The sequence below is a fragment of a genome, unplaced genomic scaffold (genome assembly GCF_019419815.1).
Source record: "Pyrus x bretschneideri cultivar Hongxiangsu unplaced genomic scaffold, Pyrus_bretschneideri_v1 Contig29, whole genome shotgun sequence".
Taxonomy (NCBI): domain Eukaryota; kingdom Viridiplantae; phylum Streptophyta; class Magnoliopsida; order Rosales; family Rosaceae; genus Pyrus; species Pyrus x bretschneideri.
In genome coordinates, this window is record NW_025999601.1 from 4,394,066 (window position 1) to 4,455,013 (window position 60,948).

Consider the following 60,948-nt stretch of genomic DNA (forward strand, 5'->3'; position numbering starts at 1 on the left):
TTCCCTGAAATTGATGTTGGCTTCTTGTGATTAATAATTGTAATTTCACTTAAGATGAACACCACATCTTAAGGGTTGCATGGTTTTTCAAAGGGTTTTCATAAAGCATAATGAGTCTCTCATGTTCAGATTTGATCCGAACGTCCAGACGGGTTGCATGTTAGATATACGTTCTATGTTGGAGGTTCCAAGTAGAATATAAATTAGGAAAACCTAACCTTCAAAGTGGCATGTATAGATCATAATTAATTGATAAAAATACATAGGATTGCTAGGTGATGGTGAAATCCTAGTGTTTTCTTAATTTGATTTTTCCAAAACAGTTTTCTTTTCCCTTCATCTTTAATATTGCAAATTAGTTTATTTTTATTAATTAAATTCGTTTTAATTTAAGTAGGTTATAAAACCAATCATCTCAACTTTTTGCTTTACAATAATTAATTAGAATTAGGTTTGTTTTGAATTATTTAATAATCCCTGTGGAGAACGACCTTGCGAGAACTGTTTATACTACAACAACCTTGTCTTTCTTGCAAGTAATATAAGAGTTTTTAACCCGATTGCATGTGTGGTAAAATCTCTATCACTATACATGATGGTCATGGGCATATACCGTTGTGGAATTTTTTTACGATCGAAACGTTGATGAATAGTGGTTTCACTAGTTTGGCTATAAATTTGTAAAAAAATAAAGTATTTTTTTCATAAATGGGAAAAATGTGAACAATTAATTGCAATGATCATATGAACAAGGGATACAACTTTCATGAAGGACGAACGTCCAACCCACATACTGATCATGGAGAATCTGTTGCGGCCAATGCTAATTGTCAGATTATCATTTACAATTACAACTTCTTTGGTCATCTTCATAAGGGTTTCGGGGTAACTTTTTATTTCAAATATAATATTTTAGGGGTCTGGAAAAGATGAATAGTTTGGATTGTTGACATCGAATTCAAATTTTTTGTAGTTTGCTGAAATATTGCTCAATGTTTGATAAGTTTCTAAAACATATAAAACATCCACCAATATTTCAGCAATCCAAAAATGTCTGAATGTTATGTGAACGATCCAAACCATTCATCTTTTGCAGCCCACTAAAATATTATAATTTGAAATAAAATTACCCCCAAACCTTTGCCAATCAAAGCATAAACGAATACTACGAACCGATGGTTATTATTAGCCATTAACCAATTTGCACAGGTTTTCAAATATCATCCTTCATGAACGTTGTAACCGTCATGTTGATGAAGTTTTACAGTAATTTTCCCAAATTTTAAAGGCCATAAATTAGTTACCAATTGACTTTCAATGTTAGTCCCCATCGTTGTGAAATCACTATTTACAGGCGTTTCGATCCTTTATTGCATCCATTTTTCCATATCACCCACTTCATACTGTGCATGATGTCATCCCGAGCATATCCGTAATTTTTCCTCATTTTCCCCATTTGGAAATTTTTTTATTATTAATTTTCATTAACAATATCATGTTAGTACACATTTTAATCCACGTGGAAAACCTTGAAGGGGCCACGTCGGTATCAATGTGCTGCATTATGGTAAAGGGACAGAATGTGTGAGGTTGCATGGTAACAGATGAGGGAAAATCTCAACCACCCGCGTGGTCAATCTCGCGGTTAGTAACGGAAGAGGTCCATTTTGGTAGATCGTTGGGTTTCTTAACAAACACAATGACAGGCACACATGCAATGATTTAGGATTTTCCAATTATAACGTTTCATAAGATGTCATAAAAAACACTCCCATTGGGAAGACACGTGTTGGGAATAACTGCCATGATTGCCACCCATTAACAAGCTGACCTTTCACATTCTTCCGGTTGTCACTATAACCCTATATTTATTGGGCGTCACATTTGTCCGTCTTCACATAACTCAAATACTCCTTCAACATTATTGAAAACCCAACCTACAAATTGTACATTACTGTTAGGCATCAGCAATGGCAGTAAACTTGGCCCTCACTGAAACTTTTTCTTGTTTATGATGATCAATCTCCATGCCCCAACTTCCTTCCTGGGCAAACTCATTCCCACTTCCTAACCCCGGGGGAAGGCTCAATTATCATCCTCAATAACAACTACGTGTTTAAGGTTGAAATGGGTGTCACAATGGTTGACATCAATGTCGTCTCCACCACAAATGTCAAGCATATGAAACAGCGTGTTTTGATAGGGAGGTTGTTCGGGAAACCCGAGTGCACCGAGGTTATACATACCAAACTAACTCTATCGCTTGGTGAAGCTGTTAAAACCCCCTTCTTTGTCGACCATTTCGGCCGAAGTTGGTTTACATTGAAGTTCACCAACGAAGATGAACTAGAACATGGTGGAGGGACGTCTATGGTTTATGAAAAGCCAAATCTTCCACTTACAAAGGTGGACGGCAGACTTTAGGGAATTAGACCCTATATCTTACTTGAAGGTATGGGTTAAAATCCCTCAAATACCAATGTAATATATGGAGCTGAACATCTTGAAGACTATCACTAAACCCATCAACGACCTTTTTAGGCTTCATAACCCTTATATTAACTCCCTCAATGGAATGCCCATAAGGGTGTTAATGGAAATGGATGTTCGTCTTGATGCGAGAATTATACGCACACAAATTAAACCCTCTTTTTATCAATTGTAGTGAAGAATGTAAGTAGGGATCGTTCTGGACCGGGGATTAGGAGGGATTGTTAATCACTTGGATTTGACTCAAAAACGTAAAAACACTATATAAAACACTATACTAGACTCAAAGAATGCAAAACTAAACTTTAAAACACCAAAACAAACCAAAAGACTCAAAACAGCAAGAAAACACTCAAAACTGCCTTAAAAACACAATCTGGGCAGTTTTGAACACTAGACACAACTTTGGACGAAAATTGGTTTTAACTTGACCTAAGACACTTCAAAACACAAACTAAAGTGATTTCTAACTACTATGACTCAACAAAGTAAAGGGGGATTGGTTTTGGACGAAATTAAAAACAAAACAAACTTTTTAAATTAGAACAGATTGTAAAAACGAATTTGATGGAATTGAATGGATGGGAAGCTAGCTAAGGGGTTCATCTCCACACATGTTATACTTGCATATAAAACGATTTCCAATTGCTTTTCAATAACCCATGAATTCTCAACGCCCCAGATTAACCGTGAATTGCACTAATTAACCCTCAGATCTTCCTAACGTTATTGAATTGGATGATTGCATACTACAACCCAAAGCATTCCCCACAAGTTCCCTACATGAATTGCATAATAGAGACACAAGCAAGAATCATTAAGTTCTTTGAAAACCATAAGCATTGACGAAGCACTCGTTACTATGAATTGCATGAAACTTATGCCAAGAATTTACTTAACGCAATTGAGATCATCAACTTTTACTACTTGTGAATATAATTCCATAACGATTAGGTGAAATTTCCTTATATCCTAGCATCCAATTTATGCATGGTAATTAAGCGTGCACTCTCAACCAACACACACAAATCAATATAATTCACATAGATAAGTAAATTGAATTCACAACTTATGAAACGCAATTAGAAGTAATCAAATCATATTGCAAGCATAAACATGTATTTCGAATCCCCCCCTAGCCAAGGGGGGGGTTTAGTTCCTCATACGCACAAAACAAAGAGAATTGAAATTAAACATTGAAATCAAAGGAAAAGAAACACCTAGAAATTCCAGCGACGCGAACTCGAATTGCATGAACTTCCGAGCTTCCTTCTCCTCCTCCTTAGTGCGGCAAAGGTCTAGGGACAGGTTTAGGGCCTTAGGTGTATGGATGCATGGTCATGGAGGGATATAGTAGTGTTTAGGGGAAGGGGATGGTGCGGCAAGGGTTAAAACTAAGGAGAAAAGTGTTTAGTGGCTGCGGCAAAGGTGTGGAGAGGGTTGGACGAATTTCTGGAATTAATGAATGTGTATGAGAGGTGGTGGAGTGAATGATTTAATTGGTGCAGCAAGGGGGTCTATTTATAGTGCAAAATCCCTCTCAATTAGGCAAGGAAAAGGACTAAGTGTTTGAAGATGACAAGGAATTCAAAACCCATCAGGAATAGGCCATCTAGAAGGTAGGAAACCCCAAAGGAAAAGGAATAGAGGCGCCAGATTTTTAGGGTTCTAGAAACAAAGTGTTTTGTGGCAGAAATTGGCACTTCTAGAAGGATTTGGGGCGCCACCTTTGTAGGAGATAAGATAAGGTTCCTAGAATCATGATTTAAGTGCCATATTTGTAGGGAAAAAGGGATAAGGATGCTGCACCTTCTTAGGGATAATGTTAGGGCTTCTAGAAAGCCTAAAAACTAAGGGGAGATGGATAAAACCCACGGCAAAGCTAGGATAGGGCATCTAAGGCTTCTAGAAACCCTCCAAGATAAGGTAAAGTGCATGGCATCCCTATAGGATTAGGATAAGGTGTCCTAAAGTGTTTAGGACTCCTCTTTGTGGCTGAAAACCTTGTGCATTAGGATTAGGAAAGCTAATCCTTCTTCATCTTGGAATTCTTCTCCTTCTTGGACTTGGAAAACTTCTTTGTTGCTGCAACTTGGGGCCATTGGGTTTTAACTTTCCTACTTCAAGTAGGAAACCTTGTTCTTCTAGGAATCCTAATTCAACTAGGAAACCTTGCTCAAGTAGGAATCATCATCTTCAAGTCTTCAATTTCGTCCATCCTCTTGGCTCCAAGCATATGATATCCATTCCAAGCTCTAATTTGCTCCAAAAGGCTCCAAAATGCATCCTTTTGCATACTTTGCCCTTAAAACCTGAAAATACATAAAACTAGCTTAAAAGACTACTTTAGTAAGGAAAAACACTATAAATGCACAAGAACAAGCTAAACTAAGGTGCATAAATATGCCCCTATCACGTCTCCCCTTGAAGCAAGTCCTTATGGTGAACAGAGACAAAAAGGTGCTAACTTTCCTCAATTATAAGGGTCTGTTTGAGGTTTGCTATTACTGTGGGAAGAGAATAGTACTTAAATATAGCTGCGATGTCAATGCGTTGGAAGCCAGTTGGTTTATGGTGAGCAAGGTGTTTAGTGACGAGCCAAACATGTTGTCGGAGGATTTCACGATTCGAACTTCACTTTAGGCGACCTTGACAATTACCTCATCGTTTGCTTCCCTTAACCACCAAAGGCTGTCACCGATGGTGCACACTTCGAGGTAGGTGCGGATGACTCGGAGAGGAATGTTAGTTAGGCTCCGAGAAAAAGAAGAATAGAGAATGAACGTGACAGTGAAGATGAAAGTAAGGGTTAAGGTGAGGTTGCAGGTCCAGGTGCAGGTACTCGTGATGGTGTGGGTGCAAATAATTAATGACATTGGATGACGTGGTGAATTGGCCAAGTGGATTTTAGCATGTTTTAATTAATGTTTTAGTTTGTCTTATATGTTGGATGTTTTTTTTTTTTATGTATTGCTGTTCAGGTAGTCAGACGAGTAGATTTCATTTTAGTATGTATTAATTTATGTTTGTGTTTAACCAATTAAGTAAGATTGAAATGTTTGCATTTACGATGGTTATTTTTAGTGTGTTGGTTGGGATGGAAACATCGCATTGCAATGTGCAATTTATTTTTTCACTTTCAGTTTCACTATCTCCTATCATTTGTGCATGACCTTTTCCTATTACTCCATCATAAACATTCATAAGAAATAAGTATCAAATCATATATTGTCACAAGTATTTACAACACATAAATGATGTTTCAAAAATCTCTTTCAAATTATTCAACTTCACACATCCCTAACAACAAATCATCTGGAATGACATAATGAAAGCATCCCCAATCCAGTACATTATTCCCCAACCCCAGTAGATTCTTCCACACCAAGTACAAAATTATCCAAATTATTAAAGTTTACTTTCCAATTTCCTTTGTCTGATTGTGGTTCACTGTCTAACTTATTTGTTGTAGTGGGTTTCACAATATTCCAACTGGTTCTAGGACAACATTGATCACAAACATTCATAACTTGTAATAAAGTATTCATAAATTGTCACTTGTTTTCATGACACATAAAGGGTGGCTTGAAACACTGTGGTTTAAATTCATTATACTTAATTGATCCATAACAACAAATAACCATGAATAAGATATTATATTCATCCCAAGCAATGGAACCTATGTTAACAAAATAAAAATATATACACCACCACATATTCTACAAAATACTACTTGTTTTATCGACTATAAGTCTACAAGATTACATTAACAACCATTGAATCATCGAACGCTGCCTACACATTGTGCACCCTATGCCATATGTCGGCCACGATTCTCAATCGGAATGCAGAGACATTTTGCGGCTTAATAAGATCAAGGGGAAGGCCGGCAGACAAGAACTCTATACTTTTAAAGTGAAAAATCCCGCGATCCCCCCCGTGCCACCAACAAGTTTCAGAAACAATTCACACACAATTAAATCATTTAACTTAACTAACAATTCAATAAATTTTTAACTGACCAGTTGTCTTGCTATGAAGCCTTTCGACTTACAACGATGGGCCAGGGTCCCTCTTTCGCCTCTCTCGACATACTTCGTAAGACATCGGGCAACACATAGGAGATTGGAGCCAATTTTTTCATCGCTTTTAAGGAGTCATACACTATGATTCTCAAAGCTTTCAAGTTCATCTCCACAATAACCCAATGGCCATCGAGGTTAAGAAGCATATACACCCTCTTAACATCGACCAGCCAAGATATAGAAAATAGGTCCCTATCCCCCTTAATTGTTTTCAAAATGACAAGTAAGAATAGAGTGGACACTTCGAGTTTCCGCCCTCTGGTTGCTCTTTAAGTTGTCCTTTGAGTATGGTCGTGCTCACAATAAGTCTGTACACCATTGAAGTATAAAGTAAAAGACATGTACACCAATTCTAATCCCCAAAATCACACTCAACATAACAATTGCACATATTTCCATAAGTAGTACATATTATTTGGATATTTTACCATAAACCAATCGTTTGTGTTGGTGCTCAACACTGTTTGTACCATCCGAGCCTCGTAAACATGCTTTCGAAAAAGATACAGCTGCAAATGAATATGCTGCAACACAAATTTTGTAATTAAACTTTCACACCAATACAATCCCAACAATATGGAAACATTACATCAACAACAGGTTTTATGGGCTTACATCGGTTGACAGCCACCCTTCCTTGTCAAAGATGCATCTCCAAAAGTCTGTGTCTCCAACCAGGCAACCAAATTAACAATGTAACCAAAAAAAAATAGATTTACTGTCATCATTCTAGTCGTTTACTGCATATAAATTCCAAAGCACCATAAGCAAAATACAATGATCACTTACTTGTTACCGGCATTCTTCAATCTATGAAATTAATAGATATATTGAAGTGCCTCGACCACATAGTTGAGTCGATTGCTTGAAACGCTTGTCCCCTTTGCAGAACATTTCCTTTTGCTCACCGTCTTGGAGTTTTTCACACTTTATCACGTCAAAATGTCAACTTTGTGTGACGCACCACTTTTGTCTTCTTATTTGCCCCTCCTTTGGTGCCCCCAATCTTTGCCGCTACCCTAGTGTACCAGACTTTCCTCTTCATTCCAACATGCTCACCCTCGGGTGTGTAAATAGCAACATCATCATCCTCGAAACTTTAGACTTATGTGTGGTCATGCGTTATCCTTTCTCCAACTAGTGCAAGCACCTTTTCGCACACATCTCCAGGAATTCCAAATTAACAGTCCCTACAAGGTCCTGAAAGCCCACTTCATCCACACATCCCATAACCTTCTTCCTTCTTGATCTCTCAGCTTCCCTCACTTTGTCTTCTTCACCCCTGTTTTGACCACCATCTGATTCTTCTTTCCTTTCATGAACACCATTTTGTATAGCATCACAGTTTTGACTGCTATCTTCTTCCTCTTTTACCTATTCTTTAACTACTTATTTCCCTTCATCATCATCATCATCTACATCTTCTTCTTCTTCTTCTTCTTCTTCTTCTTCTTCTTCTTCTTCTTTTTCTTTTTCTTCTTATTTTTCGTATTTTTCTTCTTCTTCATTTTCTTCTTTTTCTTGATCTTCCTCATCTTCTTCTTCCTCCTCCTTAATTTCTCATTCTTCTTCTTCTTCTTTTCCCTTAACTTCCCTTCTGAATGCCTTCACCTGTTGTCAACTCTTCCACATTCTTCTGAAAAATATCATTCTCGTAGGCCAAACACCCCACTGCCACCTTCAACTCCTTAATTTATGCTTTAAGCTGGTCGACATCATTTGTCTCTGGAGTTCCAGCATCATGACATCAACATCATAGCCCCATGTCCAGTAGCCTGAGTTTTGCTCCGCTTCAGTAGGCACTATCTCCCGAATCCCCACTACATGTCATTTATCGCCAGTCATCAAAATTACATTTCTCCAAACAAGCTTTCAGAAACATACAAAAAGGTTCACCGTTCTTCATACATATATTCAAATATCTTCACAGGTCATCATAAGTTAATAACTTTTCAAATAAGGTCATACATTAATAACTTTTCAAATAAGGTCATACATCTCTGCTCTCAGTTGTGTACATTTCTCAAAACATGTATTCATAAACACTCATAAACATTCATCAGACTTCAAATCGATATTAAAATAGCTCCATAATACTTTAGAAGTTCATAACTTTTGAAATAAAGTCATACCTCTCGGCTCTTAGTTATGTACATTTGGACTTGTTCATGGATTGGCTGCTTATTCGTTGTTAACCGTCGAAGAATTTTTGGGATGGCTGCCAGATCAGTCATCTTGCAATAGCGTAGTGGCTTCTCCAGTTGCGCAATTTTTTCGCATACCCACACCTGCACGTACACTGAATTAGTGCTCATCACAATCACAACAATTTGGCCCTTATTTGTACTCAATCAGACCAACAAATTGTACCTGAAAGGCACAACTAAACCTTTTGCAGCCCCATCTAGATCTCTACCTCCTCTTACTTTCCCTAGCTTGTTCCTCTTCATCCTCCTTATGTCCTTTAGCATTAATATCCCATCTTCCTCTCCCTCTCTTAGCAGTAGCGAAACAGAGGATGTCCTGTAGTTGTTCGAACGATATCACACCCCAAGAATAAGGGTTGAACCTATCTGCGTCCTCTACGAGGTACAAGTACTCTAGGTTCACACTAACATTACTCTTCACCCCTATCAACACACCATCGACGAAGTAAACTAGCCCCATCTTCAATGCATCATCCTCATCCTCGCACTATTTAAACGTCATTTCAAGCTCGACACATATCACTGAAACCTTTTTCGTTGCTTTCTTGGAGGCAGTTTTCACTTTTCCTATCCCCTTCATAACCTTACCCTTACCCTTACCCTTGCTACTCTCTCCAACAAAACCAAACTTCTAAGAAAAATACCTAGTCAACAACCTAATGTTGGAAGGCTCAACCTCTAGATAATAGGGTTTGTCATAACGAAGCCCCATAATGAGGCAAAAGTCCTTCTTCATGAACAGGTTGACCTCACAGCCTAATAAATATGTGAGTCCCTCTAAGTCCCACTAAAGGCTAATCTATCGACACTCTCTAAGTGTCCAAAGCATGAGGTCCTAAATTCAGAAAGTTGTGCATCATTAAACTTGTGACGCAACACTCCTAGGACATGACTAGCTGGAGAAAGGTTGTTAACCCTTCCTTTATAAAATTCTTCCTATTTTGTCGCAAGTTCAACCTCCTGATTTGTCATCTCATGTACACATAACAATACAACCATTCATCAAAACCAAATTGAACAACATATAACCCGATAACAACCAAATACAACAATGTTTATCATTGACACAATCTGTCAACAAACTTATCATATCTGTACATCTACTTGACACATCCTGTCAACAAATTCTCATAGTTATACATCTACTATGAACTTACTTTCATGAGTTAAGAAATAACAAATTAATTCATAAAATTAACAAAGATTCATCAACAAAAATCATTCCCAAGTGAATAATATAAATTCCACAAAACAAAGTGAAGCACTTGTATCTTGTACACAACCTATCAACCACAGTTCATAAACTTACATCTCACTAAATTTTCCAATGACTTCCACATCAACTAATTTCATCAACCCAGTTGCATAATTAACCATAAACCCTAAAAATATACACAATTTTACATGCATAACAAACTAATGTCCTAGGGTTCCAAATTGCCAAACTCAACAAATTTCAAATTTAGTTTCCGGAATCAAGTTTGCCGTCAACTTTCGCGGAAGCAACCAATATGAAACCACTCCAATCAAGGAACCACTAGATTTTTCCCGTGTAAGTAACTGCTAACCCTCAAACCAAAGATGGCTGAATGTCAAACTGCGCTGAGCCTGGAGACAACAACCACACCAATACTCTGATTGGGTTTCAAAATGGAAACAAAGTTTTCAAACGCTACCAAAGTTTTGAATGAGCACGATCTCGGGGTTAGAAGGAAATTTTTAAGAGGTGAAGAAAATTTTCTAGTTTGAACTGTTGTTGTCGTGGGAGGGGGAGAGTTTAATTCCCTATTTTTTTAATTCTTGCAGGTACCATTTTCATTAACTTACAGGTCTTTCTCAACCCGGTTTCACAATAAGTCCTTTCTGATGGATTTGTTTTTAGCCGTTCAAATTTAATCCTACGGTCCACATTCCGTCTGCACGCACCATCTGCAAAGCTCCGTCCGCACCTTAGAAATCGCAAACTTCAGTTTTAGGAGTGAGGCTGATGTCAACTATTCCAGACTGGGTCATCTCTTCTACAGGTTAAGGGAAGTGCCGCAAGGTACTTAATTGATTGTTAATGGTTTCATATGTGAAGCTATTTTTCTTACGACGTGTGTGTGTTCTTAAACAATACTCTTATAAAAAGGATATTTGGTGTCTAAGATGTAAACTGAACACAAAGCGTTAATTTATAATGTTTTTGTTTATTCCAGTGATCGTCTCCACTGAAGGTTTTACCATGCATCTGAAGATCATTTATTCATCACGATTTGATAAATAAAAAAATAAAAATAAAAAACCATTACTTAGTTGTTGCAAATTCGACGGCAGCCCCTGTTGTTACCCCATCACGTTGAACACGTGTCCAATCTATATTTACAAATTCAATTATTTAGACATGCATCCAAACATGGGTAACAACAGATTCTGCTGCTGAATTTGCAACAACTAAATAGTGTTCTTTTAAAATTCAATTTTGGTCACCTTTCACTTTTTTGTTGTACATCATATAATAATCTTTTGCTTTGACCAAACTCAAAAAACTAATATTGATCGGTTAATTGTGGTATTATAGTTTGGGTTGTCCTCGGTTGGCCAATGTCTCGCAAGAGCTCTCGAATACCTTAATCGCCAGGATAATTTCTCACTAATTACATTATTTAAAAGCTCTTCATTTGTGGTTGGCATGGTGGTCAGTGGTAGAGTCAGTATGGATTCATTGGTTGTTCTTGACCCCAACAACTTTAAAAACTCCATGCATATTTGTTCGTGTATTGTATTTGACCCCTATAAACAGTTAAGGCAAACTAAATTACAACATCTTTCTCCTATTTATTTTATTTTATTCTATCATGTTTGTCTCCCTTTTATCTCTTCTTGTGTGTGACTTGAGCACCATGTGCTTGATGAAATACCGTACTTGACAAGTCTTGACAGTTTTCAACATGACTCCATAGTATCCTGCATCCACCCTCGACAAGTCTCTACAAATAATAGTAATTATCAATATGTTGGTGCAAGCTTTCGGCATATGTTGGTAAGAATTGATAGGTGTCTACTAAGTACTCGATGAAATGACCGAATGAAGTTTTTTTTGTTGTATTATGGCCTTATTATTTAAAAATTCTGGCTACGCCACTAATGGTGGTTAAATACGTGCGTGACTTTTGGTGGCGATAAAGGAGGTTATGGTGGTTGCATGGGATCAATGGCTTAACATGAAATGACTTCTAATGGTTGCGCATGGATGTACGTTTATGTACTGTTTAAGGTTTTCAATTAAGCACATTGATAATCAGGTGGTTGCTTGTGGATGTACGTTTATGTACTGTTTTAGGTTTTCAATTAAGCACATTGATAATCAGGTGTTAGTTAGGAGCTTGAAGTTTAAAGGGAGTTAATTTAACTAACACATGGTTAGGTTTATTGTGTGTTCTCATAATTTCTTTAGGTTTGAGAAATAATACTCACTCCATGCAAGTTTTAATTTACTTTACACATCCCTTTTAAGTCAATACTCTATCTAAATATTGTTGACATCATCAAACACAAAAAAAAAAATCTCATAAGGAATAATTTACCTTTATATTAATTATTCTAAAAAAAAGCCACTTTGTACTATGGTGTAATGGTATTCTTTTTCATTTGTAAGTGAGAGGTCTCAGGTTTGATTCTCGCCACAACGAATTTGAACCACATTATTGCTAGTCCATTGTGAGGCTTAACCCACTCCCTCACCCTCTTAGTGTAGATATCATCGTTTATTTAACAAAAAAAATTAAAAATTAAAAATAAAATAAAATAAACTATTCTAAAAGGAAAAACCTTTATAAAAAAAATAGAAAAAAAAATCACATGAAAAAAATAGACATGTATTTTTTATACAAGTGATATTTAAGATATTCGAAGTCGGGGTCTTGGGTACAAGAAAAATGCTCTTAACCAAATTCCACTGTTTTCTTCCTCTTCTATTATTTCTTTTTTCTTTTTCTTTTCTTCTCATATAAATAATATAATGTTATCGTTAAATGATAATTTTTCATTTCATGATGTGAAACAAGTGACCCACCTATCATTCTATGATGATCTGTCTCGAAAATTACCGTATTTTAATCTCTAAAGGTGGCAGAGCCGACCCTGAGGGTGTGCAAAAGGTGTCACCGCCCATGGCCCCCGATTCGGAAGGGCCCCCAAATTTTCATTACATGTATACAGATGCATATAAATAGATCAAATGCAAAAGACAATCTTATTTGTGGTTCTAGCGCTAACGGTTTAGCTCTTCTACCTTATGACCCGTGTGCTGGGTTCGAATCCCTTTGATATTGCTTTTCTAATTTTTTAGCTTTTGCAAATTTGTAAACATAAAAATGAGATAACAAAAACACATCCAACGTGTATCGAACTCAGGACCTTTGAAGGTAAGGAAAAAAGCCTGCCCCAAAAAACAACTTATTTTTGTTATAGTAACTTGTAATATTTTACTCAGGGCTAGCCCTGAAAGGTAGAAAAGGACAAAAATGCCTATGTTGGGTTTAATGGAATCCTACATGAACGTTTGAGCTCATTATGTGACGATCTGTCTCGAAAATTGTCGTATTCTTGTAATGTTCGTCACTACAAACACGTGAGCGTAGATGGAACTAAATTTGGAGCTAAAATGAAAATTTTATGAGACTCATAACTTTAAGGGCAAATAGATAATTTTACATTTGTTAGAAATATCTTGTTTGTCTTATTTGGCCTTATTGTGTGAGCCACGGGGGCCCACAACTCTATCCCATGTTCCCTCTTCTCTCCCATTCTCTCTCATTTTACTCTTTCTCCTTTTCATTCTCTTTCACCCGAACTACAAAGAGACCACCACCATCACCATTTAAGGCGAGTTCCAACCACCAAACACCACCATCATGTTCTCCTCACCATTACGAACTCAGTCATGCCTTTTGTTTCGTGGAAATCAAACTGAAATCTCTGATTTGAGAAGCTCTGACTCATACACTACTTTCACGACGAGTTTCTCGCCAATTACGGCCAAGACGAGACCTCTAACTACCACCAACGTGTTCGTCTAGTTGAGTAGATGAATTTTCAGTTATTGTTTGTCTAATTTGGTGGAGGAAATGATATAGAATGGAGCGTTCGAAGTTTTGCCAATTTTTTGGCGAATTTAGGAAGAATCCGACAACCCGTGACCTCGAATTGGCGACTTGACCTGACCTAAAACCCGATCCAAACCCAAACCGATCCGACCCATTTCTGAATTTGAGTAGAATATTCCAGGTATATTTCGTTACTTTATCGTTAGTTTTAACTGAATATTTCGTCTGGCAGATGAAATATTTTGTCTGGCAGATGAAATATTCCATCTAGCAAATGGAATATTCCATTTCTAGTAACAAAATATTCCACGTGGCTTGAACCGGCTTGGACTGGAGTTGATCAGCACTGACCTTGATTGTTAACCGTCAGCAAAGTGTTGACTTTTTCTTTTTACAAAATTGGCCTCGGGACCCTTTCTAGCTATATTGACGTCCTAATTATGTTTTCGCGCTCTATTTCTCCAAACCAAGTTGTTTTAATGGAGATTTGCTAATGGGTATTTGTATTGCTTAAGTTTGATTGTTATTGGTGACTTCGTCCTTCCTAATTTGAACTGTTTTTCACTGGTGAAGTATCTGTGAGTGAGTATTTACATTCAAATTATCGTTTCCATATATAAATGTGTTGTGATTGTGTGACATTTCATGTTTTGACTTTGAAAATAATAAATATTTATACTTTATCTACTCTGGTATGTTCATACATGTACTATATTTACTCATCATAAACGTCTACATGGTTTTTCCCTTATTTGTACTGCCTAGGCCATAACCAACATCATGTGTATGTTCATATGCACCATTACATCTGCATTGAATCTAGTGTAGGTGTCAGCTTGTCCCTAGATTGCACTAGACAACTGGGACCCTTATATGTGTGTTTTGTGCCAGCTTCACATGATTGTAATACTAGAACGTAACTTATACTCGATCCTAACCTGTTCATGTAGTTACTTTCTACATGAATTGTGTGCTTACATGAATATATTGATCTTTGCATATGTTAGTGTTTACTACTACTATATCATATCCTTCTGTTATACGTATGACTGGTATAAGTATTTGAAAAATGCACAAGTTCTACAAAACTTTATTTTTTCGCCCCACTCCTTTGGTTTATGCTCCTCCAAGACTTTTGAGGCTGAGCTCTTGTGGAAATGAGGAATAACTTACATTAGTTGATCAGCACGTTCGAAAACGTAGGAAGGTAATTTCCTTTTATGCACTAATATCCACCATTTAGGATGAGAATATTCTTTACTTTACTGCACAACTACTTATGCTCTGACATCGTATTTGTAATAAGGATTTATCCTGCTACTGTGCACTCAGACTCCTAGATAAATTTAATTCTAGATTTATTCAACTTTTTACACATTATTTCTACTTTGTAACTTCATCATCTTCTAGGTGTCGGTCAACACGTTTCGGTTCGAGTATGGTCCTAAATATGAATGCATTCGGATCCACCAACCCTTTGCCAGTAAATATCGGATGGTTTGCGACTGCTATTCCACAACAACGACTCCACGTACTGTAGGTAGCTCCATCGATCATCTCTTAATTAATTAATAAGGTAAATTACACAAAATCACCTCAACTATGAATCGCATAACAATCGCATACTTCATGTTTTAAACATTGCAATGTCATACCTTATTTTATGAATTTGTTGCGATGTTATACTTCCGTCAACATTTCTGTTAAGTTTTCTATTAAATGTTAACGTGGCATGAGCGGGCCCCACTTTTTAACTGATTGGAATAAAAAATTAATTAAATAATGATCAATTATTTGTTATTTATTTAACCATTAAAATTAAGGGTAAATTACATAAAACTACCTCAACTATTGAGTTAGTCACAATTTCATACCACATCTTTAAAAAATGTCAATGTCATACCTTATCTTACGAATTTGTTACAATTTCACCCATTCTGTCAGTTTGTCTCCCTTCTCTCCCAACGCTCGCTCACCATCTCTTTCTTCTCTGTGTTCACAGAGAAGCCGAACCCCAGAGAACAACCAGCCACCAGTGACGATTTCTGCAGCAACTCAAGAGCCTCAATTTTTCATCTGGGTTTCTCTGATTTCAGTTTGGTAAGAGTATCGGGCTCCAAAATTTGGTCTGGGTCGTGGGCAGGTTTTGAAATTTTGGTATTTTTTTTCACTCGATTAGAGCTTATTCCTCTTGGTCTTCGTGTTGTTTACCCTAATGGACGACCATGAGGTGTTTCCGGGTGCAAACATGGGCAGTGAACTTGTGAGTAGTTGCTCAATGGATAGCTTCTTCGATGACCTGCTTAAAGGACACTCATGCTTGCACTCACGCCCACACTTGCAACCCAGATGAAAAATTGTGGCTCTTGAGTCGCTTCAGAAATCGCCGGCTGGTGGGTGGCCGTTCTTTGGGGAGTGCTTTGCTGTGAACACGGAGAAGAAAGAGATGGTGAGCAAGCGTTGGGAGAGAATGGAGAGTTCGAGGGAGAAAGAGAGAGATTGGGATGAGGGGGCTCACAAAATTATTTGTTTATAATTCATTTTAATTGTTAAATAAATAACAATTAATTTTTTATTTATTAATTAATTTTTTATTTCAATTAGTAAAAGAATGTGGCCCACTCATGTCACATTAGCATTTAATAGAAATATTAACCAAAATGTTGACAAAGGTATGACATTGCAACAAATTCATAATATAAGATATGACATAGCAATATTTAAAACATAAGATATGAGATTATCATGTGACTCATAGTTAAGATAGTTTGTTGTAATTTATCTCAATTAATTTCATAATTTCAGATTTGCATGCATGCATGATGCATACGTGGTGGTTAAATTTTGGTGACAGAAAGGATTAGTGGTTGCCTGGGTTTAATGGTTCTTATAAATTTGCACGCTGTGAGTGTTTGCAGATATACATGTTTGTACTTTGATGCAGGCTTTAGGCTTTTTATTTGACTCGTCATGGAAAGGACAACTGAAATGGAAAGGACCTTTTAATCAAAACTAAAATATGTAATTACAATATAATAACATATATATTTCAACATAATAACATATATATTAACATCAATATTAAATCAACATAAGAACATATATATTATACAAAAGTCCAGCTCAAAGTCATGACACAACTCACCGTTAAATCAACATCAATATTTCTCTCAACTTAATTAGTATAGGGTGATACACAAAAAGACTGCAATGCACATAATAGTAGAAAAATTTAAAACATACTGTAATCTATTGTGTTATCTCATGTGGAATCTTCAACGGGTTTACTTACATAATGTGATAAACTTTAAGACTTAGCATGGTTCACCACTAATACTAATATTGTCTCAACTTAACAACTTATTATTAGGTGTTAGGTTTACCACAAAAGATTTCAATTATATTAGGGTTGGAAACTCTCATATATAATGTTATATATTTTTTTTTGTTTTATATATGACCAACATGAGATCTTATTCCTCAATAGTATGCGATATCAATGTACGAGGGATCAAAATGAATAGGGATGTGAAGAATTGGATTTGGGATAAACAACACCCCCATACTAGGGCATGTTCACTTACCATATATGAGAATGGAAATGAATAAGTATAAATTTCATTCTTGTGTTTACTAACACTTAAGAAATGAATTAATCACGTACGTCCTATCAATTTTACAAATGAAATACCTCAACATAGGGAAGTTTGTTTATTCCATATTCAATCATCCACATCCTTATTACTTCTATAATATTTCATTCCTTCATCATTCATTCTCATTCCCACGAAGAGACATTTTTGGAAACAAAGATGTTTCCATAAAGTTTATTTGGTCACCCAAGTTTAAGAGATTTCTAACTACGAAGTACTTGTCTTCTTGCCAACAAAATAAAACAAGTACTTGTTGTAAGAATAAACATAGGCTTTATGTTAATATACTCAAATTATCTTTCAACAATCATGTAAGAATAAACATAGGCTTTATGTTAATATACTTAGCCAAGAACACAAGAATTTACCAACTAAATCACAACCAACACATCAAATATTTTCCACATATGCAGATATTGAAGTGATATCTGCAACACATACCTGCAGACTGCTTCATGAAGTCTTTCCCATGTGTGCTGTTAGACGACAGCAAATGGTGCTATTCCATTAAGCCAAAGGACGAAGGGTTTCCGAGATGACTGTCATCGTTGAAAAGCAAATGACCAATGTTGTGATGATTGGTGACGGTCCAACCATGACCAGGATCAGCGGAAGCAAGAGCCACGCGGATGGTGTCACAACCATGAACACCGCAGCCTTTGCTGCACTAGAAAACTATTTTGTTGCCAAAAGGAACTGGGTTCAAGAATACAGCAGGACACGTAAAGCACCAAGCCTTGGCACTGCGTGTGCAATCCGAGTTCTCCATCTTCTTCAACTGTCACATGGACGCATACCAAGACACCCTCTACACACAACCTTCTCCTCTCTGCAAAACTCAATGCTCTCCAAGTTATAGGTAATTGAAACAATAAGAGCGTATTTTTGTGAGAGCAGGCGCTTGTGGTTTTTATACTACAAAATCTGGATTACCCTATAATAATCCTACAAGGAATACAAGACCAAATCCTTGTACAAGTATGAGTTCTATTCTCAAGCCAACAGTAGAGTTTCAATCCAAACCAAAGTTGAATTAACTCTTATAAACACATTAAGGCCTCTTTATACCAATCTGAAATAACAATGATTATTACTAAACTGTGAGAATCACACTCATACTCTTAACACTTGTCTCTTAAACAATTGAAAAGTCTTCTCTTAACCTCCCTAATTATTCTAAAATATAATTTCTTTTTGGTTTATTCATAGTGCAAATAAAGAAATATAAGTATAGGAAGCCTTTAAAGGAAGGGATTTCTATTTTTTTTTTTTTAATGAGATTAGTTATGGGGCCCACTTCGTATCGAACTTCAACAATCCGACCAGTCTATTTTTCAAGTTGCACCTCATAGATCATTCTTACAAATTATTAGCCAAATCGGATATATTTGAGATATCTAAATTGAGTTCAAAGAAGTTGACGAACACTTTGTTATATATGAAACAATGAAATTTTATCGTGATAATTAAATAGGCAAATAGTTTCGGATTAAATTGAATTTCTGCAAGAATGATCTATGAATCGAGACTTACAAAATAAACGATTCAGATCGTTAAAGTTTAATGTGCAGTAGGTCTCATAACTAATCCTGATCCCACAACAAATCCTCATTTTTTGAAAAAATTTGGGATCTTTTCCCTTAAAGAGGTTGTATAAGTATATGATACGACATCAATTTGGAAAGTGTTCCTGAAGTTGATCACTTAATCTAATTGCAGTGATTGGTTTCCACCAATTCAATTAGAGAAATGCTAAGAAAACTCTCTAAAGTGAGAATTTATGTGGACTATCTGTTATTTTATGTTTTTTTACACAATATTTTATAATATTGATATGAAAAATAACGTTAAATTGTGAAGTGACAAAATATATCATAAGAGTCTCCTTTGCATGAACAAACCAAATGGAAGCATTTGGTGCGGCAAATGATATTTACTTTTAAATTATAATATATGGTTTAAAAGTTAATCACCCATGGTCCCTGCGTAATTATGAAATCTATCATCGATGGTCTTAATCTCTTCTCTTTATGCAGAATAAATAATTAGTATTTTAGTTACACATGCATCCAATCCAAGCTTTAATGATTTCTTTGCGAAACTAGAAGGAACAAACCAAGTTTCGGTCTCGAGAAACTCCCGACTTTACGTGCGGACGTGCATCGTTAGGGGCACTCGACGCACCATGCTTCGTATTGGCAAATCACACTTCCCCCATCCACATGGGTGTTTATTTTTTTTTCACCATCTTCTTATTTGGTTGACTTAGGATACTCTTGTCTCCGTTTACAAATGTGCAATCCTTGCCGGTGAATTGTCAATTAAGACTTTTTATTTAACCCACTACATCTCGGGTTTGAATTTTTGTTCCTCTCCTTCAGGTAAATTAGTATAGCAATTCAAGTTAGATGATGCTAAACACAATTTGTTTGTTGATAAAACTCTTTTCATGGTTTTGTAAATTTCTTTGATACGATCGATATTTTCATGGAAATATCCAAAAAATCAGATAAAGTTATAGAAATTGGAGGTTAAGTGTAAATTTCTTCTCATATCAAATAGACTCTTAAGTTTAGATTAAAATAGACAAATATTGTCGATATTTCTGATACATCTGTTAAATATCGAAGAAACTGTTATATTTCGTCTAAACCAATATTTGACAATCTCTAAAGTATCATTTTAAATCTATTATTAAAAGCAACTGATATCGATATTAATATTCGGTATATCCGTCGATAATTACAAAAATTTACATATCAATATTTTTATTAGTACCGATATTTTAAGCACCTGTTATAACTGTACCCACAGTCATAGACTAACTGTACCCACAGTCATAGACTCCATGATTGGGAAATAGAAATCTAAAATATCAAGCATGGTCCCCACAAAGAAGGCCCACCTTTAGCACCCAAATTCCCCGGCAACCCAAACCCACAACATGGCCCAAGCCCAACAATCTCTCTCCAGTCTCCTGTCTCCCCCGCCCTTCAAAACCTCCTCTCACTCCCTCCTCGCTCTCTCAGCAAAGTAGCTCTCCTTCCTCCTCTCTCACTCCCCACTCTCTCTCTCTCTCTCTCTCTCTTCTCTCTCTCTCTCTCTCTCTCTCTCTCCCCGCAATGGAGCCCTGTCTGGACGACTTAGCCGACGACCTCCAAAGCCTGAGCTTCACCTCCACCACAACCACCAACACCACCACTACCAAGCGCAGCACCAGCTCCTGCTCCGAATCCACGCTCCCGCCATCCGCCTCCTCCTCCGCTCGCCTCCCCGCCTCCGTAGTCCCCAAGTCCCGACCCCAATCCTGTTCCTCCGACCCTCTCTGGTCCGCAATCTACAAGATCCGATCCGAATCCCCGACCCGGCAACTCTCCCTCTCTGACCTCAAATTCGCGGAGCGCCTCGGCTCCGGCGACATCGGCTCCGTCTACTTGGCCGAGTTGAAGTCCCCCGGTGGGGCGCAGGGGTGCGTATTTGCGGCGAAGGTGATGGACAAGAAGGAATTGATTAGCCGAAGAAAGGAAGGGCGGGCGAGGACAGAGAGGGAAATATTGGAAATGTTGGAGCACCCGTTCTTGCCCACGCTCTACGCGAGTATCGACGCGCCCAACTGGTATTTCCTGCTGACAGAGTTCTGCCCCGGCGGCGACCTCCACGTCCTCCGCCAGCGCCAGCCGTTCAAACGCTTCGACGAACCTGCCGTCAGGTGCGCACGTTAGCATTTCCTTCCTTAATTCAGTACTTTCCATAACGAAATTAAATTCAGGGCCGTAATTGATGACGATCGGAGGGCTTAGTTTTGATGTGATGTAATGGTACGCGTTTGCACGGTTCAGACTTTTCTGAATCGTGCTGTGCGGCCCCGACACTTGTACCGCTTTACCTGTCAGGTTGTTTGCTGGGGTCTACCTATTTTAATGGAAAAAGCTTCAGGGTGTACCTGACATGCACCTGATAAAATCTGGACATATAGATTGATGGGTGAAAATGAAATTTAGGATTTAGGAGTAAATTGTCAACTGTTGTTAAGCACACGTAAGCACGGTACAAGAAATGACAACTTGTATGATACCGAATCAATATACATAAGCACGGTAGAAGAATAACAACTTGTGTGCCACGGAATCAATAAGTGGCTGTTTATATGTGTACTGAATTTTTTTTATTTTTTTATTTTTTTATTTTTTGTAAATAATATTACCACTTTAAGCTACGTCAAGGGTTGGTTTGATATTATTATGCTTTAAAAAAAAAAAATTGTTTCTGCTGTGCTATGAGAATAAGTTCATTTTTGCTGCTTCACATTTTTAGCTTTTTTTCATCCAAAACTGTGAAAATAAGCTATTTTTAAATGTTTACCAAATATATTTTTGAGTTCAGCTTTTTTTTTATATTCACTTTTTATAAAAGCACCTTAGTATAAAACCAGTACTAAGGATGGAGAAAATATGAAATTCAAACGCTCGAAGAATGCTAAGACAATTGACCACTTTCACTTGGAGAGCAATTTGTATGAAAGAAGTCTAACCAGACCATCGAACATCCTAGTCTAATAATATAACGATATATGGATAAATATATGTTTATATTATGATATTATTAGATTGAGACGTCACGCTACGACAGTAGCGGCGAACTCATTCTTATAAGTCATCTTCTTTGTGCTTGAGATGCCATGCGGGTCGTTTGTTTCGTTGAAAGTACGTTTGATTAGTTTTGACTGTCATGTGCTTAAAAAGGCCAATTATAATTACATGCACGTGCACACTATGGTTTGAGTCAAGGCTATCACTAATATGGCACGTCGAACGATATGTGCTTTACCCTACACTTAACAGTAGTTTTCTTCTCTTTGCCAAATCACATTTTTGCCCCTATAGTTTTCCCCGTTTTCCACTTTGGTCCTGGTCGTTTAGGCAGCTTTAGTCGTTTAGTTTTGTTTAGTTAGCAATCAAGTCGTACAAGTATAAAATTGCTAAAAAAAAAATACATTGAATAATTACGTTTTGGGTTGATTGCAAATGTTTAGGATGTTAATTTTATGTGAGCTTTTCTTTTCCCTATTTCTTGTTGATTTGTTGGATAGATTTTGTTGCATTCAAGGACCAAACAGGTCCCTTAAAATCTGAATTCCAGTATTTTGGGTTCAGATAATTGTTGCAGGATTTCCCAAAATAGTGGCCCCAGTGTTGTTTTCTTGCTTTTGGCTTGTGGTTGAGACTACTCTTAATTTAGGCAGTCGTGTCTTTTGAATTTCAATTATAGTAGGGTAAGGTCCCAGCAGTCTGAGTATGTCTGCAACTGAAAGGTGAAATGCCGACGAAACGTGGGACACAAAAACATGATTTAGAGGGGCAAGGTGAGTCGTCAAAGTGACATCCGGGGGCAAAGTGGGATTCACGAACGCTCTCAGGAGGCAATACTGTCATTAAGCTTAGTAGTAAAATTTTTAGCAAGTAATAGATAAAGAGGAAATGTTGTTAGTGATCTGTTTTCTTACCATAAAAAATGATGAGGTTCTTCTCTTTCGTCCTTTTCCATTCCAAAAGTGTTCCTAGCCAAAACACATTAAGGAACCACCACGGGGTGACTCAGTGGTTAGGGATGAATTTCAGGCCAGAGAATCACATCAAAAGTACTTATTTCATCAATTATATGCAAGTGCTTTTCGCTTTTCTTTATCATCATCAATTATATACAGTTTTTGTTTGTGATAATTGCAATTTACAAGTGCTTTTTACTATCATGGCAATGGATTGCTTGCATGTGTTTTTATCATTAACTTGCAAATTGGTTGCGAACCTTGTTAATTTAGAGAGTTATGTCTTTTGAATTTCATCTAAAAAGTTAAACCTCTCTATATATGATTGAAGACTCGAAGTAGGGCTAAGGTCCAGTAGGTTAATAACCCAGCTATATTTTCGTATACTTTTCTCTTTCCCCCCTTTATCCATTGGGAAGTGATTTCTGAACGCCTTTTTCTCCTTTTGCGCACTTATGTTTACCCTGGTCTTTTGATTGAATAAATCAAAGAGAATCAAGAGACAAAATCAATTGGGGTGTGCAAAAAGAGAAAAAAAATGTGCGGAATTCACTTCCAGGAGTGACCCCAACCAAACGAATGACATTTTGCTAAACTAAAATATTTTGGTCACATGTAGACAAGTGAACAATTGATCATGATATAACAAATCATATGTTGGATCCTTGATTAGCATACTAACTGGTATTTAATATCATGATTAGGTTCTACGCATCGGAGGTGATTGTAGCTCTTGAGTACCTCCACATGATGGGGATTGTGTACCGTGATCTGAAGCCGGAAAACGTTTTAGTTCGATCTGACGGTCACATCATGCTTACGGATTTTGACCTCTCGTTAAAATGCGACGATGGTACATCAACGCCTCAGATCATCTCTACTCAAAATACCCCAAATGCTGCACCACGAAAAGACTACTCACTTGATCCACCCCCATTTGCATCATCTTCATGCATACTGCCCAGTTGTATGGTCCCTTCCGTGTCATGTTTTCACCCGAAAAACAAGCGGAAGAAGAAGCAGAGCCATAAAAATGGCCCCGAGTTTGTGTCCGAGCCCGTTGACGTCCGGTCCATGTCATTTGTCGGGACACACGAGTACTTGGCTCCGGAGATTGTGTCCGGTGAGGGACATGGTAGTGCAGTGGACTGGTGGACGTTAGGGATATTTATTTCTGAACTATTCTATGGTGTGACACCCTTTAGGGGCGTGGACAATGAGCTAACCCTAGCAAATATTGTGGCTCGAGCCCTAGAGCTTCCGAAAGAACCGGCTGTGCCGGCCACGGCCAAGGACCTCATCTCACAACTGCTGGTCAAGGATCCGGCTCGGCGATTGGGATCGTTGATGGGTGCATCGGCAGTAAAGAGGCACCCATTTTTCCAAGGGGTTAATTGGGCGTTGTTGAGATGTACACCTCCACCATTTATTCCCCCACCACTTAGTAGGCGAGTTGTATCTGATCAAAGTTGTCCTGAGAAAATGGAATATTATTAATCAGAAAACAAACTCAAATAAGAAAAATATATTGCGCACTTGTCACAAATATTTCATTACGTTATCACAAAACAAAACAACGTAGTACGTACATTTACTCTTAAACACTTCATCTTTATATGGGGTGGCCTAATTTATGTGGCCACATATGATTTGGTAAACCGACATGTACTAAATTAATTCACAAATTTCCAAAGTCAATGCTGGTGTTGAAATCCCGACAATATGAACATAAGCAATGACATTGACTTCGGACGGCTTGGTACATCCGCTGGGCTTCCGTTGTCCACCATCTAATGATCCGCCTCATAACAACGCAGCCCCACCCCGCGCCGGCCCCCCCGGGGGGAGTGGCAGCGCCGGGAGCCCTTGGAGCGTTCATCGTTTGGATGGAATTTAGAGTGGTTGTGAGAAATTGTGAAATGTGTGTTTGGGCCGCCTTCCCATGTGAAGTGTTCGGTTTGGAAGGAGATGGGGTTTGAGATTTGGGCAGGTGTTTGAGAGCTACTATTCAAATTTGTTTCGCTCTTTAAGAGAACCTACCTCACATGAGTCTTGGTTGCTTGCTTGCTAAGTTTCATTCATCTCCGTTAATTTTTATTTTGTTTTTGGATGAGTAACATCCACATTTTGTTTGCATCACTTTGTTTTCTCCTCCTTTTTTTAAGTTTGTATCTTCTATTTGTTGTTAGCAAAGCTGGATTGAGTTTTCAAATCTGTTATTGTCATGAATAGTTTACTGGCTCTTATTGTTTACTTTATTTTTTTAGTCTCATTTTGTTGATGTAATGTTCCATTAGTTGCCCCTTAAACTAGCAAATGGGTCATCTTTGCCATGCTTGTGTCAATTTATTATTTTAACTTGTCATGTTATGTTAACTCATTAACAAATTCAAAAAGTCAACTATGAACTTGACCTGTCAAAATAACTTGTTACCAAACCCGAACTATGTCACATATTAAGATTCTTTTCTATTTTTTAAGTTGTCACATTACAAATGGTCAAATTATTGATTTTACTTAATGAACACATTACCTACTTCAAATTGACTTGAAGTTATAACATACATGCGTTCCACTTCGATGTTACGTAGCATTAAATGTAAAATCCCATCCTCGGATTTCACTATTTAAAATTACATATTTCGTATTCTTAGTTTCAACACATTTATAATTACGGCTTATAGTTTTTTTTTTTTTTTTTTCAGTAAGTAAAAGGAAAAAATGCCCTTAATGAACTAAACAAACTTTTCGAGGACGTATTTAATTCCTATATGTTTTGTCACTTTTATTTACATATTTGGGATAGAGCTCAACCTCACAAGTGCGCATGCAAGAAAAGGTTTGTGAAACGGAGTTTTAACGAAAGAGAAATTAGTGGTTAAATACAGGGGTAAAATAGTAATTAACCACTAATCTAGAAGGTTCCAGATTTGCTGGAGCAACAATATGGGTGCCACGTGTACGACTGAGATGGGAAGAAGAGAAGAGAAAGGAGGGAAAGGAGGAGAGACACTGGCCAATCAGAAAGGAGGGAACAGAAATGAGGGAGGAACGAGCTAACCCGAACCCTTTTCAACCCGCTGACCCGACCCAACTCTGTATCTCCCTAATCCGACCACCATTGACGATAGGACCACTGCCATATTGATCTCCACTTTGAACCTAGTCGATCCCTATTCCATTTTCACCCAAACTCGACAAGGATTGGCTTCATTTTCTTGAAGAATGGTGTTGTTGGCGCCGAGAGGTCTATGGCAGCGATCTGTCATTCCTAAAAGTATTACAGTCAATTACCACCATCAATCAACTCCTTTTAACCATAGGAACAATGCCTATAGGTTGGTTGAGGCGTCAGAGCTTGTTTTGGAGTCGAATCAAGAACACCCATTTCTAGGGTTTCAACGGATCGATGGCAATTCCAGGTATTTTCCAGTCGAATTGGAATTCAGTCCAGGTATGAAAGTTCTTCCCCTTGTTGTGTTCTACAATTATGTAAAATTTGGTAATTTTTGGAGTTTGTCTAAAAATTGGGTTTTTGTTTCCGGAAATCATCACCTGCCGCGGCGCGTGCAGTGGCGCGTGGCCAGTAGGCCAACAATGCCTTTTTAACTTAAATTAGATGTCCTGATTTCATATTTTATATTTGTTTGATGAGATTTGATTGTTTGAACCTATTTTCATTATGGTACGCCACTTGATTATTATATGAATCGACGATCCGACCGTTGGATGACACCAAACTTTAGTACATAGTACGTAATATTTCAGGACATTAGGAATTGACATATTGGGAGTCCAACATATGAATCTTGATGAATTGAATTACTAGGGTTGACTTTGATCCACATGTTTGTAATCGTCCTTAAGTTCTAAAATTAGTATTACTAGAGACTCAGTGAGGCTTTGCGGGCTTATCTCGATGAGTGACTTTAATATATGTGATCTGGTTATTACCCTGAAATCTCCATGTTAGTATTCTTTGTGGATACGACATGATTTTAGAACTGTGTTTTATATTAAATTGTTATTTTATATTTAGCCATCGATCTATTTTTATTAAATGTGATTTGACTTATGGATTGGAAATATTTGTGAAATGTGATTTGAAATGCATGTGAATTTTTTGTGAAATGTGAGGCTAGTAATGGACTGATAACCCATTGACATGGGGATTTGTTGCTTCAAAACTTGTTTCATATCTCGTTTCTTGTTTCATTTTTCCATCATTGAGCCATTCTAAATTGTGTAACTTGTGCTTTGTTTCATTTCATTGAGCCTTCATGAATTGTGTAACTTGATTATGTCTTGTTTCTTCGAGTCGTGGTTATGTTTTTTGGACTTCCGCTCAGTTTCGTTAAATGGTCCGGAACTGGATTCCGTTGGGGTTCTGTTGAGTGCTGGTTCCCTACTCCATCTGGATTCCGTTGAGTGGTTAGGAATCCCTCGTGCTCCGCAATTCCGTTGACTGGTCCGAAATCGTATCCTGTTTTGAATTTCATTGAGTGGTCTGATATCCATTGTACTCAGTGATTTTGTTGAGTGGTTCGGAATTGTATCCACTCGGATTCTGTTGAGAGGTCTAGAATCCCCTTTACTTTGCAATTCCGTTGAGTGATTCGGAATCATATTCTGGTTTGGATTTCGTTAAGTGGTATGAAATCCCTCTTAGTATTTTGGTTCCATTGAGTGGTTAGAAACCCCAAACCCGATGGTGGATTTCATTGAGTGGTATGAGATCACATCCTTGACTTAGTTGATTCGTTAGATTTGGTCTAAATTGAGAAAGTTTAGAGATGTAGGCTTCGGCCAAACTGTGTCACTCTAGCCCTGTATGTTGGTGTATTGTATGAGTTATTAATTGATGTGATTGTGGAATGGTGATGGAAAGCATATGTGTGTGTGAATGGCAAGATGGCAGCTCTTGTTTGGCTTATGGTTGATGTGTAGTGTGGTACTATATGTTTTTTTGGTAGGAAGTGTTTTACTAAAAGTTCAGAGTTTAACAAATGGTGAACTACGAATGGCTTGATCTCGTCGGAAGGTACGTATGTAGTCTAACAAAGAGGTTACATGCAACCATAAAGTAAACAAAAAATTACTATGCAATTCGAATCTTGAGTTGTGCTTTGTCCATATCCCCAAGGCAGGTATGTTAGATATACAGGTACTTGGTGATGTCACGTGTCGATCTTGGATGTACGTCGGGATCCGGGCGTGACATTAAATGCTATGAGCATTGGATGGCTTGGATCCATGGGACCAAAATAAAAGGCAATAATCAAAATCAATGTAAAGAGCATCCAATGTTCGTAGCATTTAATGTTATGTAACGTGATTTTAAAAGATGCTAGACGCTAGTTGAGCAACAGGTTAGGTCCTAAGCGAATTTAAGTAAATTTATTATTGTATCATATAAATAAGTGTCTATTCACACTTTCAAAAGCCTCATGACTGTAATTTAGTAAGCAAACTAACAATTCAAAAGTCTTGCATTATTTATAAAGGAAGAGAATAATTTGACAGTGGTTAGTGGGTCTCGACTCTCATCTCATCAATCACGATTCGCTCCAGATAAGAACGAGTTTCGAGAGATGCATGTCGAGTCTAAATCACAGAGTATTTTCAAATTACAGAAGCAATGGATATATAGCACAGAGGTAGAGCGATGGAGGTTGTAAGATCAACTGATCAAGCATGGGTTTGCATAGAGCTTCTGGGTTTGTAGAATCAACTAATCAAGTCTGGGTTTATAGGATCGACGAGATGACATGTGGCGCGAGTGAGAGTTTTGGGTTTGCACAGACATAAAGTGACGAGGCGATATGCGGCACGAGAGCTTGTGGGTCCCTTTGTGTTTTGGGTAGGTTACACGTTACCCACTTTAACTTAATTAGTTTATTAAAAAAAACTTGGAACCTAGCATTTAGACTCCCTAGTTCTTCCTCGATTTTTAGTGATTTTGTTTGCCCAAGATGGCCATGGAACCCCACCGCCCAACACCTAAGAAATGTTCAGGCCGATTTTTAGAATGCTACGTACTACGTAGCATGGAAGAAATTTCCCACATTACAGGTCAACAAATGTAGTAATCTTTTGGCGTTTACTTAATAGAAATAGTTATTCTTCTTTTTACCAGCCGGAAATAAATGGATTATGATGCTTTATTTTATTGACCATCGCTTTTGACGCTTTCTTTTAGCCATGAATGTAGGTTGTTTTTAGAGCTTCATTTTAACCATTATAATTAGAAGAAACCTTCTGATATTAAAAACGAAATAGTTATGCAAGTGATGAATGACCTGGTGGAGATGACATTCTCTTCAACCCACTACATCCGCCATTCAAACTCCCCCTTAGAGTAGCTTCAAATATTAATACCATTTCTAATAAAAGATAGAAGTAAGAACGAAATAGTAATCGGTGGCAACATAAACAGGCCAGCCTTAGGACCATAGGTCCACAACCAATCGTGGTTAGGCCCAAAGAGACAAAATCCTCCTAATCATAAAGATTACACGAGTCCGGCCCAATCTTGAACCGGTAACGGTCCGGAACCCCGTATGAAAAATGGCGGCGGTGTTTCATTGTCCCTGTTTAAATTAAAAAAATCCAGATTTCCAGTGCCTTCCTTTCACTCCAACAATTCAAGCTTCGCCTTACAAAACCTACTGCCTCGGTGCGGTTGCAGTGTTTCGTCTCCAGCAAAACCCTAGGAGCAACCATGGAGGAGCCTCAGAATGGAGGAGAAACCCTAGCAACAGACGTAGCCGAACCCCTGAACAGCGTGGCGGAGACCGAGGAGGAGCCCATGGTGGGTCCCGGCCCACCCCCACCCCCTCGCTCTCGCCCCAAGCGGCCCCTCCAGTTCGAGCACGCCTACCTCGATGCTCTTCCCTCCGCTCTAATGTATGTATTGATTTCCCCCCCTTTCGGTCTCCTGATTGTTTTTTTGGTCCAATTCTTAGTTTGAATTGGGAATTTCCGTGATTATGTATTGCAATTCAGTTGGAGTTTCAAAATTTAGTTTCTACTCGAAAATGTCAGTTTGTTGTTTGGCTTCATAAACCCTTAAACCCTAGGAAACTCAGCTCGTGTTAATTGGGCAAATCCCATGTGTTATGATCCCTATTGTTTTGGCCGAATGAGTTGAATTCAAATTCTTGATGTTGATTTCTTTTGGTTCTCCCTGCCAAGAGCATTAGCAGTTAGGTAGAACAATTCTCATGTAATTTTTTCTTGTATTCTCTTATTTTTGGTGGCATAAACAGGTACGAGAAAAGTTATATGCACCGTGACGTTGTTACGCATGTTGCTGTGTCATCGGCGGATTTTGTCGTAACTGGAAGCATTGATGGTAATGATAGCAACATACTGTTCTTGCATGTCCGAAAATTAATTTGAAGTTATTTCTCTTGTATTGTGCATGTCATCTGCTACTTGGGTAGATATGGTGTTAATTAATGAATTGGCTATGTGTCCATGCTGATTTTTCGATGACTTCTTGTGGTTCTATTAGGAAGTTCTTGCTTACCAAAAGTTTAAAATATTTTGGGGAAGGTCCCAGTTTACTACTCTTGTGAAAACTGTACGAGTAACGTGATTAATGTGCATCCACATAGCGTGATGTGGGTAAGATAAGAAGTTGTAGCCTAAGCAGTGGTTGCTAAGTTTTGATGACATTGTGGTGAGTAAGAGTTTAGTGCAGGGCAGGGTGGCATATATTCTAAGCCCAGGTTTGGTCCGAAGGATTGGATTGGATTGGATAAGTTGCCACTTTCAAGGTATGTTGAATTAAGAAATGAAGGCCTACTTCCAAATTTTTATCCAAATTGAGGGAATTAGATGAACAAGTGAGCTATCCAGTCCTATCCATTCCAAGTTTAGGAACCAAGGGCTTATTTGATGCGCATGATTGGATTGGAATGTATAAGCCTACTAAATTAAATGTATGTCGAAGGGAGAAATTATAAAATTATCAAAGAGGATAGAAGATGGATTACTCATGAAGGAAACTTACCATTGCAATTCTCTTTAAAATGGAAGGATTAGAAGGGATGAATTTCCTTCAAAGCTAATCCTCTTCTAATCCCCTCCAAATGAAAAACCATTCACTTCCACCTTCAATATAGCCTGAAATTTGAGAGTTCTCCATTGCAGTCCAATCATGTGTACCAAACGAGCCCCATATGTAGCCTGATAGTATATATATGTCTGCAAAAAAGAGAAAAAAAGATTCTTTAGCCTAATTTTGGCTCCTATGTGTTTTAGTAAAATGGAAGTATGCTTTTGGATCATGACTCCTATGTGTTTTAGTAAAATGGAAGTATGCATTTTAGATGAAGTGTGTGTTTGAGTCGAACGAGATTTGCGTAGCCAGCATACTATGTCTATGTTTACATCCTGAAATATCATGGAATGGACTTCCTGATTTTCAAAATAAGTGTGTAAATACAAGGATGGGTATAAGTTTCCTTCTGCCACTAAATATTGCAGTAATATGGCCTGAATTTATATTTTATTGCCTTCTAACTATATGCAATTTAATTCATATTACTACCTGGACTGGGGAATTGATGATGTTACTCATAAGACCTTGCGTTATGACCTTTTTGGTTTTCTTCTATTTGTAAGCTACGTATGATTCCATTCCTTATTCTTGTTTTTTGTTTTTCTACCAGGACATTTGAAGTTTTGGAAGAAAAAGGCTGTTGGCATTGAGTTTGCAAAGCATTTTAGGTCCCACCTTGGTCCAATTGAAGGCCTAGCTGTGAGTTATTCCTCCACATTACTACATGTGTACTCTGCCGTATTTTACTTTTAGATTGATCACTGCTTTCTTTCTAAATATTGGGTTGACTCTGAACATGCAATCTGAAGTAGGTTTATCCTTAATACAACATCATACACATAAAAGCTGCATATTGTTCTCCTGTTTTAGTTTGTACGTGAAACTTAGGATTCCTGAATATGTGTTAGGTTGTATTAATCACAGTTAGCTGAAGTTTTGGCTCTCTAATTAATGTGGTACAGTTATCTGTTTCTAATCTTGTTTGATAGAGGATATGTTTGTCAAGCAGACAAGCTCTGTACACTCAGTTTATTGTGTAGAGAACTAGTTGTCATCCTGTTATTCCTTGTATTCAAAGTTAGCTGCGCTTTTTGTTTTTCCTTTTTTTTCGATCCCCAGTTTTGGTACTAAATAAAAGTGATTTCGGATGCTGTGTCCTCAAATTTCAGACTCTGATGGTAACGAGAAAAGTTTGTCCATAACCATGTTTAGTTCTTATGTTTTTCTTAGTTCCTCTAACTCATGGTCATGGCATATACATGAACGACCTGATTTGTGTGTGTTGATATGTGAGGATTTTTTGTTTTTGGTTTGTAATTTTCAGTTTGTTGCTCACCTATTTATTTGCGTGCGCCAGCCGACCTTTTTGATTTCTTTGGTTATTAATGATTTTATGTAGATTTCAAACTCCCTGTATTGCAGTCATCAACCTTAACTTGTTCAGCTATGCAGGTTAGTGTTGATGGTTTGCTTTGCTGTACAATTTCAAATGACAAGTCTGTGAAGATATATGACGTAGTCAACTACGATATGATGGTCATGATTCGCACAGAGTTTGTTCCTGGTGCTGTTGAGTGGGTCTACAAACAAGGGGATGTCAAGCCAGGCTTGCCATCAGTGACAGGAACTCATCATATGTACACATTTTCGATGCACGGTCTGGTACAAATGAACCTATTATCTCCAGAGAGGTATGTTGTTGCAATGTTGGAAGTGGCATATTTTTTTCCCCTTCAGAATCATATTTCTACATATTTTTTTCCCCTTCAGAATCATATTTTTATTAGAAGAATATGTACCTACTTTAAACAAATTGAACTTCCAATTTTGTTTTCCATTTCTTTTCTTAATCCATTCCTCAGGTACACTTGGGCCCAGTGAAAGTTATGAGGTATAATCCTGTATTTGATACAGTGATTTCAGCTGATCAACAGGGAATGATTGAGTATTGGAGTCCTGACACCCTTAAGTTTCCAGAGACTGGGTATGTGCACCTTGGCATGTTAATACGATAATTTTCCGTCATCAATATGGTAGAGAAACTGTATGAAGGTACACCAAATTTTTATGTGAAAACTATATGAGGATGATAAGTTCATATGATCAGCTTTCACAGTTCCTGTAAGATTGGTTTCGGTATAAAATTGTGGTAAGACAATAGTTCTACTGTTGCAGTCAGAGCAGTCAAACTTACCAAGTTTTGCTTACCTTTATCCTAGTCAAATATAACTAAGCCAGCTTTTTAGAAAATAGAGAGAGACTGCCAGTGAGAATTCAACATGTGCTGTTTTTGAGAGTGTTGGCAATTACATTTTGTGTGCATATTTTTTTGTTCTCTACTCACTTTTCTCTCATTAGCATAGCAAATAACACAATTCTGATGACATCTGTTCATTAAGGATTTACTAATCAAGTGTTTAATTTGTTCACTTCCTAATAGAACTATACTGCTTTCATGTGGTGTTTGCAGGGTGAAGTTCAGAATGAAAAGTGATACTAATCTGTTTGAAATCCCGAAATGCAAAACTACCGTTTCTTCTATCGAGGTACTGTTGGAAATCGATTTAACTTTTTCAGGCTTTTGATCCTTATGAAGTATGAACTCATTCTATTTGTACATTTAGATAAAGCTCAAACTTGTTTTGTTTTGTTCCACACTTTGTTAATAGCATTTAGATAAAGCTCAAACTTGTTTTGTTTTGGTTTGTTCCACACTTTGTTAATAGCTGATGTATGACGAAAGAAATTTGTTACAAAATCTCTTTGGTTCCTCAGGTTAGCCCGGATGGTAAGCAATTTTCAATTACATCACCTGATCGCAGGATACGTGTATTTTGGTTTAGCACAGGAAAACTACGACGAGTTTATGATGAAACTCTCGAGGTAACATCAGTTTTTTACCTGAACATTTTATTGTATGTATGTTAATCTCTAATGTTTTTAAGAATCTTTGTTTTTTTAACACTCCTATTGATCATCTTGCACTGATTAGGTGGCCCAAGATCTCCAGAGAAGTGATGTGCCTTTGTACCAGCTGGAAGCTATCGACTTTGGGCGAAGAATGGCTGTTGAGAGGGAAATTGAGAAAACAGAATTTGCCCCACAGCCGAATGCAGTTTTTGATGAAAGCTCAAATTTTCTCATATATGCAACTCTCCTTGGAATAAAAGTAATATAATAGAGTTGGACTGTCCTCTCCCCCTTCCCATTACTTCTCTTGAGTAAAGAAGGAAACTAATTTGTTCTGTTTTAATTTTGTTTTTCTATTTCAGGTGGTAAATTTACACACCAATAAAGTTTCCCGAATTCTCGGAAAAGTGGAGAATAATGATAGGTTTTTGAGAATTGCCTTATACCAAGGTGACAGAAGCAGTAAAAAAGTTAGAAAAATTCCTGCTGCTGCAGCAAATGTTAATGAAAGCAAAGAGCCTTTGACAGATCCTACTCTCATATGTTGTGCTTTCAAAAAACACAGAATCTATCTATTCAGGTACTAAAATACTTCAGACAACCTCGAAAACACCTGTCTGTTATTGTTTTTTCTTCTTTTAAGCTTATGCTTTTGGTTCATTACTACATGGCTAATGATGATTGGATGCCCAAGTTATTGCATGCTGATATTTTTCTGGCCCAGATTTGTACTTGGAGGAGATCTTGATATTGGTAAAAGTTCTTGGAAAGAAGAAATTGGATTATGATTTGGGATATAAGATTGAAGTATTCATATAGTTATTGTCGGTTGCATATCTCACCCATTAGTGTGACTACTTTATATTCTGGTGTTATGGAACTGTGATTCTGCATTTTTAATTTGATCTGACTTCCTCGTGCTCTGTTCAGTCAGCGAGAACCAGAAGAGCCTGAAGATGCAACTAAGGGAAGAGATATATTCAACGAAAAGCCTCCTGCTGATGAACTCTTGGCTGCATCAGAGATTGGTAAATCAGCTACAACGTCTCTACCTGACAATGTGGTAAGTTTGTTTTTCCTTGTATCTTGGATGTGATTGTCTTCTCCTCCATTTTACTTGTACTTTTCTTAAATTTTCAATAATAACCCTTGATTCTCTTGTATCTTGGTATGCTATCATTCTCAAATTACAAAAGAAAAATAAAAGAAAGAGAAAGAAAAAGGAGAAGATGATATCAGACTTGTTTGGTTCTAATTTTTTTTTAGACCTACAATAAGGAATTGACAAATACATTTTAAAAAGAGAACTGCTAGTGGAACTCCAAAAATCTAATTGTGCACTTCTCACAAGTGTATTTTTCTTTCTAACTATTGAAAGTTTGGAGTGCCAATTACAATTCCCTTTAAAATTACAATTCCCCGGCTAGCACTCAAATTAAACCCTCTTTGGACAATTGTAGTAAAGATGTAAGTAGGGATCGTTCTAGGCCGGGGATTAGGAGGGATGCTAATAACACAATTTAAACTCTAAAAACACTAAACTAGACTCAAAAACAGAAAACTAGACTCTAACAACTCAAAATAAGCTAAATTGACTCAAAACACACAAACGAAGTTAAATTGACTCAAAACAGAAACTAAGGATTACTTTGGACGAATTCTAACTTAACTTTGACTCAAAACACTAAAAGAAACAAATTAAAACAGGTTCTAACCAAGTAAACACGAAATATTAAAGGGGGGATTGGTTTTGACGAAATTAAAGTAAAAGCAAACAGATTTAAAGACTCCAAACAACTTTGGACGAAATTGGGTGTTTTAATGGATGAATGGCTAGCTAGAGGGATTTATGTGTCGGTGGTGTGAATTATGGTGTGAATATATGGGATGTGGTGTTTAAGTGGTGCGGCTTTGTGTGCCATGCCTACCATTCATTCATGTTTATATATATTTTTTTATTTTTGAAATACTTTCCTCTTTCAAAAAAGGAGTTTTTGATTGTCTTCATGAGAAAAGGCATTTATTTTCAAGGTGAAATTCTTGTTATCCATTCCAACATACGTTTTTCTTTTAGTTAATAGTTATGTTTTAATTTCTTATATTTTCTCATCTGGAAATTATTTGATAATTGGATGAATGAATACCCAAATTATTAATGTAATGGAAATTTTTATGTCGTGTTATCTTTTCTAAATATCGTCATCTGAGCAAAAGTATATAATTTCACCGCCTTTTGACTTAAATCCACTAGTTCTGGTTTGTTTTCTGGTATAGATCTTTGGATGTGTAACTTCACTGTCTTTTGACTTAAATCCACTAGTTCTGGTTTGTTTTCTGGTTTAGATCTTTGGATGTGCATCTTCTTAATTGTGTGACCTGTTTCTCATGAAGATGTATGGGTTCAGCATTGCTTTGTTTTCATACATCATGTTCTGTTTAGCTGTATTCTTCGGGATATGCTACAGCATTAGGTGTCTAATATTCTATTTTCTTCTTCCTCAGATTTTGCGTACTACAATGGGTGACATACACATGAAATTGTATCCAGAGGAATGCCCAAAAACTGTGGAGAACTTCACAACACACTGCCGAAATGGCTATTATGATAACCTCATATTTCATAGAGTCATCAAAGGCTTCATGATACAAACAGGAGATCCTTTAGGAGATGGTACTGGTGGGCAATCTATTTGGGGACGGGAGTTTGAGGATGAATTTCATAAAAGGTAAAGATTTAATTTCATGGACCGAGTTAGGTTGCAAAGAAGTCAAAGTTTCTACTTTGTCTGTTTGCTCTTGCAATTTTTTGTATTGTCATAATTCTTTGGTTTAAGTATTCAATGATGTAAATTTTCTTTCCTTGCAGTTTACGACATGACAGGCCTTTCACTGTATCAATGGCAAATGCGGGCGAAAACACAAATGGATCTCAGTTCTTTATCACCACAGTTGCTACTCCTTGGCTTGATAACAAGCACAGTTTTTGGCAGAGTTATCAAGGGGATGGATGTCGTGCAGGTACTATTGAGCCTTGGTTTTTGTGTTTATCATCTGCATGTGGTCTTTCTTTTTTTTCTTTTCCTTGAGATGGGGAGAGGGAGAGTCATCACCTGCCTGTGCAGTCTTCACGAAGAGTAGTGGAAGGAGGGAGAGTGGAGAGGAAGAGATTTTAAATTGCCTGAAAATTAGTCATTGATTTGGGACGAAATGTTCTTTGCCAAAAGACATTTTGTTTTTCTTGCAAACTTGGAAATTATCCTATGATGACGGGAATTTATGTATACCTTTTACTCGTGAATCACAGCTAGTAGTATGAGGTCCCCCAGTGTGACTGGTTAATTAACGTCTGACACCCATCTTATTGTATGCAGACTATAGAAAAAGTGAAGACAGACAGGGGAGAAAGGCCCCAAGTAGACGTGAAAATTCTGAATGTTACTGTCCCCAAGCCTTAAGATTCTCCCTTTCGACGATGCTTTCCAAATATGGTTGGTGATCGTTTTGGTGGAACCTTGACTGCAAAAGATTGCATTCAGGTAATTTGTTTATGCCGTTTAATGTAGGGTAGATTCACTTGTTTTACTTCCGCGCTTCATGCTTGATCCAGATTACTTAGCAAGATGTTACTTGTTCAGGGTAAAAAAAGAAACGATGTTGCCAAGGTAATTTGTTTATGCCGTTTAACCGTTATTTATGTAATGATTTTAACCAGTGGAGTTCCATGGCCGTATGTTGTTAATTTCCTTCAACTCAAATACCTTTGACAAACAAACTTCGTTCACTAATGTTTTTAAAGTTTAAGCTGTAACTGAGGCAAAGTATAATTCAAACCTTTAGTTAGGGTTTCCGATATATAGTAATGACAGATACATTCTTTCATATGTAATTACGTTCAAATTTTAGTACATTATTCGCACATATTTTCCTAGATATCTCATAATTCGGAAGTAACAAGGAATGCAACATCCCATTATAACATGACAAAAAACATCATCGTAGATAGTGAATTAGGAAGCTCAAGTGCTAAGGTAACAATGACTACACCAACATATTTGAGATTAGGTACTGAACGATTTGGAATATCTTTCCATAGGATTTTACGCATGGTTTATGGTTGTAGCCGAATTGGTTTTGGGTTTGCTTGCAAACACTCATAACTAGTTGAGGCGCTCTCTGCATTTGCAAATGGTGCTGCAGACGATGAGAGACATATGACTAAAGAAGCAATGAACACTGCATATCCATTGTGGTGTCCATTGCTCATGGTGTGTATTTTCAAATTCAAGCTAAGGTGGTTACAAATGAATTTCTTGGAGTAAGCAATGAATAAATGGAGTATGATATATACAAGCTACTCAAGGAGGGTATAGGGCTAAATTTAGGAGCGTAAGTTCTTGTACCTTTTTGTTTTGGTTTTTTCTTTTCATGTAAAACTAGCTTTAACATGTTCCTCTAGTTCATTTTGTTTGAACTAAAACACAGCAAAAGCTGGACATCATGCTTTCTAGAAATCCAATACAACTATTTAATTGGACATCATGGTTTTTGGTAGATATTTATGGTAATTTAGCCTCTCTAGAACTCAACGAGTTTCACCGTTACTTCGCATCGTCGACCGTAATTTTAACTTCAAATTTGGCCGTTACAGAATCGTCGTAGTTTGTCTTCATTTTCCGCTATTGAATGAAATAATGGCAAAGTCAAAAGTCGAAGCAAGGAGGGGCCTCTAGGCCATATGAGAAATAAAATATAATATAAAAAATGGGAGAAAAATTTAGGGATAATTCTAGTTCTAGTATAGGAATGAAATATTGTAAACAAAGGCGAGCAGCAGTGTAACGAAAAAAAATATTTAATATTTGAGAGAATTATATTATAAGCACCAAACTTGTTTACAAGTTTTGCAAAAATAAAATTACCATATTGGAGTTGAACAAACAGCAAAGCTAAAGCTAACAACTACAAGCAAAAGCATACAAAGTAAAGAAAATGCAAGAGAGGCCCAGGCCTATCCTCGTTCTCATGTAATATGTATTTCATTCCAACATATTTTTAGGTTGAGTTGTTTGTGATATGTAGTCTCGTTTTAGGAGAGTTTTGTGTTGTTGCTCTAAGCGTGTTCCAAGTGTGTGTGTGGGGGTTTTGTTTTTGTGTTTTTTTTTGTTTTTGTTGCAGTCATATTTAAAATAGGAATGTGATTATGTAAATCCTAGGATATATGGGAAAATATCTTATATTCCTATTAGGATTAGATTACCAATTAAATGTTGTAATCCTAAAGGGAAAGGTTTTTACCTATCCTACTACTATAAATAAAGGCACAATGGGGTGAATCAAACACACCTCACTATTAAATCAATCTTTCTTCTCTCTTATTGTAGTCGGCTCCCCTCTCTTTCTCTAAACCCTAGATCGTTCAATCAAATAGGCCTACAACTCATTATTATCACCCTCTTGCCAGAAGCTGAGGAATTGACGCATCGTAGGAGGAGGCTATCATCCACCAAATTCAAAGGCTTATTTGTTTTCTGCTAATCAGGTACGCTTAAAATAAAAGAAGTTATTTGAAACGTCCACGAAGCATGAAAACATTCCCCATGATGCATGAACCCTTCTATTGTATATGTTTATATATTTGTCAATATATATATATATATATTTGTTTCATGCATCGCACAATTAAATTGTTATGTGGAATTTGTGAGTCAAACTATACAAAATAAATTAGAAGTATATTTAGGGTTTTTGCTAAACCCTAAGGGATCTTGAAAAAAAAAAAAAAAAAGGGAATTGGACATGGTGCGTCATACCATCGCACCATCACTATGGAAGCAGCCACCAAGCCTCAGCCTGGCACTCACCTCGGTAGGACTTGAAGTCCCATGCCCATCTTGTTGCATTGGCCTGCAGCCATGACACTAGCCTTTTTAAGGCTGGGCCTTCACTCAAACCCACATGCCAGCCCACAGGGTTGGGTTTTTATCCTCCTGTGCATCACCCACAAGGCCAGTTCCTACTGGGCCTTGTCCTGTGCACCCTCATTCGGCCCAAATGAAAACCCAGCTACGACTAGGGGATTTCTTCCACCCCGTGGCCTGCAGCCATGACCCAAGGTCCTTTTTTTTTTGGGCCTTGCCTTATACTTATCCACGACACCAAGCCCAAATTATTTTGGGGCTATATTTTTGATCCAATAATATTATTTTAATATTATCTAACTTCTATAATCGACCCCGTATGGCCTGATTTATTGAATTAATTAAAAGTGACATGCAGTCCATTAATCTGATAATGAATCCATAATTATTGATCTGAAGATCACTTTTGGACATTAACGATTCAATAATTTATTTTTATACTTTGAACCATCACATACTTTCGTAGTAACGAAGCTCTCACACTTGAATTCCCGAAGATCCTCAAATCCACTATATTCAAACTAGTATATTGCATTCTGTGTTTTTTGCAGGAACCTCTCATTATGAACTAATTGTTCATAAAACTAAATTGAACCTGTAATTTCAAATTTAGTGCCTTTGAAACCCGAAGTTTTCATTCAAAACATACCACATGAAACCTGTAGTTTTCATGCATAAATTAAACCAATACATGTTTATAGAACCTGTATGTTCTACGATATATGTCTATGGCTTACCATATGACTACTCACGTTTTTCCCTTTGTTTTAGGGACATGTTGAACTTGAACAAGCTCGATTTCTCTGCTCTAGAAGTCTCTGGAAGAAACTATCTAAAGTGGGTTCAAGACGTGAAGCTCCATTTAACTACAAAGGGCATTAGAGCCACCATCGAGGCACCTATCGCCGACAACCTGTTGACGAAGTTTAGAAGGCTATTGCAATGATCTTCATTCGAAGACACATCCATGATGCATTGCAAATTGAGTATCTTGCTGAGGAGGACCCACGTACCCTTTGGCTTGCTCTGGCTGACCGTTTTGATCACCAGAAAGACATATACTTGCCTGAAGGAAGACACGACTGGCACATCTTCGCTTTCAGGACTTTAAGTCTGTGAATGAATACAATTCTGAAGTTTGTAGAATTCGTTCTTTGTTGAAATTATGCAAAGTGGAACTAACTGAATCAGATCTCCTGGAGAATACCTATTCGACCTTCCATGCCACCAATATTGTCTTGTAGCAACAATATAAGGCACAAAAATTCACCAAGTTTTCGGATTTGATCTCTATTTTACTTCTTGCTGAAAAGCAGAACCAGCTTCTGATGAAGAATCATCAAGCCCAACCCACTGGCTCGAACACCGCACCTAAAGCGTATGTGACCTATTCTAGCAGCCATCAACGACGAAAGAATCGTCGTGGCCGTGGCAATGGGCGACAAGTCCAACCATGTGCCCAAGGTCAATAGAGTGTCGTACCTAAGGGAAGAAATGTGACCTAACAGAGTCCACCACTCGCCCCTAAGGCCTTAAACTTCAAGAACAATGGCAAAGCTCCCGTTCAGCCCGCTTCTACTAAATTAGACATATGCTATCGTTGTGGATCAAGGGATCATTGGTCACACGTATGCCGAGCTTCCCCTGAGGCTATTGCCAAGTATCATTCCCATCTTGAGTCTAACTTTGCACATGTGGATTATTCGGAAAATGCAACTACATCAATAGAGATATCAGATTTTCAGGAGGCGTCAGCGCCTATGGATGAATAAATTAGACATTTTTTTAGGGTGTTTACCTCTATTGGCCGAACCTACTAGGAATGGCCAGCCCTACCCCCTTATTTTCCTAAGTATTTGGAATAATTTGTTTGGTTTTGGTTTGTTTTGAATTATGGATTGTTATTTGAATGGATATTATTCTCTCGAATTGCTTAATTGAATGAATGGACTTATATCTATGCATGTGACCAATTCAATCAATTTATTTCTATGTATGTCTAATAGGGAAGTTAGTTGTTTGGCAGATAGTGCAACCATGCACATCGTCTTGCGTGAAAAACACTATTTTACTAACTTCATACCCAAGAAAGCTCATTTGACAACTCTCTCAGGCTCATCCAACCTGATTGAAGGATACAGAAAGGCACGTATCATGTTGTCCAATGGTACAATTTTGACCATTAAGGAAGCAGTCTATTCTCCACATTCCGGAAGAACGTTGCTGAGTTTTAGAGATATTTGAGATAATCAATATCATCTTGAAACCACTGAAGATCATGGTTCTGAAATTCTTTGTATCACTTCGTATGAATATAGCTAGAAGCATATTCACGAGAAGTTTGAATGCTTGCTAAATGGGTTGTACATCACAACCATTTGTGGCATAAAAGCCCACAGTGTGGCTGGCCCTATGCCTGAGTTCCTGGATACTTTTTTGCTTTGGCATGACCATTTGGGACATCCTGGACGTGACATGATGCGTCGTATCCTCAAATCTTCACACGGGCATAAGTTACATCCTTATGTTGGACTCTTGCCTTGTAAAGTGTGTTCTTTAGGGAAGTTGAATACTCAACCCTCATATACAAAGATTATTCACGACCCTCCTAAATTTCTTTAGAGGATTCAAGGGGACATTTGTGGACTTATCCAACAAACCTACGGACCATTTAGATACTTACGGTGTTGGTTGATGCATTGACACGATGATCACATGTTTGCTTGTTGTCCACATGCAATGCCACATTTGCTTGACTCCTATCTCAAATCATTAAGCTAAGGGCTCACCACCCTGATTATCCGATCAAGTCGATTTGACTGGAGTTTACATCACAGACTTTTGACGATTATTGCATGTCAGTAGGGATTGATGTGGAACATCCTGTGCCCCATGTTCACATCCAAAGCGGCCTGGCAAAAGCTTTCATAAAGCACTTTTAATTGATAGCATGGACTTTGGTTATGAGAACCAAACTGCCGGTATCTGCCTGGGGCTATGCAATATTTCACGCAGCTATGTTGGTCCGCCTGAGGCCCACCGCTACCTAACCACATTCATCATTATAGTTGGTTACTGGATATGAGCCTAATGTCTCGCATTTACAGGTGTTTAGGTGCGCCATTTATATGCCAATAGCGCAGCCGCTACGTACCAAAATGGGTCCTAAGAGAAAAATGGGAATCTATGTCGGTTATGATTCGCCATCAATTGTTTGATACTTAAAGCCTTTGACAGGAGATCTCTTTACCACACGTTTTGCAGATTGTCACTTTGATGAGATAGTCTTCCTATCGTTAGGGGGAGATAAGCATGCTAACGTTCCCGCAGAACGCTGCGAATTGTCGTGGTATGCTCCTACTATGTCTCATTTAGATCCCCGCATTGCCTAGTCTGAAATTGAGGTGTGACGAATTATAGATCTTCAGAGCATTGCTCAAAGCATGCTTGATGCTTTTAATGATCTAGCAAAGGTGACAAGATCACATATACCTACAAACACACCTGCAAAGATAGATGTACCGCGCGTACGTCAACAACCCGCCTGGGAAGGCTGGACCGTCCCCGAAGGTGGGGAGGCCGCACCCTCCATGCGGCAAGGTACATTGGCGGCTAGCCAATCACCTGCTCTAACCCTGAAGCATGGCAGACCCATTGATTTAAAGGATTCACAACCCTAGAAGAGGAAAATGGCACCAATTAGTAACCCTAGTTTAAATTCGACCATCACTCACTCATCTGTTCCAACGCTTGAGGTTATTATAGATTACGGTGATGCTTCAGACGAAACATGCTGGCCTCCCGATAATCGTGAGATATCGGTCCACTACACAGTATTGGATGAGGTTTGGAATAGGAATGAGATGATCGTCAATGATGCATTCTCGCACTTAGTAGCTACTGGCATTATGCTTAATGATGACATTGAACCACGTTCCGTAGATGAATGCCGACATAAAATCGATTGGTCAAATTAGAAACAAGTAATCCAGGTTGAACTCAATTCACTCGCGAAATGTAAGGTATTTGGACCTATTGTTCCTACACCACCACACGTGAAGCATGTTGGCTACAAGTAAGTTTTCGTGAGGAAGTGTAATGAGAAGAATGAAATAGTGCGATATAAAGCACGCCTTGTAGCACAAAGTTTCTCTCAGCGCCCTAGGATTGATTACGAAGAGATGTATTTCCCCGTAATAGACGTTATAACATTACGCTACCTAATTAGTTTGGTAGTTTCCGAAAAACGGAATATGAAGCTTATGGACGTGGTAACCGCATATCTCTATGGGGATCTAGATACGGAAATATACATGAAAGTTCCAGAAGGACTTCCATTTACTGGCTCAAATAGTTCTAGACCATGGAACACTCTCTCAATTAGGTTGAGGAGGTCACTTTACGGATTGAAACAATTCGACGGATGTGGTATAACCGTCTGAGTGAATATTTAACAAGTCAGGGTTATGTGAACAACGAACCATGCTCATATGTGTTCATAAAGAAGTCACATTCCAGATTTGCAATCGTTGCAATTTATGTCGATGACATGAATCTCATTGGGACTTCCGCAGAGCTTGAGGAAATTGCTGCACACTTGAAATCAGAATTTAAGATGAAGGATCTTGGGAAAACTTGATATTGCCTCGGCCTAGAGATCGAGCATTGTTCGAATGGAATCCTAGTACATCAATCGAACTACACCCAAAAGGTGTTGAGTCGTTTTAATGAGAATAAAATGAAGCCTTCGAGTACACTCATGATCGTTTGGACTTTAGATGCTTAACGAGATCCCTTCAGTCCAAGGAGGATGAGGAAAAGATTTTGAAACCCGAAGTTCCTTACCTAAGTGTAATTGGGGCTTTATTGTACTTGGCTCAGTGCACTAGACCTGACATCTCCTTCGCTGTGAATCTATTGGCAAGATGCACCAATGCGCCCACACTCAGGCACTGGAATGGTGTTAAAGACATTTTTTGCTACCTCAAAGGTACAATGGATTTGGGCTTGTTCTATACCCGTGAATTTCCAAATGTTGCCGCCCCCTATGGTACTCGGATTGATTCTGGCCTTGTTGGTTACATAGATGTTAGGTACAACAGGTTATGTCTTTATCGTTAGAGACACCGCTATATCTTGGACGTCTACCAAGCAAACACTAGCTGCAACTTCGTCTAACCGCGCTGAGATTCTAGCCTTACATGAAGCATCGCTTGAGTGTTTTTGGCTGAGAGAAGTTATGAGACACATTCGAAGCACTAGTGATCTTACATCAATCGTTGACCTTCCTACAACTATCTTTGAAGACAATGTAGCATGTATCAAGTAGTTGAAGAAGGGATACATCAAGGGAGACAACACCAAGCACATAGCGCCAAAGTTCTTTTACTCACACCAGCAGCAGCAGCATCAGAACATTGAAGTCAAGCAAATCCGTTCCCAGGACAACCTGGCCGATCTCTTCACCAAGTCGTTGCCCAAGTCTATTTTTCTGAAGCTTGTCCAAGGAATCGGTATGCGTAAATTATCTGAGTTGAATCGCTTGTAATTCTCTTATTTAGAAGTTATGTCTAACTCAGGGGGAGTATCTAGAAGCATACTCATATGATCTTAATGTACTATTTTTCCTACGGTTAGGAGCATTTTTCCCACTAGGTTTTTGCTACCTAACGAGGTTTTAATGAGGCACCCATCCTGGGATGATCATACTCCATTGAGTTCTCTACCTTTGTCTAGTTTGACGTTTGTTTAAAAACATTATGCATACTTCTCACTTTTCTCCTTAGTCTATGGGTTTTCCCCATGCCTTGGGTTTTACCATAGCGAGGTTTTGTGCGTTTTACTACAAATGCATACTTCACTTAAATTTGAGACTCGCGATCACCCGTTGTGCCGATAACTTCATCAACTATTCTACCTTATCTGCTAAAGATCTGATGTGATGGTTTGTTGAATATTTACACACTCAAAGGGGAGTGTTGCAGTCATATTTAGAATAGGAATGTGATTGTGTAAATCCTAGGAGATATGGGAAAGTATCTTATATTCTTATCAGGACTAGATTACCTATTAAATGTTGTAATCCTAAAGGGATAGGTTTTTACCTATCCTACTACTATAAATAAAGGCACAATGGGGTGAACCAAACACACCTCACAATTAAATCAATCTCTCTTCTCTATTATTGCAGCCGGCTCCCCTCTCTCTCTAAACCCTAGATCGTTCGATCAAATAAGCCAACAACAGTTTTTATTTTTTTTTTATTTTTTTTTTATTTTTTTTTATTATTAATAAACGGGATGTTATGCCGATTTGTAATTGATCTATATTAATGATCGTTGTCATTTTGGTGGCTGAATTGGGGGTTTTATTATGGTAGGGTGTGCGTTATTTTCTCTGGATCATGTCAGCTCTTGGTCACTAAAGATTCTTTACCCGTATTTAGAGTCATACATGTGAGTCCTGTAATCTTCTCTTTTCAATAACATTATATATTGGCTTCTAAAAATAAAGAACAGCTGCGTGTAAAATTCCGTATTAGTCATTCATGGCCTATTTCATGTTTAAAAATATTTGGGGTTCAAGTGTTAACTATTATATTTTCAATTATGTTTGGTTGAAAGCTGAACCAGAAACTCATACAAATTGAATAGGCTCCCAGGCAAATGAAAAACGATGCTTAAAATTACACCGGTTATTTATCTTTTTTTTTTTTTTTTTTTTAATTTTTATGAAACAGAAACATTCCATTAATCAACTATACAAAGAACATCATCAACATAAAAATACAGTTCATGAATACAACCACAACAGGAAGACAACACAAAATTTCAATCACATCCAACCATATAGAAAGATAACGCTCATCATGACAAATCTTGCTTCACTTTCTAATGAACTTGCTCATGAGGACGCTCATTTGCAAAGAAACCCTGCTATGAGACATAGAGAAAGGTCTTCATTATCCTTTGTCAGATGAACAGACCACAAAACCAGAAACTTTAAAAAGAACACAACACAACCTAACGGTGTGAGTCCCCTCAAGCCACCACAATGGTACCACCAGTGAGAGAGATTGCACCACGCTTCGATGATCCTGCAATCTAGCTATTTGAGTCAAATTTGAAATTTATTCCCATCAAGTGGACAAAACTTCAATACACAAGAAGCTAATTAACTGGTGCTTCATACCAAATTAAATTTTGAACCAAAACGAGATATATATATATATATATATATATATATGTGTGTGTGTGTGTGTGTGTGTGTGTGTGTTTTATATATATATATTTGAAACAGATTTCGTATCTGATATATATTCCCAAAAAAAAGAAAAAAAAAATTCGGAAACTTTTGTACCATTCAATTTTCTGGATAACATTTCAAGGAATTTTATTAAAGAAACCCTATATTAGTCTTGCCAGAATTAGTTTCTTTTTTTCTCCCCCTAATACAAACTCCATTATTAAAGCAACAGAAAATGACCTGCAGCGGAATATATGATCGTAAAACCGAAGGAACCAAAAGGGAAAGCATTAGAAGTACTCGAGCAAAAACACAAACTGAGCTCCATTATTTATAAGTGGTCACACAAACCATTTGCAGCGGTCATACGGCTGCCCGTTTGATGACAATATATTCTGAAAGTTCTGAAATAAACTGCACGTCTATAAAAACACCACAATTGCAATTTTAATTGTAAAATATATATCGATGGCTCAAATTGCCAAGATTTGTTAAGATAGCTACAATAACAGTTTTAAGAAGAGAGATAAAGGAGATGAGAGAAAGTTGTATCAGTAGAAATGTTTTTCTTCATTAGGAAACTATATGATTTACATTGTTCACTTATATAGAAGTTTTCAATGCCAAACTTGCAGAGCAAGTACTCCTCTTTAACTACCTCCTTATATCAACTAACTCCCTCTAACCAAAGCAACAGATTCTAACTAACCAACTATATGTATAACAACCTATTTAATCTTTTGACAAGTGGCTTTGTTTTGACCATTGAAAACTTCCTCACTTGGATCACACTTTTGAACTTCATCCTTCTTACATCCCCCTTCAAGCTGATGCTCGAGAACACTAAGCATCAGATGGTTGCAATGGTGTTGCAATAATGGTGCAGACACGCCCTTTGTTAGGATATTTGCTGATTGGTCTGTCGAAGACACATGTTGAACTTGAAGATCACCCCGAGTGACTCTCTCACAGACAAAATGATAGTCGATCTCAATGTGTTTGGATTTTGCATGGAACACAGGATTTGTAGAGAGGGCAATAGCTGAGATATTGTCACAATATATCAGCGGAGAGGAATGTAAAGGTATATGCATATCACATAATAGTTGTCGAATCCAGGCAAGTTCTGCAGCCGTGCCAACGCTCTATACTCAGCTTCTGTGGATGATCGGGATACCGTGTGTTGTTTCTTTGATACCCATGAGATGGGGTTGGAACCAAGAAATACAACAAATCCTGAAGTGGATCTTCGATCATTTAGATCTCCTACCCAATCTGCATCACTATAAGATTGCAGATGCAATGGTCCTAGTTTAAAATGAATGCCATAAGTGGATGTCCCTTTGAGATAACGAAGGATTCTCTTAATTGCAATAACATGAGAAATCATAAGATTGTGCATGAATTGACAAGCTTGATTGACTGAAAATGCTATGTCAGGTCTTGTGAAAGTAAGATACTGAAGAGCACCAACAACACTTTTATATTGATCCGGACTGTGATACGACTTCCTATCATCCTTAAGGAGTCTGTAATATGGGAGACATGGTGTAGCACACAGTTTAGAGTCCTAGAGGTCAACTTTATCAACTAACTCATTAATATACTTTGTTTGAGAAACAAACAATCCTTCTGAGGTGTAACTGATCTACAATCCCAGGAAGTAGTACAGGAGACCCAAGTCCTTCATTTCGAATTCTACAGTGAGAGCTGTGATCACTTGGTTGATCAATTGAGTGCTGCTACATGTGAGAATGATATCATCAACATACAAAAACAATAACACCGTGCCCTTGGAAGATTGTTGTATAAACAGCGAGGGATCAGCCTGTGAAACTTGAAATCCCAAGCTTGGTAAGAAGCTAGTGAACCTTTCATTCCAAGCTCGAGGAGCCTGTTTGAGACCATATAATGATTTATGAAGTTTGCAAACATAGTTTGAAAGATGTGTGACACTCTCAAAACCCGGAGGCTGTGCCATATATACTTCCTCTTGAAGTATGCCATGTAAGAAGGCATTTTGACATCTAGCTGCCTAAGAGACCACTTGAATTGAGCAGCTAAGGCAAAGATCAGCTTTATAGTTGTAGGTTTTACCACAAGACTGAAAGTCTCCAAATAATCAACACCCTCTTCTTGACTATACCCTTGTGCTACAAGTCGTGCCTTGTACCTTGCCACAGACCCATCTGCATGTTTTTTTAATTTTGTAGATCCATTTGCATCCAACTAAATTCTTATTAGGTGGTAATGAGACTAAAGACCAAGTCTGTTGAGAATGAAGAGCTGTTATTTCCTCTTGCATTGCAATCTGCCATTCAGAAACTTGGGAAGCAGTTTTGAATGTTTTGGCTTCAGAAGTAACCGTAGCTAACAAAGCTTTCTTTTTGAACACCCCATTCTTGGACCTTGTTTGCATGGGATGTACATTCATTGGTATGGACAGAACCACATTTAGTCTCTCAAGGTGGAAATCAGGATCCACAAGGATAGGGTGCTGTGTATTGGAGCTAGGTGGAGGCAACTGATGTAGGGAAGAGGCACAGGGTATGTGTAATGCAGGTGTGTCATGTGCAGGTAAAGAATCAAACTCTGGAGCACTAGATGCACTTGTTTCCAATGATTCTGAGGTTCGAGATGCAGAAAGAGATTCTGAGGCACTAGATGAATGCATAGACAAGGACTTTGTGGTGGGAGATGAGATGGAATGAAATGAGGGTGTGAAAGCTTGATTTGTTAATGTGATGACTGGAGGTAACTTGGGTGGATGCATTGTAAGACATGACGATGCAGAAGATAATTTGGAAGTGTGTGACATTGTGAACGTTGAGTATGGAAAACTAGCTTCATCAAATAAAACATGTCTGGACACTTGAATTTTACCAGTGGCAATATCTAGACATAGGAACCCCCTGTATTGACTTGCATATCCCAAAAACACACAAGTTGCTGTCTTAGGTTGAAGTTTAGAAGTATTATAGGGTTTGAGCAAAGGAAAACAGGCACAACCAAAAACCCTGAGATGTTTAATCTGAGGAACAGTGTTATATTGCATTTGAAAAGGTGACTTCATGTGTAAAGAAGCACAAGGCATCCTATTTATCAAGTAAGTAGCAGTAGCACAAACATGAACCCAAAATTGGTTAGGTAGTTTGGTAGTTTAAAGAAGGGTTATTGCTGTTTCTACAATATGTCTGTGTTTTCTTTCTGCTAAACCATTCTATTCAGGTGTATAGGGACATGATTTGTGATGTAAAATCCCATGTTGTGCTAAAAATTGGTGAAACTTGGTACTTGTATACTCATCATTACCATCACTTTGAAAGATTTTAACTATAGCACAAAACTGTGTACTCAAATAGGCATGAAAATAAACAAAAGTGGCAAATACTTCTGATTTATTTCTTAATGGAAAAATTCATGTGTAACGAGTACAATCGTCTATGAAGGTCACATAATACCGAAATCCTTCATAGGATAGTAAAGGGGTAGGACCCCATGCATCACTGTGGATTTTTTCTAAAGGATGTACAGATTTGTTTACAGGAAATTGAAATGGTAATTTGGTGACCTTTCCTTCTAAACATGGTGTACAAATGGATGAACATGTGTCTAGTGATGCAGGTACTTGAGATTGATGTAGAATTGCAGAAGTAATTGCATTGGATGTGTGTCCTAGCCTTTTGTGCCATATGCTTGAGTGAACTGGTTTTGCAAGGAAACATGAATGAGATGTAGATGGTGAAGCTTGCTTCTATGAAATGGTGAATGGTATAGATAGTAACCAGCTCTACACAGCCCCTTGAGTAGGATTTTCCCTGTGGATTTGTCCTGAACCCAAAAAGAAACATCATCACAAATGAATATGCACCTATTGTCTTTGCATAGTTGATAAACGGATAACAGATGCTGAGAAAGCTTCGGAACATGTAATACATTCTTAAGAGCGAGGGAATGATGAGGAATAACCAATTTAGACGTGCCAATATTGGAAATATGTAAGCCTGCACCACTTGCAGTGGTAATTGTATCAGTTCCTTGATATGAAGTGGAGAGGTCCAAATTTGCCAAGTCAGATGTCATGTATGATGTAGCACCGGTGTCTGCAAGCCAAAATTGTTCAGATGATGCTGAAGGTTGATGATTTACATGCATAGCACTGAGATTAGTGGTTGGAGGCCTCCTTTGATACGCAAAATTACTTCTGTGGTAGCATTGAAGGGTTGAGTGTCCATATTTCTAACAGATTTGACATTGAATAGGAGAGCTCGAGGCAGTGTTGGTATGTCTTTGAAAGCAATCTACAGCAACATGACCCTTTTTGTTGCATATTTGACAAGTAGGAATCTCAGAAAGGTGATCCGGGCAGTGAGATTGATATGGCTTTGGAGTACCAAGAATGCCGGGATTACCGTTGGAAAATCTGGGACCTGAATTGTATTGGAATCCGCCTCTCCCTTTGCCCCTGAAATTGTTACCCTTATAGTTGCCAAAGTTATGGTAACTCCCATTGTTGTAAGATCCAGTATTATGATTGGAATTAGCAAAACTGGATCCTCCATTGTGCCTGAAAGATGGATCAAAGGAGGACCTTGGTTGATCTTGATCAAGAACAAGTGCTTTCCCTTTGTCAGATTGAATTCCAGCAACCATGGCACTACCAAAAGACAATCCGGAAGAACTGTCAAAAGACTGATCAATGATAGCTTCTTCTGTCAGGAGTTGAGACCTGAAGTCTTTGAGAGATATCCCATTCTCCCTCCCTCTGATCACACATCGAAATGTGTTAAATTCTGCAGATAGGCCTTTTAATGCAAGAATTATAATATCTTCATCATCAAAAATTACTCCAACTACAGTAAGATGATCTCTTGCATCCTTAAACTGATTCTGACCCTTTCTTGATATTCTGAAGTTCTATCTTCATCTGGAAAATCGTTGCTTTTGTCATAACAGAGAATTACTCAGTGAGATTCAACCACATCTCAGCAGAACTCTTGCACCCAATGGCGCAGGAAATGGCAGTGGTTGATAATGGGGCAATGAGCAACTGCATCAGTGCACGATCGTGCATTTTCCATACCAGGTAGTCATCATTTTCAACCCCTTCAACTTCAGAATTGTCGTTGAACCTTGGTAGGCACTTTCTTGAACTATCAAGAAATCCCATAATTCCATGACTTTCCAGAAGCAATCAGACCTGAAAGCTCCAAGTAAGATAGTTGGAATCATCAAGCTTTACTGTAACAGAAGTGGAGACGATGGATAGAAGACTGGTAATCGGCGACTGAACAATCTGTAACTAAGATGCAGTGACCATTTTGCAGATTTCGTGAACAATCTTTGACTGAGACGTTTGATCAAACAGTTGGTGGGCAAACGAGAAGAAACCAACTTTCTAAGCGACTGGCATGTTTTCCGTCACCAAAAATCACAGAGAGATACAAACTAGAGGGTAGAGAAGAGAAAGAAATGCTTTAGAGGTTGAGTGGAAGCACCGGATCGGCCGGTGATGATACCATGTTAAGATAGCTACAATAACAGTTTTAAGAAGAGAGATAAAGGAGATGAGAGAAAGTTGTATCAGTAGAAATGTTTTTTTTTCATTAGGCAACTATATGATTTACATTGTTCACTTATATAGAAGTTTTCAATGCCAAACTTGCAGGGCAAGTACTCCTCTTTAACTACCTCCTTATATCAACTAACTCCCTCTAACCAAAGCAACAGATTCTTACTAACCAACTATATGTATAACAACCTATTTAATCTTTTGACAAGTGGCTTTGTTTTGACCATTGATAACTTCCTCACTTGGATCACACTCTTGAACTTCATCCTTCTTACAAGATTGACGCCCAAGCAGAGATAAAATCCTCGCCAGATAAGTTTCATGGCTTCTTCAAGAACAACACCACCTCTTTCCCGCAGATGTTCCCTTAAATCTTCAAGAGCGTTGAAGTAGTAGGAGGAGGTGTACTCAGAGCCGGTGCCGTCTTTTCTTGCAAATACGACCTTGGTAAGAGACTTATTATGTTTAACCAACAATTTAAATCATTTCTTTTTGGGTTCTTTAGATATATATATATATATATATGCATGTATATATATATATGTATGTATGTATGTATGTATGTATATACACACATATACATATATACTATACGAGTGAACCTAGAGATCGAGGAGAGAACTGAACACATGACCTTGAGTAGAAAGGGAAACTATCTATCATATTATAGTTTGTTTTAAATTTTTTAGCTTTTATTAACGTGTGTCATGTTCTTGCTCAAAATGACATGGCAGACATGCAGCTCTCTGATATTGGTTCGAGTTTCGTATATGAGATTTGACTCTCAACCAAGTAGACAGTAATACCAGCATCACTATACAAAATGATCATTTTCGATGATAAACGTTTATAATCAAATTTATATCGTGCAGGAGAGGGTCCAGTTACAGCAAAAATTAAGATTCCAGCGGCAGATGATGAGAACACATCAATCAACTTTGTTTTCCTTGAAGGAGATGTTTTGAAGCTGTATAAGACTTTCAAGGCAAAACTTGAGATTAGCAAAGCAGGAAATGGTGGCAGCACAGTAAAATGGACTTTGGAAGTTGAGAAGGCAAATGCAAATGCACCCGAGCCGAAGCTCTATGCGGATTATGCAATTAAAGTGTCCAAGGGCATTGATGCTTACCTCGGCAGGGCTTAATTCAATGCCTTTTCTGTAATACATGCAAACTCTAATATGTGCGACACGAAGTTATTGAGTGCTACAGAGACATTATATTGTCAACTAAATTACAATAATAAGAAACAATTTTTCTCAATCAACATGTTTGTAGTTTTATTGGTTAGGGTTTTGTTCAACAATGGAGGGTGAGAGGATTTTGATAGTTGAGAAGAGAAATAATACGCTAAAAGTGATTTGAGGTATATTTAGAATTTTTATTTTATTTTTAAAAAACTTAATGAGGTTAAAATTGTCATTGCATAGTGGGGTAAATAAGTCATTTAATATTAAATTTTAATATGGGGTGCATTCAACATTTTGTGGGGTGCGAATATAAAAAGCCTTTATTATAAACATGAGTGTATAAAAGGAAAAAACTGGGTGTCCACTACTTATTTTTTTTAATAATGTTAAAGAGGTTTTAAGTTCAAATCTCGTCACTCTATTTGATATAGGAAAACAATTTAGAGAAATCGAATAGTGCAGTGAAACATTTTAGAGCTTGTTAGAAATGATGTCAAATTTTAATTAAAGCACGTATAACATACTTTCATCTTAAAGTCAATGCATGGTAAAGTGAATGTATTATAAAAAATTCAAATTAAAAAGGAACATACATCGGTCGATATTTATTATTCATATTAGTATTTATATTTTCCTTTCTTATTTTCACCATTCGTTCATTTTTTTGCCTTTTTATAAATAGTAAACAGAGACATAATTTTGTACATAAGTGCTTTCAAAATTTAATACATTATTCGAGTATATTTTTTTAGATATTTAATAATTGAAAAGTAACACAGAATGCAACATCCATGCTTAATACGACCATAAAGTTTGTCGTAGATACTAAAATATGATGTTGAACTTCACTAGGCTCCCCATATCCCTATGCTGTACCAAAAATAATATTGTTTAACAGGCTCCATCAAATCCCTATCGATTAAATGTTAATTAAGCTACGCCTATCTTTTGTATTCGTTACTGCTAATTCAAGAGTGACTCGAGCAACCTCTTCGTAATCATACACTGACTATGATCGAGGATTTTGCATTCTTGAAAAGCATGTCATGAGCAAAAGGATCCAGTCTTAGAAGATTATCTAGTTATTTTGGAATATTATCTAAAGAAAGGTCATAAAACAAAGCGGGCTTCAAGATAGACATGGGTATATAGAATATAAAAAAATTGGATGTCCAGGAGTACTGTACTTTCTAATGTTTGAAGACGTTTCAAGTTCAAATCTCCCTATCTCTTTGATAAAGAAACACAAGTTGCATGAATCGAGTGGTGAATGAAACAACTTGGAGCATGTATTTAACTATTCGGACAAATAACGATGATGTCAACTATTAATTAAAATACTTATAGCATAATTTCATCTTGATTAAAGTCACCAAATTTATTATAAGAAATTCAAGTTAAAGAGGAACAAAAATGAGATTGTAAAAGGTCAATATTTGTTATTCATATCAGTTTTGTTTTTTTTTCTTCAGGAAAACTAATGAAAATGACTTCAAAACTTTGAATTTTAACAAAAAGAAATCATCGTATAATTTTATTTAATGATAAGAACAAGAAAAAAGAAAAAAAAGAAAAAAAAAAAAAAAAAAAAAAAAAACCTAACTACGCGCGTGCAATTGCACAGCATTTTTTGCCCTGATTTTGTTTGGTTTGGTGTGTTGGTGCTTTTTCCCAGCTTATGCATTTGCTTCTATGGAGTTTTATATCCATTTAAAATATATGACGCAACTTTTTTTTTTTAAAAAAATATTTATGTGGAGTGATTGATGGCAGGAGAAAGGGGATTCATAAAAAAAAAAAACTTGCAGGAGAAGGGGTTTTTTTTGGAAGAAAATAAAAAAGCATTCTCAGAGAGAACTTGCGGAGTTCATTAACATAACATAAGGAACTTTACAAAATACTTTGAGTTGTGAACCATATGAATTCTCAATTACCTCTAGTTCTAATTTGTTCTTTGTTTGATTAGAAAATATAAAAAAATTGAGAGAGTTCAATATAAAACACTGGACCAAGAAAGAGATTATTTATGAAACTAGATAAAAAAAAAAAAAGAGACACTATTTATAAAACTATATCAACTACTATACACTATTTATGAAACTAAACCAAGAACTAAACATTATTTATGAAACATGACCAAGAACTAGGCATTATATATGAAAGTGGACCAAGAACTAGGCACTTTTATGAAACTGGATCAAGAATGAGAACTATTTATGAAATTGTAGCAATTATTGTACACTATTTACGAAACAGGACCCAATAACTAAGCACTGTTTACAAAAGTGAACCGAAAACTAGGCACTATGTATGAATCTGGACAATAAATAGTGTAGTACCGTTTAATTTCATAAATAGTATAATACCATAGTTTCATAAATAATATAGTACCGTTAAGTTTCATAAATAGTGTACTACTGTTTCATAAATAGTGTCTGTGATGGACACGCGCATCCAAGTGCGTCAGGTTTTTTTTTTTTTTTTTTAATATTAAAATTGTGTCATTTTCATTAAAATTTAAGTTCTTTTGTTTTCTTTATTAAAAGTTAAGGGTTTTTCATTAAAATTTAAGTCTTTTTTCATTAATCTTAAATAAAGTTATAGCATGATTTTTTATTAGGGAATTGTTATTAGCACTCCAAATTGCTCATTCTACACTCTAAACTTTCGATATTTAGAAAGAAAAATATACTTGTGAGGAGTGTAGAATGAGATTTTTGGAGTGCCAATAACACTTCCCTTTTATTAAATTAAACTTAACCCAAACCCTTTTCATGAGAACTTCTTTTTTTTTTATCCTCCAATATTCTTCCATTTTTATATATAGCAATCATAGATAATTCTTTGGTACGTAAATACCTTCAAATTTTAAACATAATTCGCATACCTTTTCCTAGATATTTAATAACTGAGAAGTAACAAGGAATGCAATACCCCTATATACAATGAGCAGAATGCAATACCCCTATATACAATGAGCAAAAGGTTCGTCGTAGATACTGACAGAAGGAGCTGAACTTCAACAGAGGCCAATGCTTTTTTGCAACGAATTAAGTCGTCTTGGGCCTCTGTGAGGTTTTCGGAGACCGATTTGCACACCGCTTTATAGCTCTGATGCCATTAACATTGTTGTTGGTATTGTTGCGCGCATTTTCAAAAGAGGCTTTGCTTTGTGCTGCATTTGCTACTGCTAATTTTAAGAACGGCTATATCAGGATCTTTGAGACTATATGCTGATCGAATCGGAAAATCTTTCCAAAGACTTTTTACGCATTGCATAAAGTTTTAGGCGAATTGGTTTCGGGTTTGGTTGCAAACAATCCTAACTAATTGAGACGCCCTTGCATTCGCAAATGGTGCTGGTGACAACAAAAGACATAAGAGCAAGGAAGCGATGAGCATTCAATAGTTGATTGACAAGGCCATCACTTAAGATGTATATGGATGCAAAAACAGCAGAACTTGGACTCCATTTCTGCTGCTTTATGTCTATTCCACACACGCATCTGCGCAGTTACATAATGTACATTGTTGTGTGATTAATATCGGAACCAAACACAGACGTCCGAACAGTAATGTGTTCAAAGGCATACTTCCAGCTTCGCACGACTTAACCCAACATCTTTCCGTAGCATATGCAAATTCTAACATTTTGTTCAAGGACAAGTTGGTTTTGTACGAACCAAACTGCGAGTCAAAAACGAGTTGAATTCAAAACTCATCAACACCGAGCTAGAACGAGTTGGAAAACGAGTAGAGCATCAGTTGAATTCGAAATTTCGAACTCCATCAACCCGATTTACAGCCCTAATTGAACCTGATACGTCACGTGATCAATTCAAGGTCTCCCCTTTGATGCTAAAAACCCAAAGTTACTTTCACCAATGTGAATCTAATAGTTAAAAGGCTTTTCATAGATATTTCCAATCATGTATAAGTAAACGTGCATTTCAAAAAGTTGATTTTTGGTTCACGGGCATACATAACGAAGAGGGATTTAGTCCAACACCAAGTTGCATGAAGTAGGAAAGGTCGATGAATTTCGCTACATACAAAGCTAACGAAGCAAAGAGCAACAGGATATAAGAGGCATGGTAACGCAAAATTTAAATGAACCAGACCCGCATTAAACCACGAGCAAGCAATCTTAAGTCTACTCAAATAGATGCAAATAATATATAAAGCAAATTTCTTCGATCACTTGCATATCGAAACAAAATTTTTGAGATCTGGAACCATATCCAACTACAAATAGAAACTCAAGAACACAGCATTGGTCTGAAAGTAATACTGAAGATGTCAAGTCTTGATACAGGAAACGCACCAAAAGTAAGTCCCTCAGTCGAAAAGGCTGAAACCCATATCCTGCAAAAATAAAATAAAAAAAGCGATTTTAGAAGTTATTAAACAATCACAATAAAATCAGTACAGCCCAGCATACAATAAAGCAAACTAGATATTATCAACAGCTGCATTTGACAATATATACTTACATCGTCTGATTCTTCCTTTTCTTCCACCTTCTCCTCCTTCTTCTGCTCAGCAGCGGCAGGAGCAGCAGCCCCACCACCACCGGTGGCTGCAGGTGCGGAATAAGCAACTGCACCACCACCAGATGGAACAGATGCCAACTTCTCCCTTCCAGATGCAATTAGCTCGGTGATATCTTTTCCCTTGACTTCGGACAACAGCAACTCAATCTTGTCACTGTCGGCCTCGGCTCCAACTGTAACCAAACAAATAATTAAGTTACATTTCAAAGTGCAAAACGTTGCTGCACAAATAATAATATACCACTTTTTTCAAACACTAGTACCAAGGGCAACCTAAGCATCTTCTCCGTGCAAACAGTAGGATAATTTACTACTAATGACACATCTCACATATGAAGGTTCTCTCTAACTTTCATCATCCCGGATAACATAATGACCGAATTCCAATAACAAAACCACTTCCATTTCAATACAGAAATTCAACCACGCGCATGGATATAGGTTGCAAGACTGATTATCAAAATTCCATCTCAAGTTAAAAATTAATAAGAACTAATAGACGAAATGAGCATATTACGCAACCGAAATCTCCACAATTTTGTTTTTAACAGATAAACTAAATGAATAACTCTTTCGTCCAAGAGTGGTTGGGTGCAAGACTAGAACCCTTGCCAATGGTGTAGGGGTTAAGAGTTCAAAACCGTAGAGCTGGAAAGCCGCAACATCAAAATCGATAGTCAAAATTCAAGCTAAGAGGACTAGCATGACTAGGAAACCTGTATATAAAAGACTACATATACTAATGATCAGCATACGTATAACAAATAGAAAAATTATCACAAATAAATTTAAATTATCTAAACCAAGCAAAACCCACAAACGGAAATCCCAATTTAACACAAACAATACAGTGAAAATAATAACAATTTTAACATGAAACGCACGCCGTTGCGGCAACAAAGAATTTTTTTTTAATATAAAAGTTACCTGATCCAAGAATGTCCTTCAAGTCAGCAGCTGAGGGGCTCGTCTTCCCTCCCAAAACAGCGAGCAAGTACGCAGCAACAACCTTCATCTCTACCCATCCAAACAACATCACAAGGTATCAGACATACACACACATATATATACACACATATACGTACATACAGATACATAATATACATGAGAATCGGATTCAATTTGCTCTACTGATAATAAATTAATAGAAGGAGTACTGTAGAAGATGGATGGAGGTATGTCGAGGAGAAGTTACCGTATTACGTAGGTGAACAAATAGAGCTTCGTAGCAGAGCTTCAATGGCGGCCGAATAGGGTTTGCGGAGAAATAAGAGCACGCGAGATTTAGGTTAAAACTCTTGTGAATCAATTTATACACTCAGAATTGTTTTTATTTTAAAGCTTCACTGATCTAGCCCACAACTGGCATAGGCCCAACTTTTAAGTCTGGAAAGACGTGGGCCGAAACGTGCTTCTTTGTGCCCAATGTTTAAAGCTTTCTTGACAGTGTTGGTTTAAGGGTATATTTGGAAGTGGATTTAAAAAACCGAAAACGAACCAAAGGTGCTTTTGATATTATCTGGAAAAGAAAAAACAAAAACTGATTTTGGGTTAAAAAAACGCTTGAAATACTTTCTGATTAACAATGGGTTAACTATATTCTCATGAATCGAAACTTAAACTTCTCACTTACAATTGAAAATGAATACTGCTAGATTGTAATATTAAATGACACACTTCAAACCCGTTAAAAGTTAATGACTTTTTAAGTACTATCATATTTTAAAGACATTTTAAAGTCACATTTAAACACCATTAGACTTCTATTAACAAACATCTCCAAAGGAGATGTCAAATACTCCAACTAGAACTAAAACACATCAAGTGTTTTCTAAGGGAGATGCCATTACACCAAGTAGAAGAGTACGGCAAGGGGTCCCTCTTTCTCCATTTCTTAGAAAGGGAACCTCTCTGGATCCCTTCCACCAAATCAGGGGATTTTGGCCATTGAAATTTGATTCAACGGCTACAAACAGGAAGCCCCTTTAAAAGTTATAATAACTTTAGTCGTTGGATCAAATTTCAATGGCCTGGATCTCCTGATTTGGTGGATTTGGCGAAAGGAATCCGGAGAGGATCCCTTTCCCCATTTCTTTTCTTGATTTGTGCTGAGGGTTTTTCCTCACTTTTACAAAAGGAGGAGCGAGACGGAAGGCTACGGGGGCTCAAAGTAGCAGAACATGCTGAGCTCTTATCCCATGTGTTCTTTGCGGATGATTTCATACTAGTTTTTCAAGCAATGAAGGAGGAGGTAGTATGTGTTAACAACTTACTCCAATGTTATGTGGAAAGGTCGGGTTAATTTATAAACTTGGAGAAATGTTCTGTTCATTTCAGATCAAATTGCCCACAAAACATGAAGGTCTGGTTGGCGGAGGTGTCATATATCAAACACTATGAAGGTTTTGGAAAGTACTTGAGTATCC

General features: G+C 37.4%; 3 protein-coding genes and 1 pseudogene across 4 annotated transcripts; 3 read left to right on the forward strand and 1 right to left on the reverse strand.

Moving 5' to 3' along the window:
- The first annotated feature begins 20,587 nt into the window (after positions 1 to 20,587).
- Positions 20,588 to 24,602, forward strand: LOC103954236 (serine/threonine-protein kinase D6PKL2-like). Its single transcript, XM_048588694.1, has 2 exons — positions 20,588 to 21,231; positions 23,772 to 24,602. Exons 1-2 carry the CDS (start codon positions 20,645 to 20,647, stop codon positions 24,562 to 24,564), a joined length of 1,380 nt encoding a protein of 459 aa, XP_048444651.1. The 5' UTR covers positions 20,588 to 20,644; the 3' UTR covers positions 24,565 to 24,602.
- A 5,063-nt stretch (positions 24,603 to 29,665) lies between these two features.
- LOC125467988 (peptidyl-prolyl cis-trans isomerase CYP71-like) lies at positions 29,666 to 37,924 on the forward strand. The gene is given in 15 exon segments (XM_048588963.1): positions 29,666 to 29,973; positions 30,336 to 30,421; positions 31,746 to 31,834; positions 32,588 to 32,735; positions 32,738 to 32,826; positions 32,998 to 33,119; positions 33,606 to 33,681; positions 33,911 to 34,018; positions 34,128 to 34,304; positions 34,408 to 34,625; positions 34,976 to 35,108; positions 36,548 to 36,771; positions 36,912 to 37,022; positions 37,024 to 37,063; positions 37,417 to 37,924. Coding segments are annotated over 15 exon segments (1,890 nt in total). The 5' UTR covers positions 29,666 to 29,788; the 3' UTR covers positions 37,501 to 37,924.
- Positions 37,925 to 52,469: 14,545 nt separating this feature from the next.
- LOC125479458 lies at positions 52,470 to 53,989 on the forward strand (annotated as a pseudogene).
- A 3,959-nt stretch (positions 53,990 to 57,948) lies between these two features.
- Positions 57,949 to 59,878, reverse strand: LOC125479449 (60S acidic ribosomal protein P2B-like). Of its 2 annotated transcripts, XR_007260013.1 has the most exons (5): positions 59,718 to 59,878; positions 59,450 to 59,539; positions 58,463 to 58,695; positions 58,216 to 58,334; positions 57,949 to 58,115 (listed from the first exon to the last, which is right to left on the reverse strand). XR_007260013.1 is itself a non-coding variant. In XM_048588725.1 (4 exons), exons 2-4 carry the CDS (start codon positions 59,535 to 59,537, stop codon positions 58,308 to 58,310), a joined length of 348 nt encoding a protein of 115 aa, XP_048444682.1. In that variant the 5' UTR covers positions 59,538 to 59,539; positions 59,718 to 59,878; the 3' UTR covers positions 58,149 to 58,307. The 2 variants fall into 2 exon arrangements, 1 of the variants encoding a protein (XP_048444682.1); XM_048588725.1 differs by lacking the exon at positions 57,949 to 58,115 and having other exon boundaries at positions 58,149 to 58,334.
- Positions 59,879 to 60,948: the final 1,070 nt, after the last annotated feature.

What these genes read in the sequence shown, in the direction of transcription:
- LOC125479449 (XM_048588725.1), bottom strand. Translation starts at nt 59,537, where the DNA reads ATGAAGGTTGTTGCTGCGTACTTGCTCGCTGTTTTGGGAGGGAAGACG. An exon ending in GAAGGACATTCTTGGATCAG is followed by an intron (nt 58,696 to 59,449) that starts GTAACTTTTATA and finishes GTTTGGTTACAG; the next exon opens with TTGGAGCCGAGGCCGACAGT. An exon ending in AAAAGGAAGAATCAGACGAT is followed by an intron (nt 58,335 to 58,462) that starts GTAAGTATATAT and finishes TTATTTTTGCAG; the next exon opens with GATATGGGTTTCAGCCTTTT.
- LOC103954236 (XM_048588694.1), top strand. Translation starts at nt 20,645, where the DNA reads ATGGAGCCCTGTCTGGACGACTTAGCCGACGACCTCCAAAGCCTGAGC. An exon ending in TTCGACGAACCTGCCGTCAG is followed by an intron (nt 21,232 to 23,771) that starts GTGCGCACGTTA and finishes TATCATGATTAG; the next exon opens with GTTCTACGCATCGGAGGTGA.